This window comes from Glycine soja, unplaced genomic scaffold, assembly GCF_004193775.1.
Source record: "Glycine soja cultivar W05 unplaced genomic scaffold, ASM419377v2 tig00010403_1_pilon_111924_259591, whole genome shotgun sequence".
Lineage (NCBI taxonomy): Eukaryota > Viridiplantae > Streptophyta > Magnoliopsida > Fabales > Fabaceae > Glycine > Glycine soja.
Window position 1 is genome coordinate 61121 of NW_021143669.1, and position 72089 is coordinate 133209.

Below are 72089 nucleotides of genomic sequence, written 5' to 3' on the forward strand. Positions count from 1 at the left end.
GCATATGCATGATGATGCAATGACTCATGCAAAATGTGAGGCTGGAATATGATAACGGACAAATGCAGGAACGATATGTTCATTATGATGTTATGAAGAGATGCTTATGCGATGCATGATATGAATGCATTTTACGGATACGGGAGCCCGAGAAATTGTTTCCTTCTTGGATACAACGTTTGGGCAGCATGGCACCCAACGCATGTTTTTTAAGAAGGCGACACGGACCCTCCGTCAGTTTGCTAAAGTGAGGGGATCAAAGACGAAACCCACGCATGATGCATATGTGAAAGGCACAACACGGGGATGTACATAGTACGATAATATTCACAAACAAATATAAGCAAAAGGGTATATGATACTTATGCATGGCAGTGTGAAAAATGGCACGCAGCGTGTTTGCTCCGTGCCCCTATTTAAGGGACCTATAAGGGAGAGAGCTAACTAGGCTTTTAGTGATAATCCCCAAGGTAGTCATATCTCTCTTGATGGTTTCTAGAGGTATCATCCTCTTCGAAGAACATAATGCAGCAGTAGGGACTACTAGCAACAATATGTCTTCAAAGAGAAAAACTCTAGATGAGGGTTCACTGCAATCAAGCAAGTCGGAGACCTAGCATGATCACAGATTCACCTCCACTCCTTATGTTCCCACGAACCCGGGTATAGGGCCCTTTTTCAACTCACCGTGTGTGCAAATAGTGTTAGTGTTTGTGTGCATCAAATGAATAAATATTTACCTCATGCATACATTCTAAAACACACTAAAAGCAACAAATAGTTTATATACACAAGAACATAAGACAAATAAAGGGAAACCAACAAAGGAGTAAGTCATGGCAAAATTTGCACAAGATTAAATGGCCTAACTCTCTAAAAACAGTCCCCAGTGGAGTCGCCAACTGTCGCAACCTACCCTTCGGCGGGAGGGCGACGCGAGACTCGCGGGATGCGTGTTCCACGAAAGGAATACGCGCGGAGTCGCCACCAACGTTTATTCGAGGAAAACGTCGGAAAAACCAGAAAAGACGCGATCTACGAACTTTTAAGTTGAAAGGTTCGGGAGTTGTATTTACGCACGGGGAAGGTATTAGCACCCCACACGTCCGTCCCAAGGGACGGCAGCCTTTAATCGAATGTGCAAACATGACTTTGATTTTTTATGTTCCCTTTTTATGTTCTTATATCCTTTATACCCTTTTTATATTTTTTTCCTTTTTGTGGTCGACAAGGGTGTTTCCCTTTGCTCCTACGTATTCCTCAATTTGCGATGAGGAAATCAGACCTACGTAGTTCTTTCGGAACAAAGTGTTTGGTTAAGTTGTTTTTTATCTTTTTTGCAAAATATGTTTTTTATTTGAACAAAAGGTCATTTAAGGTGTTGGACCATTAAACGGTCTTTTGATTTTGAAAGGAGAGAAACGTTAAAGCGTTGGACCATTAACGATCTCTTGTTTTTGAAAGGGGAGAAACGTTAAGGCATTTGGACCATTAACGATCTCTTGGGGTGGTCGACAAAAGCGGGGCTTTTGCTCCTACGTATCCTCAATTGCGATGAGGAAATCAGACCTACGTAGTTCTTGCAAAAGCGGTAAAGTCACATGTTGATTTTATGCTTTTGAACGGTCCATGTTAACCGATAAAAGCAAAGAGGACCGTTTAAGGCGTTTGGACCTTAAAACGGTTTTTAGTGATTTTTCGGAAAAAAACTTGATTTGTGAGTTGATTTTAGTCTTAGTTTCACTTTGGTTATTAATCAATTCATTCAAGGAAACTTCCAAAGAAAAACGTCCGATTGATTTTTTTTATTATTTTATTCAAAGATATTTTGATTATTTTATTATTACTTTTCAAGATATTTTGATTATTTTATTATTATTTTACTTTTTATGGTTTAACCGAGGTTATAGCGTGAACGATCGGTTAGATTTCGTTTTAACAGTGATTAAACGAGATTACAACACAAATGATCGGTTGAAATTCATTTTATCATTTATTAGACGAGAAAACGGCTTAAATAAATGGTTAAAGCACGTTAAAAACGGAAGAAAAGAAAACTGAAAGTAAACGAAATTAAAGTGAAAGTAGACAAAACAAGAAATGAATTGAAAGTCTCGAATTCGAAAACTTACCCGTTGAAGAACGAAGAACGAACGAAGAACGGATGAAGAACGGTGAAGAACGATGAAGAATTTCTACAGAATCGCTTACGGAAGCGTTTCGGAAGCGCCTCGGCTTAGATTTTCTTCACGGAAACGATTTTTCCAAGCAAATTCGAAAGAGAGAGAAGTGCCAAAGGGGCTGAACATTTTGAAACAGCTCCCCCCTCCCCTATTTATAGAAAAAAAAGGAGGTGCTTGCCGCCCAAAGACTTAATGAAGAAGATTTCTAAGCGCACCCGAATTACTAAGTTCACCCCCCTTTTCGTATTTTACGGAAAAGTTACGGAAGCCTTACGGAACTGTTTTCGAATTTGATTTTCATCTTTTTTCTTTTCCCTTTTACCAATGTTAAGTGGAATATGCTTACCCAAGGTTTTCGGAAATTTTACGGAAGTATTACGGAAGCCGCGGAAGCCCCGAAAACCATTTTTCAAAAACGTGGAGGAGCTTGCCGCCCAGTTGCTTCCTCCTTAAGCAACCCAACTTCCAAAATGTTCTAGAAGGGCCTAGATTTGAATTGCTATTTACACCCCTATCTTGATAAGTTCACCCCCTTACCTTTTTTGGTGATTCTTTTTTCGTAAAGTTACGGAAACTTACGAATCTCGTAACGATACTTGTTTTCTTTCCGTAATGTTACGGAACCTTACGGATTACATAATCATCCCCTTTTTGACTTACGGAATGTTACGGAATCTCACTTAATTATGCAACGATGCTTCCATTTGATTTCCGGTGTGTCACGGAAACTTACGGATTGTGCATCAATATTTTTTGGTTTTCCGGCATGTCCTGGAATTTCACAAATAGCCTAATGATGGGTGCCAAGCACCTCACAAGGACCAAAGAAAGGTCGCATGTCATCAAGCAAAGGTCCCCGGACGAAATTAGGGTATGACACTATGCAATCAATTCATGGGTCTCCGAATAAGATTTGAGGGTAGAGGATAGACGAACAGCGCTAGGCAATCAATTCGTGGGGCTCCAGACTTTAAGGTGGAGGACGCATGAACTGCGCTAGGCAATCAATTCATGGGTCTCCGAATAAGATTTGAGGGTGGAGTACAGACGAACAGCGCTAGGCAATCAATTCATGGGGCTCCAGACTCGATGGTGAAAGACGCATGAACAACGCTAGGCAATCAATTGAGGGGTCTCCGAATAAGATTTGAGGGTAAAGGATAGACGAACAGCGCTAGGCAAACAATTTGTGGGGCACCAGACTCAATGGTGGAGGCCGCATGAATCGCGCTAGGCAATCAAATCATGGGTCTCCGAATAAGATTTGAGGGTTGATGATAGACGAATCGTGCTAGGCAATCAATTCGTGGGACTGCGAATAAGATTTGAGGGTGGAGGATAGACGAACAGCACTAGGCAATCAATTCGTTGGTATCCATACTCGATGGTGAAGGACGCATGAACAGCGCTAGGCAATCAATTCATGGGTCTCTGATTAAGATTTGGGGGTGGAGGATAGGCGAATAGCGCTATGCAATCAATTCGTGGGGCTCCAGACTCAATGGTGGAGGACGCATGAACAACGCTAGGCAATCAATTCATGGGTCTCCGAATAAGATTTGAGGATGGAGGATAGACGAACAACGCTAGGCAATCAATTCGTGGGGCTCCATACTCGATGGTGGAGGACGCATGAACAGCGCTAGGTAATCAATTCATGGGTCTCCGAATAAGATTTGAGGGTGGAGGATAGGCGAACAGCGCTATGCAATCAATTCGTGGGGCTCCAGACTCAATGGTGGAGGACGCATGAACAACGCTAGGCAATCAATTCATGGGTCTCCGAATAAGATTTGAGGATGGAGAATAGACGAATAGTGCTAGGCAATTAATTCGTGGGGCTCCAGACTCGATGGTGGAGGACGCATGAACAGTGCTAGGCAATCAATTGATGGGTCTCCGAATAAGATTTGAGGGTGGAGGATAGACGAACAACGCTAGGCAATCAATTCGTTGGGCTCCAGACTCAATGGTGGAGGACGCATGAACAACACTAGGAAATCAATTCGTGGGTCTCTGAATAAGATTAGAAGGGAAAGGATAGACGAATAGCGCTAGGCAATCAATTCATGGGTCTCCGTATAAGATTAGAAAGTAAAGGATAGACGAACAGCGCTAGGCAATCAATTCATGGGGCTCCAGACTCGATGGTGGAAGACGCATGAACAACGCTAGGCAATCAATTGATGGGTCTCCGAATAAGATTTGAGGGTAAAGGATAGACGAACAGCGCTAGGCAAACAATTTGTGGGGCACCGGACTCGATGGTGGAGGCCGCATGAACCGCGCTAGGCAATCAAATCATGGGTCGCCGAATAAGATTTGAGGGTTGATGATAGATGAACAGTGCTAGGCAATCAATTCCTGGGACTCCGAATAAGATTTGAGGGTGGAGGATAGACGAACAGCACTAGGCAATCAATTCGTTGGTATCCATACTCGATGGTGGAGGACGCATGAACAGCGCTAGGCAATCAATTCATGGGTCTCTGATTTAGATTTAGGGGTGGAGGATAGACGAACAGCGCTAGGCAATCAATTCGTGGGGCTCCAGACTCGATGATGGAGGATGCATGAAAAGCACTTTGCAATCAATTCATGGGTCTCCGATTAAGATTTGAGGGTGGAGGATAGACGAACAAAGCTAGGCAATCAATTCGTGGGGCTCTAGACTTGATGGCGGAGAACGCATGAACAACGCTATGCAATCAATTCATGGGTCTCCGAATAAGATTTGAGGGTAGAGGATAGACGAACAGCGCTAGGCAATCAATTCGTGGGGCTCCAGACTTTAAGGTGGAGGACGCATGAACTGCGCTAGGCAATCAATTCATGGGTCTCCGAATAAGATTTGAGGGTGGAGTACAGACGAACAGCGCTAGGCAATCAATTCATGGGGCTCTAGACTCGATGGTGGAAGACGCATGAACAACGCTAGGCAATCAATTGAGGGGTCTCCGAATAAGATTTGAGGGTAAAGGATAGACGAACAGCGCTAGGCAAACAATTTGTGGGGCACCAGACTCGATGGTGGAGGCCGCATGAACCGCGCTAGGCAATCAAATCATGGGTTTCCGAATAAGATTTGAGGGTTGATGATAGACGAATCGTGCTAGGCAATCAATTCGTGGGACTGCGAATAAGATTTGAGGGTGGAGGATAGACGAACAGCACTAGGCAATCAATTCGTTGGTATCCATACTCGATGGTGAAGGACGCATGAACAGCGCTAGGCAATCAATTCATGGGTCTCTGATTAAGATTTGGGGGTGGAGGATAGGCGAATAGCGCTATGCAATCAATTCGTGGGGCTCCAGACTCAATGGTGGAGGACGCATGAACAACGCTAGGCAATCAATTCATGGGTCTCCGAATAAGATTTGAGGATGGAGGATAGACGAACAGCGCTAGGCAATCAATTCGTGGGGCTCCATACTCGATGGTGGAGGACGCATGAACAGCGCTAGGTAATCAATTCATGGGTCTCCGAATAAGATTTGAGGGTGGAGGATAGGCGAACAGCGCTATGCAATCAATTCGTGGGGCTCCAGACTCGATGGTGGAGGATGCATAAACAATGCTAGGCAATCAATTGATGGGTCTCCGAATAAGATTTGAGGGTGGAGGATACACGAACAACGCTAGGCAATCAATTCGTGGGGTTCCAGACTCAATGGTGGAGGACGCATGCACAACACTAGGCAATCAATTCATGGGTCTCCGAATAAGATTAGAAGGTAAAGGATAGACGAACAACGCTAGGCAATCAATTCGTGGGGCTCCAGACTCGATGGTGGAGGACGCATGAACAGCGCTAGGTAATCAATTCAGGGGTCTCCGAATATGATTTGAGGGTGGAGGATAGACGAACAGCGCTACACAATCAATTCATGGGGCTCCAGACTCGATGGTGGAGGACGCATGAACAGCGCTAGGTAATCAATTGATGGGTCTCCGAATAAGATTTGAGGGTGGAGGATAGACGAACAGCGCCATGCAATCAATTCGTGGGGCTCCAGACTCAATGGTGGAGGACACATAAACAACGCTAGGCAATCAATTCATAGGTCTCCGAATAAGAGTTGAGGATGGAGGATAGACGAATAGTGCTAGGCAATCAATTCGTGGGGCTTTAGACTCGATGGTGGAGGACGCATGAACTGCGCTAGGCAATCAATTCATGGGTCTCCGAATAAGATTTGAGGGTGGAGGATAGACGAACAACGCTAGGCAATCAATTCGTGGGGTTCCAGACTCAATGGTGGAGGACGCATGAACAACACTAGGCAATCAATTCATGGGTCTCCGAATAAGATTAGAAGGTAAAGGATAGACGAACAGCGCTAGGCAATCAATTCGTGGGGCTCCAGACTCGATGGTGGAGGACGCATGAACAACGCTAGGTAATCAATTCAGGGGTCTCCGAATATGATTTGAGGGTGGAGGATAGACGAACAGCGCTATGCAATCAATTCATGGGGCTCCAGACTCGATGGTGGAGGACGCATGAACAGCGCTAGGTAATCAATTGATGGGTCTGCGAATAAGATTTGAGGGTGGAGGATAGACGAACAGCGCCATGCAATCAATTCGTGGGGCTCCAGACTCAATGGTGGAGGACGCATGAACAACGCTAGGCAATCAATTCATGGATCTCCGAATAAGATTTGAGGATGGAGGATAGACGAATAGTGCTAGGCAATTAATTCGTGGGGCTCCAGACTCGATGGTGGAGGACGCATGAACTGCGCTAGGCAATCAATTCATGGGTCTCCGAATAAGATTTGAGGATGGAGGATAGACGAATAGGGCTAGGCAATCAATTCGTGGGGCTCTAGACTCGATGGTGGAGGACGCATGAACTGCGCTAGGCAATCAACTCATGGGTCTCTGAATAAGATTTCAGGGTGGAGGATACACGAACAGCGCTTGGCAATCAATTCATGAGGCTCCAGACTCGATGGTGGAGGATGCATGAACAACGCTAGGCAATCAATTCATGGGTCTCCGAATTAGATTTGAGGATGGAGGATAGACGAATAGTGCTAGGCAATCAATTCGTGGGGCTCCAGACTCGATGGTGGAGGATGCATGAACTGCGCTAGGCAATCAATTCATGGGTCTCTGAATAAGATTTGAGGGTGGAGGATAGACGAACAGCGCTAGGCAATCAATTCGTGGGGCTCCAGACTCGATGGTGGAGGATGCATGAACAATGCTAGGCAATCAATTGATGGGTCTCCGAATAAGATTTGAGGGTGGAGGATAGACGAACAACGCTAGGCAATCAATTCGTGGGGTTCCAGACTCAATGGTGGAGGACGCATGAACAACGCTTGGCAATCAATTCATGGGTCTCCGAATAAGATTTGAGGATGGAGGATAGACGAACAGCGCTCTGCAATCAATTCGTGGGGCTCCAGACTCGATGGTGGAGGATGCATAAACAATGCTAGGCAATCAATTGATGGGTCTCCGAATACGATTTGAGGGTGGAGGATAGACGAACAACGCTAGGAAATCAATTCGTGGGGTTCCAGACTCAATGGTGGAGGACGCATGAACAACACTAGGCAATCAATTCATGGGTCTCAGAATAAGATTAGAAGGTAAATGATAGACGAACAGCGCTAGGCAATCAATTCGTGGGGCTCCAGACTCGATGGTGGAGGACGCATGAACAGCGCTAGGTAATCAATTCAGGGGTCTCCGAATAAGATTTGAGGATGGAGGATAGACGAATACTGCTAGGCAATCAATTCGTGGGGCTCTAGACTCGATGGTGGAGGACGCATGAACTGCGCTAGGCAATCAACTCATGGGTCTCTGAATAAGATTTGAGGGTGGAGGATACACGAACAGCGCTTGGCAATGAATTCATGAGGCTCCAGACTCGATGGTGGAGGATGCATGAACAACGCTAGGCAATCAATTCATGGGTCTCCAAATAAGATTTAAGGGTGGGGTACAGACGAAAAGTGCTAGGCAATCAATTCATGGGGCTCCAGACTCGATGGTGGAGGACGCATGAACAGCTCTAGGCAATCAATTGATGGGTCCTAGAATAAGATTTGAGGGTGGAGGATAGACGAACAACGCTATGCAATCAATTCGTGGGGCTCCAGACTCGATGGTGGAGGATGCATAAACAATGCTAGGCAATCAATTGATGGGTCTCCGAATAAGATTTGAGGGTGGAGGATAGACGAACAACGCTAGGAAATCAATTCATGGGGTTCCAGACTCAATGGTGGAGGACGCATGAACAACACTAGGCAATCAATTCATGGGTCTCCGAATAAGATTAGAAGGTAAATGATAGACGAACAGCGCTAGGCAATCAATTCGTGGGGCTCCAGACTCGATGGTGGAGGACGCATGAACAGCGCTAGGTAATCAATTCAGGGGTCTCCGAATATGATTTGAGGGTGTAGGATAGAGGAACAACGCTATCAAATCAATTCGTGGGGCTCCAGACTCAATGGTGGAGTAGGCATGAACAACGCTAGGCAATCAATTCATGGGTCTCCGAATAAGATTTGAGGATGGAGGATAGACGAATAGTGCTAGGCAATCAATTCGTGGGGCTCTTGACTCGATGGTGGAGGACGCATGAACTGCGCTAGGCAATCAATTCATGAGTCTCTGAATAAGATTTGAGGGTGGAGGATAGACGAACAGCGCTATGCAATCTATTCGTGGGGCTCCAGACTCGATGGTGGAGGATGCATAAAAAATGCTAGGCAATCAATTGATGGGTCTCCGAATAAGATTTGAGGGTGGAGGATAGACGAACAATGCTAGGCAGTCAATTCGTGGGGCTCCAGACTCAATGGTGGAGGACACATGAACAACACTAGGCAATCAATTCATGGGTCTCTGAATAAGATTAGAAGGTAAAGGATAGACGAACAGCGCTAGGCAATCAATTCGTGGGGCTCCATACTCGATGGTGGAGGACGCATGAATAGCGCTAGGTAATCAATTCATGGGTCTCCGAATAAGATTTGAGGGTGGAGGATAGACGAACAGCGCACTGCAATCAATTCGTGGGGCTCCAGACTCAATGGTGGAGGACGCATTAACAATGCTAGGCAATTAATTCATGGGTCTCCGAATAAGATTTGAGGATGGAGAATAGACGAACAGTGCTAGGCAATCAATTCCTGGGACTCCGAATAAGATTTGAGGGTGGAGGATAAACGAACATTGCTAGGCAATCAATTCGTGGGGCTCCATACTCGATGGTGGAGGACGCATGAACAACACTAGGCAATCAATTGATGGGCCTCCGAATAAGATTTGAGGGTGGAGGATAGACGAACAACGCTAGGCAATCAATTCGTGGGGCTCTAGACTTGATGGTGGAAAACACATGAACAGCGCTAGGCAATCAATTCATGGATCTCCGAATAAGATTTGAGGGTGGAGGACAGATGAACAGCACTAGGCAATCAATTCGTGGGGCTGCAGACTCGATGGTGGAGGACGCATGAACAACGCTAGGCAATCAATTGATAGGTCTCCAAATAAGATTTGAGGGTGGAGGATAGACGTACAACGCTAGGCAATCAATTCATGGGGCTCCAGACTCGATGGTTCAGGACGCATGAACAGTGTTAGGCAATCAATTCATGGGTCTCCGAATAAAATTTGAGGGTGGAGGATAGACGAACAGCGATAGGCAAACAATTTGTGGGGCACCAGACTCGTTGGTGGAGGCCGCATGAACAGCGCTAGGCAATCAAATCATGGGTCTCCGAATAAGATTTGAGGGTTAATGATAGACGAACAGTGCTAGGCAATCAATTCGTGGGACTCCGAATAAGATTTGAGGGTGGAGGATAGACGAACAGCACTAGGCAATCAATTCGTTGGTATCTATACTCGATGTTGGAGGACGCATGAACAGCGCTAGGCAATCAATTCATGGGTCTCTGATTAAGATTGGAGGGTGGAGGATAGACGAACTGATGCAATCCTACCCCGCAAGGGTATTGGCTAGAAGACTCCAAGTAGATTGGGCTAGAGATCCAAGGAAAGGTCCTAGGGTTCTCATGAGCCTTAGGGTAGATTTCGAGCCCATGGGCTAAGTATGAGCCCGCTTATCTTTGTCAATATTAGAATAGGTTATTCCTTCGTCTAGGCCTTGTATTTTGGCCATTCTAGTATTATAGGGTTTTAGCCTTGTATTTCGGGGCATTTTGAGTTGTCTTTGTAATAAGGACTTTTTTTTTTTTTTTGTTATTTTCATGTTTTTTGTCATGGGGGTGAGCTTAGCTATTATAGGGGGTGTGTAGCTAAGCTCTAGCTTCTCATCTCAAGGAGGTGAGCTTAGCTATTATAGAGGTATGTGTAGCTAAGCTCTAGCTTCTTAAGGAATCTTCTTAAGGAAGCTTCTCAAGGAGGTGAGCTTAGTTATGAGAGGGGTGTGTGTAGCTAAGCTCTAGCTTCTCAAGGAAGTTTTCTCAAAGAAGCTTCTCAAGGAAGTTTTCTCAAGAAAGCTTCTCAAGGAAGCTACCTAGTCTATAAATAGAAGCATGTGTAACACTTGTTGTAACTTTGATGAATGAGAGTCTTGTGAGACATACTTCAAAGTTCCACTTCTCTCCCTCTTTTATTCCTTCAATTTCGTGCTCCCCCCTCTTTCTTTCCCTCCCTCTTTCTTTTCCTCCATTGAAGCATCCTTCCAAGCTTCTTATCCAAGGCTCATCTTGGTGGTGAAGCTCCTTCCTCCATGGCTTATTCCATAATGGATGGCGCCTCCTCTCACCTCTTTTCCTTTGTCTTCCGCTGCATCTCCATGGTGGAAAATCACCATTAAAGGACCCCATTGAAGCTCAAAGATCCAGCCTCCATAGAAGCCCCACAAGCAAGCTTCCATCAAGTGGTAATCAGAGCACAAGAGCTTCAAGTAGGTGCTCCTTAAACCTCCATTAATTTTTTTTCTTTACCTTCTCTTCCATTTTTGTTTCTTCATTTTTCTCCATGTATATCCTCACATGTCTTGTTCTAAATGTTGTTAACATGATTCTTTAGAGTTTCCACCGATTAAACTTGCTATAGAAGTTAGATTTGATTTTCTATGGTTCAAATTTCTTGTTCTTGTTCTTGAACCATGAATTGTGTTGAGTTTAGGTTCCTTTGAGTTTTGTCTTGTTATTTTTTTGTGGCTGAAACCTAAACCATAAAATTCTTACAAAAATATTAAAGTAGAAGAAAACCTCAAAAATCTAGAGTAACTTGTTCACCTATTGTAGTTTTGTCATAGAAGTCATGTCTAGTTATGAAACTTGTCACATAAGATTTCTTATGTTGTGCTGAATTTTATTTTCTTGTTTCTTTGTCTAACTCATTTGTTCATGAGTGTATGAAATTCTTTTAGCCTATTATTTGATTTGAGTCAAATCTTTCATGTTAATTAGTCCTTAACATGTTCATGCAAAATTCTTAGAGAGTCTTTGATTGTGAACCTTTTCTTGAACTTTTAGGTTTCTTTATGATTGTGTCTATTGTGAATTTGAGTTTTGGTGATTGAATTGCTGGCTGAAATGTTGATCCTAAGTGAATATTGAACTCCGAAAACTGTGGTAAACAATCCTAGTGAGTTCAACATACATAGGAAGGTTGAAAGTAAGCCCAAGGCAATCAATATACCATGCTTAAAGAAACAAATCGCTGGTGCTGGCAGCTTGGACATACAAACTTGTAAAAATTACTGAGAATTGGTTACTTCGAATTTTGAGCTGAAATTTTTACTGAATTTTCTAGACATCTGGAAAAAAGTTATAAAAAATAAACAAGTGATTTGAATAAAAGGAAAAAATACGAAAAATCGCACAAGTTGGCAGGAAAATCAGTATCCAGAAAAAAAAGGTGAAAAGGAAGGGTGCTTGTTGTTTTGGCTCAAAATTTATTCTATAATTGGAAATTTCAATTCAAAATTAGTGTGAAGACAAGTGCCAAAGCTAGAGTTTTGTTGAGTCTTTTTTTTTCAGTTTTTTTACTCTACTCTAGAGCCATTCTAAGTTTCTCTTTGAGTCCTAGCTTGCTTCTATGTCCTTTTCATTGCTTTAATTGTTGAATAATCCTTGAAAAATTGTCTTGTTAAAACTCCATTGGTTTAGCTTTCATTTCATTTTTTTTGGTCTTTGGTTATTGCTTGTCTCTTTGTTTCCTTGTTTGTGGGTTGCCATATAGGGAATTGGAAGGAGGATTGGTGCCATCCCTTGAAGAATTTCAGTCCAGAAGCAAGGGGCCAACCGCCTTAAGAGCTATTGGACTAAGAAGCACTCCAAATTGAGTGAATCACCAAAGAGAGAACAACCACCAAAATTGAGGACCGTTTTGTAATTTTGTAATTTGCAATTTACTTACCTTCATTGCTTTCAAGTTTTTGTAACAAAAAGGCCTTTCATTGGAAGTGTGTTGGGAGCCTCCAATAGGTTACCAAACTTCCATTTGTGTGTAATAATTTTAGGCAATTTTTACTTAGGATAGTGAGTGTTTTGTTGGGAACCTTGAATGTGGTCATCCAAACACTCTTAGGATTCACCTAGTTTACATTTCTTGCTTACTTTCATAGCTTATTTCTTTTACCTTCCATTGTCAAACCGCCTAGATAGCTTGCATTTTACCAATTAGTTTTTTTACCTTATCTTTCACACCTCTTTAAGTGTTTATTTGGCTAGTTTCAACCATAGTTTCTGTTACCTTTTGTTTTCAAACCTCCAACAAGAAAGAACCACAACTTAGGAACCAACATGAGTCATCATTCATCTAGTGTTAATGGCGAGGGTACTAGTCATAAAGACCCTTTATCTAGAATCTTAGATGAGTTGAGTTCCCTCAAGTTATGGAAAGAAAAACAAGAGAGAAAATAAAAAGGAAAAAAAAGAGTGGAAGAAATAAGTCAAGATGAAAGAAAGAAAATAAGAGAGGAAGAAAGAAGAAAAATAATGAAAGAAATGAAAAGAGAAAAATATGCCTCCTATAGTAGTCATAACTCTTGCAAGAGCCTAAGTGAAGAACTTCGTGACTATTACGAAGGAAGGCATAGGTCACATCTTAGACCTCACTCCCATAGAAGAGAAAAGGAAAGAAAGCCTCAAGAGGCTAACATTAGCCTCTCATACTTCCATGGGAAGGACAATGTAGAGGCTAACTTAGATTGGGAAATAAGGGTAAAGCAACAACTTAAAAAGAAGTCTACTTCAAAATCTTATGGCTCACACTCTTATCCAAAGAAAGACCAAGGTCAAGGCATCTTAGGGGTGACACCTTCTATGCCCAAAGATGATAAGGGGAAGGCAATAGAAAAGCAAGCCCCTAAGGCTAGTATGCAAGAGAAAACTAGCTCTATAAAGTGCTTTAAATGTCTTGGAAGAGGACACATTACTTCTCAATGCCCCACCACAAAAACCATGATTATGAGGGGCCAAGACATTTATAGTTGCCAAGATGAGGCTACTACTTCATCTTCCTCTAGTGAAAGTGAAGAAGCAAAAGGGGAAGAATCTAGTGAAGAAATCTACCCCCAAGAAGATGGACAACCATTAGTGGTTAAAGAGAAGTGTAAGGAGGTAAGTGTCTCCTCCAAGAGGTTAGCTAAGAAGGAAAATCATTTTAAAATAAAGACAAACATTAAAGAAACTTTCCCTCTTAGACAACCTCCACATTTTCTCTTTTGTAAAAAGACACTTGCTATCATTGCCACACCTCTTGGGCTTGAGTTTATTCCTCAAGTAAAGAAGTTGTTGGATGAGGGTTTGGTTCGCAAGAGCTTAAATCCTTGTGCTTTTTTGGTGCCCAAAATAGGTATTATTAGGCACCAAGTCCCTCAAATAGGTGGTATGATGAATGTTTTGAGTGGTGCAACCCTCTTTTGTAAAATCACTCGTACACCTAACATCTTCATGGTGTGTGTACATAGGGACCCATTAGGTAGGTTTGTTCTTATTTTTAGTTTCAATACAAACTTAGGTACTCATATGGGACACCTTAGGTTTGTCATACTTTTTGGTAGGAATAATCAATATGAAAATACAGAAAAAGGTATGTTTTATTGCGTTACTTTTCTTAATTTTTCAAATAGTGATCAACGGGTTCCCATGAACCCTAAGAGAATAAAGGTCATTCCTGAGTGGCTCACTCCACCAAGTATAAGAAAAATTTGGGGCTTCCATGACTTAACAAACTTTTACAAAAGGTTTGTCCCATATTTTTCTATACTTGTAGCACCACTCACTGAGTTGGTGAGAAACCATGTTCCTTCATGGGAAGATGCCCAGGAAATGGGTTTTCAGACCTTACCTTACTTCAACATACCAAACACCACTAATACATGTGTTTTTGTTCTTTTTACAGGTGTTGAGGGAAGGAGCCAGAGTATGATGAAACTCGGGATTTGAGGTCAAATCCTTTCCAAGGTGGAGGGAATGATGCAATCCTACCCCGCAAGGGCATTGGCTAGAAGACTCCAAGTAGATTGGGCTAGAGATCCAAGGAAAGCCCTAGGGTTCTCATGAGCCTTAGGGTAGATTTCGAGCCCATGGGCTAAGTATGAGCCCGCTTATCTTTGTAAATATTAGAATAGGTTATTCCTTCGTCTAGGCCTTGTATTTTGGCCATTCTAGTAGTATAGGGTTTTAACCTTGTATTTCGGGGCATTTTGAGTTGTCTTTGTAATAAGGACTTTTTTTTTGTTATTTTCATGTTTTTTGTCATGGGGGTGAGCTTAGCTATTATAGGGGGTGTGTAGCTAAGCTCTAGCTTCTCATCTCAAGGAGGTGAGCTTAGCTATTATAGAGGTATGTGTAGCTAAGCTCTAGCTTCTTAGGAATCTTCTTAAGGAAGCTTCTCAAGGAGTGAGCTTAGTTATGAGAGGGGTGTGTGTAGCTAAGCTCTAGCTTCTCAAGGAATTTTCTCAAAGAAGCTTCTCAAGGAAGTTTTCTCAAGAAAGCTTCTCAAGGAAGCTACCTAGTCTATAAATAGAAGCATGTGTAACACTTGTTGTAACTTTGATGAATGAGAGTCTTGTGAGACATACTCAAAGTTCCACTTCTCTCCCTCTATTCTTCCTTCAATTTCGTGCTCCCCCCTCCTCTTTCCTCCCTCTTTCTTTTCCTCCATTGAAGCATCCTTCCAAGCTTCTTATCCAAGGCTCATCTTGGTGGTGAAGCTCCTTCTCCATGGCTTATTCCTTAATGGATGGCGCCTCCTCTCACCTCCTTTCCTTTGTCTTCCGCTGCATCTCCATGGTGGAAAATCACCATTAAAGGACCCCCATTGAAGCTCAAAGATCCAGCCTCCATAGAAGCCCCACAAGCAAGCTTCCATCATATATATATATATATATATATATATATATATATATATATATATATATATATATATATATATATATAAGTATGTATTTGTTCATGTGTTTGTGAGTTTGTTTGATGAATGTACATCGCGAAAAATTTACCATCGTTTTCACAATCAAATTAATGGAGCTTTCACTTAAAAATTGAAATGTCACATTTTATAGTAAGTGATATCGTAGCGACGAGGCGGGTCGTTACACTCCATCTCTGCAATATGGGTTGGAGTTGGCAGAGAGTGTCATTGTTTGTCATGGTAGTTAGGAGGAGATTGGAACTTTTTGGAGGTGGCTCTCGCTTGAGACCGGATCGCATACTAACCATTGTACAGGTGGCCATGGGGAGAGTTTTGTCGCGGTCCCAAGATGAGCACCAAATGTACTTACCCAAATCTAGAGTTTACTGATGTCAAGGCTGACCTGTATCAAGGTGAACTCCAAGATCTCCCACGTCGAAGTTGCAGGCATCCTCTGAATGTGAGAGAGAGAGAGAGAGAGAGAGTACCTGCAAAAGGGACTCTAACGCTCAAGTAAGTAAGTGAGTGAGTGAGTGAGTTAGGAATGAATGGAAAGGGAAGGTACAACCTAGTATTTATAAAGTTGGACGTGAGCCTCGGGTCCTTGATTGTCGGGATTGTTACAGTAGCGTAACATCACTATAGATAATTTGTGGCTACTAGATAAGCAGAGTATCTACAAATTGAAAAGATGATAACAATATTATCATTAAAATTCAAATATATTAACAACTTATTTGCCCAACCGAACGACTGCTGAGTGAGTGGCATTCGTGCTCCTGTATTATGGCTAACGAGAAGGGTTTACGAGTATATTCTAAAGCCAAGTCATCAGTCACATCTTTGACATCTTCATGAGTTACTTTTTTTTTCTTTCATTACATTTTCTAGCCTTTTTGTTTTTGTTTTATGAGATAGATGCCAACGTGTTTTTACATAGGATTAGAAAATTAGGATCCTTGAAGAAAAAAACAGCTTTTAATATTCAGTTTTTTTAGCCTGTTTGTTTTTTCTAATAATAATAAGGAAAATAAAAAAGGAGTGGCTTTAGATTCAATAAAAATGTGAATATTTGTTTTTCTTGTATCTCCCGTTTCTTCTTATTTTAGAATAAAATTTGAGACAATAGGTTGCCTAATCAATATATAGAACTATTTATAGTTTTTTTTTAAATAAAAATAATAATGAAAAAGGTCAAAAAAAAAATTGTTTCATGAGTTTAACTCATTCATATTGTTGTTTCAAATAAAAATAATTCTTTTAACTCATGTAATGGTTTGTCACATTAATTATTAATTGTAATTTTATGTTTAATGTAACTTAAACTATAAAAGTTCATAGAATAATAATGTGTTATCTAAAACTTTTGTGCATGAAACTTATTTTTTGATAAAAATAAATAAATAAGAGTGTTCTTTTTATAAAATAATAAAAATAAAAAAATATTTTCTTAAAATAAAGTAAATATTTATAAAATTACGTGATGGCAATTAATTATAGATACCATTTTTTAATGAATATTATATAGCATACTAATATCTTTCCTACTTCTAATTGATTATGGAACCTATTTTTTGGTTTATTAAAAAAATATTTTTCCATATTTTTCCTTAAGATAAAAATATTAATGACAATTCATTTTAAATATTTTTGTCCATGGTGACGTGGGTTGTGACAATGTACAGATTTTTGCACTTGTACTGGTGTTTGAAAGAGGGTTGCGGGAATAGAAAAGCAAAATTGAATAAAAAAACTACAAATATTTTTTAACCAAAAAGTCAATGTACACAACAATTTAGTTTAATTTGAATAAAAAAATATAAGAAAATAAAATAAAACCTAAAATGAATAAAAAAAATTATACGACACAATCAACTTATGTGTCTTAATTTCTTTTAAGAGTTCTCCCATCTTTTTCTTTTTCTGAATAAAAGTTCTCCCATCTAATATCAGAAATAATTCGGCTGTATTACTCATATCTGGTATTTTAATAGTTTTGAATATTGTAATTGCTGTACATTAATAATGTTAAATTTGATAGAGACAATCTATTGTATTTTATTTTTAATTTTTAACTTCTTAAATTTTCTTTTCCTTGAGCTTTCATAGGAAAATAAATTGCTATTATGGCCTTTCTTCAAGAGGAAGGGCTTCCTTTATAACTTTTTAATTATCTTACTTTGAACCATAAAAGAAAAAGTAACAGCTAAATGGACCCAAAAAAGGTGATAAATACACCCAATGAAGAATCATTGAATTCCCACCAACAATTCCTTCATACATTCACCAACCACATCCTCAACGCCATTCCCATTCAATTCCCTCTCATTTATGAAGCTCAACCCAACCAGACCCCACCTTGCTCTTTACTTTTTTCCCTTACTGGTTCATACTGGCCTGCATATTATTACAGTCTCAGCCAAATTCATTCACTCAGTGAAAAAAAATATATTCTTTTCTTCTTATTTATAAGATTTAAATTTAAAATTATATTTATTTATTTTTATAACACTTAATATATAATATTTTTGTATTAATTATTTTTATATTAAAAATATTCCTTACTAAAACAAACAAAAAATTAATAAATTATTGGATGAGAGAAATATTAATGACAATAATAATTTTTAAAAAAATTATAAATTTAAAATAAATTTATTTTTATCTATTAAATTAATTATTTTTCTTAAACTCATGAATTAGATTTTGAGTGTTATACAAGGATAACTTTTTTTTTTCTTTTGTTTTTGATTCATAGAGATCTAGCTGAGCCCCTACTAAAGGGTTCTGTTATATAGATAATGCACCTTAGCTTTGAGATCAAGACAAAGACACTAATAGTTTCCTTTTTGCAGTGCATGGTTTCTTTCTTTCTTTTTTCTTTTTTTTTTTAAAAAAAAAAATCTTTGTCTTTCGTCGGTCTCAGGGATCTCCAAATCCAGACAAAGAAGGGTCTCTCACATGTTCTTTGTTAAAAGTCCATAACCTTTGAGTTACATCAGAGTCACTACTCACTTCATTTTCTTGAAAATCACAGTACTGGTAGTTGCAACCCTGTAGCTTTGTCCTTCTACTCTCTTCTCCACTCTACAGTAAAAAAAATTATCGTTTTCTCTTTTTTTTATCAGTATTTTCCTTTGGATACAAAAGATCGTGCGAGATAAATTTGGAAGGTAGAAAAGCATTGGTTTCTCTTCAAGTTGTGGTGTTAAAGTTCTGAGAAGAGCATTTTTCAAGGTGGTATAGTTTTTTGCAACATTTTTCTCAGTTTTTGATATCACTCAGTCACTCACTGATGGGTTTGGAAGTGTTTGGTTCTGTTCTAGTTCTGACACTCTTCTTGAAGCACTTGGCATCTCAGCAACCAAACACTGATGATTTCTTTGTGTCAGAGTTCTTGAAGAAGATGGATTTAGCATCCTCCCAGGTCTACAACTTTTCTTCAGCTTCTGTTTGTTCATGGCATGGGGTTTCATGTGATGCCAAGAGAGAACATGTTGTTGGGTTAGTCTTTTCTGGCATGGGAATTTCTGGTCCTGTTCCAGATACTACCATAGGAAAGCTCAGCAAGCTTCAAGCTTTGGACCTTAGCCACAACAAAATCACGGACTTGCCTTCTGATTTCTGGAGTTTTGGCTTGCTCAAGAGCCTTAACCTCTCCTCCAATCAGATTTCTGGTTCATTGACTAACAACATTGGAAACTTTGGTTTGCTACAAGTGTTTGACTTGTCCAGCAACAATTTCTCTGGGCAAATTCCTGAAGCTATTAGTTCACTGATGAGTCTGAAAGTCCTCAAACTTGACCACAACAGGTTCCAGCAAAGAATACCTTCTGGGATTCTCAAGTGTCACTCTCTAGTTTCCATTGACCTTTCTTCAAATCAACTAAGTGGGGCAGTTCCAGATGGTTTTGGTGATGCTTTTCCTAATCTCATTTCCTTGAACCTTGCTGGGAATAGTATTAATGGCAGTGATTTAGATGTTTCTGGGTTGAAGTCCATTGTGAGTCTCAACATATCAGGCAATTCCTTTAATGGTTCTGTGATGAGTATGTTTCATGGAAGGCTTGAGGTCATGGACCTTAGCAGAAACCAATTTGAAGGTCACATTTCTCAGGTACACTCCATCTCTAACTACAATTGGTCTCATTTAGTTTATTTGGATTTGTCAGAGAATCAGCTGGTTGGGGAGATTTTCCAAAATTTGAATGAATCCAAGAATCTAAAGCACCTTAATCTTGCTCACAATAGATTTAGCAGACAGAAATTCCCCAAGATTGAAATGCTCTCGAGATTGGAATATCTGAACTTGTCCAAAACTAGTCTGATTGGTTACATTCCTGCTGAAATCTCAAAACTTAGTAATTTGAGTGCACTTGATGTTTCTATGAATCATCTTATAGGGAAAATCCCTTTACTAAGCAATAAAAACCTCCAAGTTCTTGACCTTTCAAACAACAATTTGAGTGGAGATGTCCCTTCATCAGTCATAGAAAAACTTCCTTTAATGGAGAAATACAACTTCTCTTATAATAACTTAACCTTCTGTGCTTTGGAAATCAAACCAGCTATCCTCCTAACAGCATTCCATGGATCAGTGAACAGTTGCCCAATTGCTGCAAACCCAAGTCTTCTCAAAAAAAGAGCCACTCAAGATAAGGGAATGAAGCTAGCTCTGGCGTTGACCCTCTCAATGATATGCTTGGTTGCTGGGCTTTTGCTTCTAGCATTTGGTTGCCTTAAGAAGACAAAACCATGGCCTGTTAAGCAAACTTCATACAAAGAAGAACACAACATGTCAGGTCCATTTTCATTCCACACTGATTCAACCACTTGGGTGGCTGACGTTAAGCAAGCGACATCTGTCCCAGTAGTAATCTTCGACAAGCCACTGTTAAATATTACATTCGCAGATCTATTGGCTGCAACTTCAAATTTTGATAGGGGTACCCTTTTGGCTGAAGGAAAATTTGGGCCTGTTTATAGAGGTTTTCTACCTGGTGGTATTCAAGTAGCAGTTAAAGTTCTGGTAGTTGGATCTACTCTGACAGATAAAGAAGCTGCAAGAGAGCTTGAGTATCTTGGTAGAATCAAGCACCCCAATCTTGTTCCTCTAACTGGATACTGTGTAGCTGGGGATCAGAGGATTGCCATATATGACTACATGGAGAATGGAAACTTGCAAAATTTGCTTTATGACTTGCCACTTGGAGTACTACAAAGGCCAGATGATTGGAGCACAGATACATGGGAAGAAGAAGATGACAGTAACGGGATTCGGAATGCAGGATCGGAAAGAGTGCTCACAACTTGGAGATTTCGCCATAAAATCGCACTCGGGACTGCCCGAGCATTGGCATTTCTGCATCATGGATGCTCCCCACCGATCATTCACAGAGATGTTAAGGCCAGCAGTGTTTATTTGGATTATAACTTGGAGCCAAGATTGTCAGATTTTGGACTGGCTAAGATTTTCGGGAGTGGCTTGGATGAGGAGATTGCACTTTGTTCACCTGGTTATGCTCCACCAGAGTTTTCTCAACCAGAATTCGATGCCTCAGTTCCAAAATCCGATGTGTACTGTTTTGGGGTTGTTCTCTTTGAGCTACTAACCGGGAAGAAGCCGGTTGGAGATGATTATCCTGATGAGAAAGAAGCCTCTTTGGTTAGTTGGGTCAGAGGACTAGTGAGAAAGAACAAAGCTTCAAGGGCTATCGATCCAAAAATTCGCGATACTGGAGCAGAAGTGCAGATGGAGGAGGCCCTTAAAATTGGTTATCTTTGCACTGCTGACCTTCCTTCCAAGCGACCGAGCATGCAGCAAATAGTTGGACTTCTTAAAGATATTAAACCTTCTGCTAATTAGCATGATGATAACGAAATGTTGTTGTTTCTTTTATATTTATCACCTTTTTTTCTTGCCACTGGATGAGGCTCCCATGCAACCATGAAGCAAATGTAAAGCAGTTGAATTACTAAAAGTCTGTTTTATCATGATGTCTTATCATTCTACTCTCAATCTCTAGTAGGTGATTTTTTTTTGTTGAATATATATTCACCAGAATTTGATCTTTTGAACTAACATGTTATACTAGTAAGGCTCTTTCTCTTTGATCCACTTTCCTTTCCTTTTGAATTTTGATCATTTCATTTATGACAAACAAAAGCATGCCACGGGAATTGAGTCTGTAAAGCTTGTGCTCCTAATGAGGTCGGTAGAATGTGGTCTTCAGCCTCTACATTCTTTGTTTCCTTTAAGACCTTTGTGGTGTCCCTTGAGAAATGATTGAGTTTTGAAGCTTTCTTGAGGCAATAGAAGTTGTGATGTAATTGGAAAGGCTGCACTATGAGCAACATTAAGAACTGTTGTTGCATTATTTCCATATGAATGTTTTCATAAGAACAAAAATAGTACTGATTCAGTGATTCTTCATCATTCAAGTAGCATTAAGCTGGTGGGTGTAAAAAACATACAAATTGTAAGGTAACAAAAATGTCTGCAAGTAAAAGATTGACGGGACTCAACCAATTGCTTTTGTGATTGCTAATAGGGTTAGAGGGGGACATACTAGGTTTGTTTTTTTCCTGGGTTAGAAATTACTTGTGTCCCTCAACTCACTGAATTAAAGACTAATTTCACTCGCAATTCGTGGTTACATTTGGTATAAGAAATTTTTGCATATAATAAGAATCAAACATGAATTCTCTCACTAAATAGATTATTCTTATAACATGTGAACATAGTGGGATCTTACACCGCTATACCAACCCTTTGGTTAGACATGGTACGTTTTAAAATCTGGTTGCTATTTTGTTGTGATCTTTGATTCTAGGGAAATTGCAAACAAATGTGATTACTATTACGTTGTGATATTTGATACTAGCAAAATTGTACGTGGACAAATGTGGTCTATCTAACCCCAATTGCGGTCCAGATTGAGGAGTTTCCAAAAACCTTTATGGAGATTGCAGTCGCAGATTATTTTTTAAAAAAAATAATTAAATATTGAATAAAGATTTGAAAGTGTAGTGCACAATACTTCAAAGAAGCCATCTCACCTCATCATAGTGTCACGCACAAATGATATAATTTTACCACGCGAAGAATGATGGTTGCAAATTTCAATCTAGAATAGTCTCCTTTGTATCACTAAAGAAATTTAAAAGTTGCAGACAAGAGGTGCCTACATATGCTGGCCAGCATATATATGAACTTTCACCTTTTTGTTTTTATTAAAAAACATACAGTAAATAAAGTAAAATATTAACTTTCTTTTAAAGAAGTAAAATATTAACTTCGGTAGTGTAATAATGCTACAAACATGAAAAATATTAACATTAATCCTTAGAGCTGATTTTAATCCTCTATAAATGATGACTTTGTAAGCGTTGAATATTGTTATGATGTAAATTTTTTCCAGTATTATGTGAGCATTATTAGATTTTTGGCAGGAGATGCAAGTCTATAAATGATATTATTTTATGTGATCACACAATATTGTAATTATTCAAAAGGATAAAAAAAATGCAATGAAAGACTGTAAGTGTTCTTTTTAGAGGTTTTTTATTTTTTTAGAAATGCTCTTTTTAGAGTATATTTCTAACAAATTATAACTACTCTTAATGAAATTTCCAACCTCAGTAATCTCTTACTGAGAAACGTGAATACCTACACCTTGATTTTGATGAATAGTATTTCTTAAAGGTGTGGCATGCTTATATATATATATATATATATATATATATATATATATATATATATATATATATATATATATATAGAAATGTCAATTGATGACGTTCATATATCTGACCGTGTTAATTTAAGTTCGTCGTCGTCGTTAATAAAATAGTCTATACGACATTAAGGAACAAATTTTTCACTGAAATTATTACCAACATGATCTTTAATTGTCAACATAGGGACGCATTTATTATATAATATTTTATTGACTTCTTGTCTTCCCACTCTGTTGACAAATGACCTGAAAGATGAAAATATATAATTTAGTCCCTGAAAGCGCGATAAATATATTCGGACATTAACTTTCATCCGTCGCCGTTAATAAAATAATCAAGATTCGAAGAAGTGAAATATGAGATATATTTATCTTTTATTTATAGTAGATTGTGACTAATTATTATAATTTGAAATTTTGGTAAATTGATACAATGTTTATTTTGGATAATTTCTACTGTGACAAACAAATTATGGTTGATGATTAATATTATTGTTATTATTAAGTTTATTTTAAATTATGTTTGTTTTAAATTATGTTTGTCAATATATTTTTTTAATTGATTATTGTAATATTATGTTTGTAATGATAAAAAAAGACAAAAATTTACCCTAATATTATATTTTACCCTTAAATGAAACGAAATTTCAAATCTAACAAATTAGTCCAATAGAAACATATTAATATTTATGTCCAACAAAAAATTACTAACATTTTCGTCGTCCAATAATGATAACTTATTGACATTTTGGTCTAATGAAACATACTGACATTTAGGTTCAAAATAAATTACTGACATTTTTCTCCCATAAAAAATATTGACATTTTTCGTCCAACGAAAAATTAGTGACATTTACGTCCAAAAATAATATCTTATTGACATTTTCATCCAATCTAGTAAATATAGTCACGTTACCAATCATTTCAGTAACAAATTCATGCCTCTGTGTCATGTAGGATATCTTATTAACGGTGATGGAGGGAAATTAGCGATCAGATATATTTATTGCACTTTTTATACTTTCAGAGATTAAATTTTATATTTTCATTCTTCAGGGTTGCATTTGTGAGCGAATTACATATTTTGGGACAAGTGACTATTTACCCTAAATTTTTTTTGATAGGGTAAAATTAGTTAAATCTAACTAAATGATGTGTCTCACATACTTCATTTCTAATTTATATTCTTTGGTTATTTATGATTTTTACACACTGAAATATTTAATTTATATAAAATTTAGATTAAAATATTCTTATTTATTATTTTATAAATTTCTATAAATAATATTTCTATACATCCCTTTGATAAAATATCATTCCTTTTCGTTGCAAATTCCACTTAGGAAAAGTATTAATGCTCCACTGTAAGTATTTGAAAAAATAAGTTAATTATTAATACTCCACTAACTAATAATTCTAATTATTCTACTGTAAGCGAGAATATAATTGAGAAAAAAAAACATACATAGTTACATATTGAAATTATAAAAGTATATATTGAAACAAAAATAAAAAAATGCCAAAATAACCAAAGATCATAAACAAAGGAAGTAATATTTAATAATCCAGGCATGACAATGGGATGACCTATCCCATCCTTGCAAAAGACCCTTATCCATGTTTGATTTTATCTGATTAATTTTTTTTTTACATATAATCCGTTTCACTATTTTTTATAATTTTAATTTACTTATACATTTTTAAATAAGTTATAAATTAAATTATTAATTATATTTTAATTCAAACAATCTGTAAAAATAATAAATAACAAAAAGGTTATATTTTTAAATTAAATGTATACTCTTAAGTTAGTTATTTAATGATTACTATAATTAAAATTAATCAACAATTAAACAAATTAACTTATATTTTTAAAATTATAAATAATTAAATAATGTAGAGAGATGATATATCTTATAAGAAAAAATATTTTATATGAGAGTGAAATGATTAAATCCGAATAGCCACATAAGTTTTTCACTGACTATTTGAGAGTATATTATCAAAAACTATTTTAAAAAGTATGATGCAACAACTATCTCTTTCATGACAAGGTTATTCTCCAAATTAACCAATCATTAATTGCTACCACATTTTTCATCCATAGGTTTTTTTAATTCTTAAACTAAATAAATTTTAAGATGTTAGATCATAATTCAGGTAGTCACAATGAAGATCGCCTCCACAAACCACTTGTCGCACTAGGCAATAGACAACTGAAACTACAAAATTGATGGAGATCCCATCCGATCTCCACAAACCACAAAAACAATGGAAATTGACTTACATAGAATCTAGGTAAATAATCAAATTTATTCATGAAAGTTTGATGTGCTAACAAATTAGTCCTGAAAAATGAAAAATACAAATTTAATTATTGAATGTGTTAAAAATGTGACAACTTAGTCCTATCATTAAATTTGAGAGATCATTTTGTCATTTAGTTATAATGTCCAAGACCAATTTAACAATAAGTTGCAAAGTTTAGAAACCAATGTATCATTAAATTGTTTGCAAGATTAATTTGTCATACTTTTTGCACATTCAGAGACTAAATTTATATTTTCCACACTTTCAAGAAGGAATTTGAAAATTTATGCCAAATTTTGACATCATCATGTTACATTCCATCTTAAAATCATAGTATAAAATAAAGTTATCTAACAAGTTTTGCATCAAACTATCAAGACAGACAATGTGCAATTTATGACAAAAAGTATATTTTTAAAGCATTAAATATAAAGAATCATATTTGTGATTTACCAAACAACAACATTACCAATATTTATGTACGGATATTTAATCATACATCTTACAACAATCACCTCCTTAGAATTTCTAAAGAGAGCATCTTAAGAACTGGAGTCTATGGCCATATTTTAGAACTTCCATAAATATATGAGCCAAATCCCCAAAAGGTGATCACTAGGGAGAGGATCTTGAAACCACTCATAGGGTCCTTTAGCAGTATAACAGCTGCAATGCTTGTTATGGGTGTTCTTACTGCATTAAGCACACCTGCTAGCACAGTAGAGCCCAAGAAAATTACAGCAGTGCCCCCCAGAACCCCCAGCTGAAAAGTGATTGCACCCCAAATGATAACAAGATAATAAGCACTTCTACCACCTTTGAAAGTGGTAGCCTCATGTGCCATCCCTTGGAAATCACCACTCATAATCATCCCTACAGTGGTAAACAGAAATGCAAACAGAGAAACCATGACTTGCTGCTCCAGAACAACGATGAAGGATCTTCTTTCAAGCAACTTCACAAAGACAAGCTCCGAGAGAGCGAATATAAGCCCGTGAAGAGCAGATCCTAAAACATCCCACACAAATCCCATGATGTACTCACTGTCACTGATGTTGGCATATCTGTCTGAACTCGAGTCCAGTGCAATGATGGTCAATGCAATGGTTATGATGAAAACGGAATTCACTATCGAAGCATTCACTTTGTTTTTCACAAGAAAGTATCCAAAGAGTGCAGAAAACACAAGGGATGATGAAGCCACGAGTGAGGCGGTGGATGCAGGGAGGTAAGCATAGGCATAAGCATACATGAGGTTATCAGCAGCACTTAGGAAACCCAAAACAATATAAGACAGACTCAGTTTTAAGTTCAGAGAGGTGGGAAAGGTTTTACTGATGAAGTATACAGGAAACAATATTAAGGCAGTTAGGGGCCATCCAGCAACAGCTACCCATGAAATGATCCACTTGCTCTGGCCACCGTTATCATAATAAACACGAGACAGAATGCTGGAAGCAGGAAATGCCACAAGCATTGCCAAGATGCTGAGAGCAAGAAGAATCCAATAATGGATTGACTTTCTTTTGTATGCTTTAGTGAGCATGGTAGAAAATTTGGAAATCTGACTCCGGAGCGAATCTGAGGGAATTGATGGTTCTGCCTCCATAATTTCTACAATATCATCAAAAAGAACTCAGTGATTAAAGTTTGCTAACGTAAGTTTGAATGAACTTCATTTTGCAATTTGAGTTGGCAAAAACGACTCTCCTTTTACTTCCTTTTCAAATTAAGTTTCAAGGCAAAATTGAGGCAAAACTCAGTTTACGATCGGACCTAACTGAAAATCAAACATTGCCTAATTGCTCTCAGAACATCTGAGGTGCTTTTTTGCTGTAATGGTAACAACCTAAATCTCTCACCAGTGGCTTAAAGTTGTCATACTTTGGAAATAAGCAATTCTTTCTAAGTTACAGATAGACATAAGTTTCATCCATGGAACAATTAGTTGAATATCTAAATGAGATAACTTAAGATTCAATAGTTCAGACCAATACTGTTGAGGATTGAGCAATTAACCAACAGCTGTGTGCAGTTTTCCTGCTCACACAGGATTATCTAGCCTTAACCTCTTGAGCATCACTCCTTGACATCAAAACCAAATCAGCAGATTTTTTTTTCTGACCCTTTGATGTAGTAAACAAAAAACTTGACTGAGTAAAAGCTTAAAGCAAATTATAATCTACATTTTTTAACTTCCTGGGATTATCAAACATGTACTAATTAAAAATGAAGGAAAATCTAAAATCACATTGATAAGGAATATATCAGAAGTGAACCAGCAGGGCATACTAATTGTTAGGGTGAGTAGGGATAAAATAGAGAATGTGCATTGATGTCCCAATAACAACCCCTAATCTGGCTAAAGGAAAAAAAAACAAAAGGTGAGATAGTTTGAAGGGCAGTGATTTGTGAATACTCCATTTTCCCAAAAACAAAACTAAAACCAAGAGGTGAGATAATTCTTTAAGTGTTATTGGTGTTGCTCTCTAATCAGAATTGGAGTTTTATCTTCGTAATCCCTTGTATACCTTTATTATGCAGATTATTGAAGTAAAACTACAATTCTGATTAAAAAAACAACACCACCAACAACAGTACACTCAAGAAACTTTATCTATGTTTTGTCCTTTCTTCTAAACACTTCATTTGCACTTGTAATTTCTTTGGATTTCTTTCTTTCTATCATATCACATCACTTATCATTTTTTCTATCTTGATCTCTCTAAGTGTCAACTAGAGTGAAGATGTCTACCAATTTTCATCCTAGTTTGATAATGAAGCCTCTTATAATGCAACAACAGGAACTCATTTCTGCATCTGCATATTATTTCTGAGTGGTTAGAAAGAAATGGTAATAAATTAAAAGAACTCTTCAAGTGACTGTTAAGACTGGTAATAAATTAAAAGTGAAATTTACAAAGAAATGGTCGAGAACGAACGAACCAGGTTGAAGCAGTGGCAGAGATGTCATGACAATCGCCTACGGGGTCTATATGGGAAAGAGATTCACACATGTGCTTCTTGTGTTCGTCAGTGGAAGAAGAGTCGCGCAATCAGCTAGCAATGACCCCTCTATAATATATAATTTGTCTAATATCGTTCACCCACAAATAAAATAAATATTTTCATTTTAACACGATTTAATTTATAAGTTTGATTAATTAAGATTTAAATTCTAAATGATTAGACGACCTAAACCTATCTGTTATCACTTGCGTCCAATATTATCCTTATACTCTTTTGTGGGATTTAAAATTTATTAAAAATTACAAAATTTAAATCTTACATAATATTTAATTTAATGACTCTCTTAATTGATTTATAACTTTTTATACATTTTAATTAATAATAAAATATATTCAAAAGGATGAGTGTTTTAAAAAATGTGACAGTAATTCTCCTCAACTATAATTTAATAATTATAATGATAGTATACAATTATTTTAGTATCATTTACATAAAAATTTATTGTTATGTAATTTTTAAAATAATTATTATAAAAGGAATAGATTTATTCTATAATGGGATAATATAAAATTATTCTATATTTTTTCTCGTCTAATTATATTATATATGTATCGAATAAAGATGAAAATTGTGGTTTGGTTTCCCAGGTCCATGGGATCATTCATAATTGAGCATGTACGAAAATATATCATATAAAATAATTATATTATATTATATTATATCGGATAAGATTGTGGTTTGTTGTGGAATAATTGAGCTTGTCGCCACTTGCGGCCACATGAGTCATGACAGCCACAGTGGGCTAGGACTGTTGTGCTGTGAATATTAGAAAGTCTAAGCTGAGGTGGAGCACCCAACATGGATTTTCAGAAGAAAAAAAATTAAAATAATTTCATTTAATTATAACTAATTTCCGCAATTAAACATGGTTAAACTAGTAAACTTTAAACTGCCTTTATCGGTTCAATCATGAATCCAAATTTTAAAAACCTTTAAAATAAATAAAGCAAGTGAATTAATTCAATTTTTGAGCATCGAATCAATAATAAAACATACTTAAAATAGACCTAGAGTAGGTGAGTGTCTTTTTTTTTTTCAATGGTCTCAAAGTGCGAAGCAAACGTAAAGTATGAAAGTGACACCAATCCTATAATATATTAGTTTTAAGGATAAATAATAATTTTTTTTGTTCTTAAATGTGTAATTTTTTATAAATATATTTCTAAAAGATAAAAATATAAAATTTAATCTCCGAAAGCGTAAAAGGTACGATACATATATGAGGTCATTAACTTTCGTTTGTCACTATTAATAAAATATCCTACATGGCACAGAGGGACGAATTTGTTATTGAAATAATTGCTAATATGATCATGTTAACTAGATTGCATGAAAATGTCACTGAGATACCATTTTTGGACGTAAATGCCAGTTATTTTTTGTTGGACGAAAAATGTCAATATTTTTTATTAGAGAAAAATGTCAATAATTTATTTTGAACCTAAATGTTAATACATTCCATTGGATCAAAATGTCAATAAGTTACCATTATTGGATGAAAATGTCAGTAATTTTTTATTGAACCTAAATATTAGTATGTTTCTATTGGAGTAATTTGTTAGACCCAAATTTTCATTTCACTTAAGGGTAAATTTTTGCCATTTTTATTGTTACAAACATAACATTACAATAATCACTTAAAAAAATATATTGGCAAACATAATTTAAAACAAACATAATAATAATGATAATATTGATTATCAATCATAATTTATTTGTCACAATAGAAATTATCGAAAATATACATTGTACCAATTTACCAAAATAAACATTGTAACACTGTACCAATTATTATAAAAGATAAATATATCTCATGTTTCGCTTTTTCGAATCTTGTCTATTTTATTAATGGTGACAGATGAAAGTTAATGTTCGGATATATTTGCCGCACTTTCGATAACTAAATTTTGTATTTTCATCTTTCAGGGACGCATTTGTTAGTGGAGTGGGAAGACGAGGTTAGGAAAATATTATATGACAAATATACCCCTATGTTGATAATTAGAGATGATCATGTTGACAATCATTTCAGTGACAAATTTGTCGCTCTGTGTCACGTAGATTATTTTATTAATGACGACCAACGGAAGTTAACGACCAGATATATTGATTGCACTTTTTACATTTTTGGAGACTAAATTTTGTATTTTCATCTTTCAAGGACGCATTTGTCAACGAATTATACATTTAGGGGCAAAAGTGACTATTTATCCTAATTTTAAATTAGATAATGTGATTTTTTCTTTTCTATTTCTTGATTTCTCTTTATCAATTTATCGTTATCCCTCATTTTTTTTATCATCCATTGTTACTTACAATGGTGCTCCACTTTATTCAGACACCATGCCTCGTTTCTCCCAAACACAACTTGTCCTTGTTCCCTTATTTTGTCAAAGTGCAACTTTTGAACAACTATTGCACATACACAAATTGTCCGAGTAGAATCTCACCGACATAACAAAACCTTAACACAAAAATTGGGATTGTACACAAAAGACATAGATATGAACTTGTCCACAAAAATCAAGGATAAAACATGTTATTTTTCTATTTATATGCTTGATGGGCTTTCTAACTAAGTTGGGTCTCTAGTGCCGCAAAGGTAATGGTGATGCTTCGAACCTAAGTTTGACAAAAATTGACTCTTAAAGCATGAGTGTGCTTCTTTAAGCATGGACGTGTGTTCAAGCTTTAAAGTATGATTTCATCTATTTTGAGGCTTTTTCCACTCTTTTGGGATCCTCCTAGGGTTGAAACAAAGTAGCACCTATTTATAGAAGTAGGCCCAAGATTTAATTATTGGAGAACCAAAATCCAATAAATATATAAACATTAAAAGTCATATAAATTAGTTATGTGTTTTTAAAATGATCTAAGAACATATAATAGAAAATCCATATACATAGAAGATATTAAACATTTTTTTAAAAACCCAAAGTTATAAATGACAATCCTCAATTTCATGTCACCAAGAATGTTCATGAATTTATAAAAAAATTGCTATATATGTTTTCTTTTTTACGAAAAATCCTATTAGTTATATTTGAAAAATCAACTTATATATTTTGAACAGATTATGTTACTAAATAATGTTTATGGATAATTGTAATGACCTGCCTCATTGTTATGATATCACTAACTCAAACGTGACATTTCAGTTTTTAAGTGAAAACTCCATTAATTTGATTATGAAAATCGGGGGTAAATTTTTTTCGCGATATACATTCACCAAACAACACACAAATAATTAAATAAATTCACACACACACACACACACAGACACATATATATTAAACCATTATACCTCATTCACATGACAAAAAGTAATTTAATTTATATGTGTATCTAATCCTGAGATTTATATGATCAAATCAAAAAGAATCAAGGAACTAGCTACGAAGGAGTTGATAACAAAAGACAACTCTCTCCCAAAATAATCCCAACGTCATCACGTCAGCTTGGCGGCTCCAACAAAAGAATCCCCCTCCACATCATCTACTACTATTCATCTGCTCCCACAAATGAAGGTTTGCGATCATCACAGGTACCAACCACATGGTACAAAATTGCAAGGATGAGTTTATTATAAAAACAATCAACAAGCATCAGATGACAACGATTAGCAAGAAAACAATAACAATAACCATAATCATTCTCAACAATCCATCAGTTTAACATACACTTAACAAACTAGTCATCAACGTTTCCACAATTTAAATTAATCATGCTCAGAATGATGCATGCACCTGACTTAACTCTTAAATGTAATATGGTACCATTCGTCAGGAAATAGCCTAAGCAAGTCCACGCAATACTCTTACTTAGGAAAACCAGAAAACAAGTATCGAGGTCACCCTATCGTGCACAGGTGATCGGGGCCGTACCCGAATCAAATAAACATTAAAATGCAGTATCTAGGAAGTGATCCTAGGTCGTCTCCCAGTGAGCAATGATCAAACAAATGTTCATAACATAAAATAATAAAACAGTAATGAAATAGGGGGGAGGGGTTGTTTGTTTTTGTAATTTAAACGGCAAGCAAACTTGAATTAAAAAGATAACATAACTAAAACATGTTGTTTACCGTTGATTCAAAAGCAAGTCTCTTATCCTAGGTTACGAGAACTTATCCTTAATCAATTCAACGACTTAATCCAACCCGAAATTAATTTACTAAGCGAAAATTAACACAAGGCTATCATCATGTGATTAAGCAACACATACACCAATTAATTCCTCTCACATGTCCACTAAGCATGAACGTTAATTAAGCAAGAGACAATTAATCAAGCATTAACCATGCATGGATTAATATCAGCAACAAATACAAAATAATTGGTGAAGGGGAAAAACTGATCAAAATTTAATATTAATAACAAAACCTCAAAGAGAGCTATGCTTAATCCTCAAGAGAAAACAACACTAGAGATTCAGCCTTCCATTAACAGCAGAAACAAAACTGGAAATAGAAACGAAATACAACAACGGGAAACTAATTGCAACACAGAAACGAAAATGAATCTACAAACAGAAACCGAAAATGAAATTGCAATTGGAAACGAAATGCAGAAATGAATAGGTAATCAAAGGTAGAAAATGAACTGAAATTAGAAGACAGAAATGAAAACGAAACTGGAATTAAAAGCAGAAAACGAAACTAGAATTTAAAACAGAAAATGAAACAGGAATTTGCTATGTGAATAGTAACACCAACAAAAATTGAAAAATGAAACCCTACAATATCTCCCCCTACGTGAACAGTAACCGGCCATCTAAAACCCTAGCAGCTGGCTCCCTCAAGGTCACTAGGCCCCAAAGCTTAAAAATCTGATTATTGGGCCCAATAAGGTCTGGTGGCCCAATTACAAAAATACTGTTAGACCTTGTGGCCTCAATAATCTTAAGAGGGATAGGCTTAGAATGCAGAAGAAGCAACAATAATCAATTTAATAATGTTCTATAAACATGCAAGGCAAAATTGATTGCAATAACATAAATGAGATAAGGGAAGAGAGAATGCAAACACAGTTTTATACTGGTTCGGCCACAACCCGTACCTACGTCCAGTACTCAAGCAACCCACTTGAGATTTCCACTATCTTTGTAAAATCCATTACAAAGTCTGAACCACACAGGGACAACCCATCCCTTGTGTTCAGGAATCCTTTACAACAAGAGACTCACAGTCTCTTAACCAATCTCATTGAATAAGAAGAATGAAAGAAGAATTCTCTCTTCAAGAGAAGAATATTACAATGAAGATCATGTAAGAATCCTTATAGATTTTGCAAGTGTTTGATCAAGGATTTCTTGAGAGAGCATTTGACAATGAAGTTCTTTTGGAATCTCTCTCATTGTCTTTTGAGAGGATAAGACATTTTTGCTAAGCAAAACTCTCTGTCTAAAATTCGTGCCCAAGTCACCTATTTATAGGCCTTTGATGACCATTCACAAATCTAATGAAAAGATGTGACTGTTGGCAGATTTTCTGAAAACTTTCCACTTGTAATCGATTACAATGTTTGTGTAATCGATTACACAGTTATAATTTGAAGGGTTATGACTTTTGAATTTGAATTTCCAAAGTTTCGTTGCTGGTAATCGATTACAGACATATGGTAATCGATTACATGTTGAAAATTCAAATTCAAAACCTTTTTCAACAGCTATTTCTCAACCCTGTCTTCGGGTAATCGATTACACTTCCTGGTAATCGATTACCAGAGCCTTGCATGTCTTGAAAGCACTTTGTTTTAAGGCAAGGCTTGGTCTTTAGTGAATCTTGAAACAAGGCTTTGTTTGTTGAAGCAATCTTGAATTATTCTTGAAGCAAATGCTTATCATTTGAAGCAGCCTTGTTAGATTCTTCTTTGACATCATCAAAATCATGTATACATACATTCACATTCTCTCCCTTTTTGATGATGACAAACATGTGATTTCTTCTCAACACCATCAAAGCTTGCATGATTTACATTCTCCCCCTTTCTCAAGAAAATTCTTAATTCTTCTTGACATCATCAAAATCTTCATGATTTACATTCTCCCCCTTTTTGATGATGACAACCACCTGTAGGTTAGGAGCAACAATAAAGAAAAAATATCTATTCGCATATAGTTTACTCCCCCTTGGTTTTGCAATGATTGCTTATATGAGACAGTTGAAGATTTCATATTTTTCATATGTAAACAAATTGTCTCATAAACAATAGATAATTTTTCTTACTATTTTATCCTTTATCTTTCTCTCCCCCTTTGTCAACATCAAAAACAAATCATGAATAGAGAGGAGAAAGATGTTACCACTTGTTGCAATGTATTAGAATCAAGTGATACCAAAAGACATTAAAACAATCATTCAAATTTAATCAAGAAAAAATAAGTACAATAACACATCAATCAAACACAATCAAAGACAATCAATCATCAAATATTTCAAATCAAATTAATTAAATTAATAATCAACTAACTATACATAATAATTTCTATTAAAAAAAAATTCAAATTTCAAATTTCAAATTTCAAATTTTAAATTTTAAAATTTAAATTTTAAATTTTAAATTCCAACTTCCAACTTCCAACTTCAACTTTTAGTAACTTCCCCTTCCAACTTTCAACTTCCATTTTTAACTTTCAACTTCCAATAACTACTTCCAACTTCCAAATTTTAATTTTCAATTTTCAATTTTCAAATTTAACTTTTCAAATTTCAATTTTCAATTTCAATTTTCAAATTTCAATTTCAAAATTTCCTTTTCTAAATTTGAAATAGTTTTCTTAAAACATGAAACTAATTTCAAAAGTTTCATAGATTCTTTAAAAATAATCAAAAACTCAATCAGGAACAAACATAAAAAACAATACAATCAAACACACAATCAAAAATACAATCAATCAATCATCAAACACAGTCAATCAAATTCAATCACAATCATCAAGAACAATCTAAACTCAAGTAGAAAATAAGCATCAAAAGTAATCAATCAAAGACCCATTGGTATCATTTGATATTACTTGTTGGGGTTGTTGATCAAGTGGCCTTTGTTTGTTGTCTCCATATATCACATATTCACTTTTCTTGGGGAGAAATGTGGCCTTCGTTTGCTGTCTCCATAAATCACATATTCATTTATCTTGGAGAGAAAAATGAATAAACTTTGATGCATGTCATGTGTTTGGAGAAATTGCTATCAATGTATCGACTTTGCTCTTCTCCATTTTCATAGTCTTTCATCATGATATCCAGACTTATGATTTTCTTCTCTGAATCACTTGAATAATTTATAACATTATCTTCCCAAGTGATATATCCTTTCTTTTCTTTCTTCTCTTTGAAATTCATCTTGTTGGATTTTTCCATTCTTCTTTTAAACACAGGACAATTGAATCTCATGTGCCCAAGTTGATCGCACTTAGCATTTTGGGACTAAAGAGGAATCTTCTTCTTTCTTCTTTCATCATCGTCTTCTTTCTTCTCTAGTTTTTTTTTTATATAGTTGCATTTCTCTCTACCATTGTAGGAATAAAGGAATCAAATTCAATGGCTTCCCATATCTTTAGATCTATGGCTTCTATAAAGATTTGCATTCGGGTTTTCTAATAATGATAACCCTCATCATTGAACATAAGAGCCTATTGATATAATTTCCCTCAGGAAATGGAAATTTGGATGAGGCCATATCTATTCTTGAAGTTTTTAAACTTTATACAAGAATCCCGCTCTGATACCACTTGTTAGACCTTGTGGCCTCAATAATCTTAAGAGGGATAGGCTTAGAATGCAGAAGAAGCAACAATAATCAATTTAATAATGTTCTATAAACATGCAAGGCAAAATTGATTGCAATAACATAAATGAGATAAGGGAAGAGAGAATGCAAACACAGTTTTATACTGGTTCGGCCACAACCCGTACCTACGTCCAGTACTCAAGCAACCCACTTGAGATTTCCACTATCTTTGTAAAATCCATTACAAAGTCTGAACCACACAGGGACAACCCATCCCTTGTGTTCAGGAATCCTTTACAACAAGAGACTCACAGTCTCTTAACCAATCTCATTGAATAAGAAGAATGAAAGAAGAATTCTCTCTTCAAGAGAAGAATATTACAATGAAGATCATGTAAGAATCCTTATAGATTTTGCAAGTGTTTGATCAAGGATTTCTTGAGAGAGCATTTGACAATGAAGTTCTTTTGGAATCTCTCTCATTGTCTTTTGAGAGGATAAGACATTTTTGCTAAGCAAAACTCTCTGTCTAAAATTCGTGCCCAAGTCACCTATTTATAGGCCTTTGATGACCATTCACAAATCTAATGAAAAGATGTGACTGTTGGCAGATTTTCTGAAAACTTTCCACTTGTAATCGATTACAATGTTTGTGTAATCGATTACACAGTTATAATTTGAAGGGTTATGACTTTTGAATTTGAATTTCCAAAGTTTCGTTGCTGGTAATCGATTACAGACATATGGTAATCGATTACATGTTGAAAATTCAAATTCAAAACCTTTTTCAACAGCTATTTCTCAACCCTGTCTTCGGGTAATCGATTACACTTCCTGGTAATCGATTACCAGAGCCTTGCATGTCTTGAAAGCACTTTGTTTTAAGGCAAGGCTTGGTCTTTAGTGAATCTTGAAACAAGGCTTTGTTTGTTGAAGCAATCTTGAATTATTCTTGAAGCAAATGCTTATCATTTGAAGCAGCCTTGTTAGATTCTTCTTTGACATCATCAAAATCATGTATACATACATTCACATTCTCTCCCTTTTTGATGATGACAAACATGTGATTTCTTCTCAACACCATCAAAGCTTGCATGATTTACATTCTCCCCCTTTCTCAAGAAAATTCTTAATTCTTCTTGACATCATCAAAATCTTCATGATTTACATTCTCCCCCTTTTTGATGATGACAACCACCTGTAGGTTAGGAGCAACAATAAAGAAAAAATATCTATTCGCATATAGTTTACTCCCCCTTGGTTTTGCAATGATTGCTTATATGAGACAGTTGAAGATTTCATATTTTTCATATGTAAACAAATTGTCTCATAAACAATAGATAATTTTTCTTACTATTTTATCCTTTATCTTTCTCTCCCCCTTTGTCAACATCAAAAACAAATCATGAATAGAGAGGAGAAAGATGTTACCACTTGTTGCAATGTATTAGAATCAAGTGATACCAAAAGACATTAAAACAATCATTCAAATTTAATCAAGAAAAAATAAGTACAATAACACATCAATCAAACACAATCAAAGACAATCAATCATCAAATATTTCAAATCAAATTAATTAAATTAATAATCAACTAACTATACATAATAATTTCTATTAAAAAAAAATTCAAATTTCAAATTTCAAATTTCAAATTTTAAATTTTAAAATTTAAATTTTAAATTTTAAATTCCAACTTCCAACTTCCAACTTCAACTTTTAGTAACTTCCCCTTCCAACTTTCAACTTCCATTTTTAACTTTCAACTTCCAATAACTACTTCCAACTTCCAAATTTTAATTTTCAATTTTCAATTTTCAAATTTAACTTTTCAAATTTCAATTTTCAATTTCAATTTTCAAATTTCAATTTCAAAATTTCCTTTTCTAAATTTGAAATAGTTTTCTTAAAACATGAAACTAATTTCAAAAGTTTCATAGATTCTTTAAAAATAATCAAAAACTCAATCAGGAACAAACATAAAAAACAATACAATCAAACACACAATCAAAAATACAATCAATCAATCATCAAACACAGTCAATCAAATTCAATCACAATCATCAAGAACAATCTAAACTCAAGTAGAAAATAAGCATCAAAAGTAATCAATCAAAGACCCATTGGTATCATTTGATATTACTTGTTGGGGTTGTTGATCAAGTGGCCTTTGTTTGTTGTCTCCATATATCACATATTCACTTTTCTTGGGGAGAAATGTGGCCTTCGTTTGCTGTCTCCATAAATCACATATTCATTTATCTTGGAGAGAAAAATGAATAAACTTTGATGCATGTCATGTGTTTGGAGAAATTGCTATCAATGTATCGACTTTGCTCTTCTCCATTTTCATAGTCTTTCATCATGATATCCAGACTTATGATTTTCTTCTCTGAATCACTTGAATAATTTATAACATTATCTTCCCAAGTGATATATCCTTTCTTTTCTTTCTTCTCTTTGAAATTCATCTTGTTGGATTTTTCCATTCTTCTTTTAAACACAGGACAATTGAATCTCATGTGCCCAAGTTGATCGCACTTAGCATTTTGGGACTAAAGAGGAATCTTCTTCTTTCTTCTTTCATCATCGTCTTCTTTCTTCTCTAGTTTTTTTTTTATATAGTTGCATTTCTCTCTACCATTGTAGGAATAAAGGAATCAAATTCAATGGCTTCCCATATCTTTAGATCTATGGCTTCTATAAAGATTTGCATTCGGGTTTTCTAATAATGATAACCCTCATCATTGAACATAAGAGCCTATTGATATAATTTCCCTCAGGAAATGGAAATTTGGATGAGGCCATATCTATTCTTGAAGTTTTTAAACTTTATACAAGAATCCCGCTCTGATACCACTTGTTAGACCTTGTGGCCTCAATAATCTTAAGAGGGATAGGCTTAGAATGCAAAAGAAGCAACAATAATCAATTTAATAATGTTCTATAAACATGCAAGGCAAAATTGATTGCAATAACATAAATGAGATAAGGGAAGAGAGAATGCAAACACAGTTTTATACTGGTTCGGCCACAACCCGTACCTACGTCCAGTACTCAAGCAACCCACTTGAGATTTCCACTATCTTTGTAAAATCCATTACAAAGTCTGAACCACACAGGGACAACCCATCCCTTGTGTTCAGGAATCCTTTACAACAAGAGACTCACAGTCTCTTAACCAATCTCATTGAATAAGAAGAATGAAAGAAGAATTCTCTCTTCAAGAGAAGAATATTACAATGAAGATCATGTAAGAATCCTTATAGATTTTGCAAGTGTTTGATCAAGGATTTCTTGAGAGAGCATTTGACAATGAAGTTCTTTTGGAATCTCTCTCATTGTCTTTTGAGAGGATAAGACATTTTTGCTAAGCAAAACTCTCTGTCTAAAATTCGTGCCCAAGTCACCTATTTATAGGCCTTTGATGACCATTCACAAATCTAATGAAAAGATGTGACTGTTGGCAGATTTTCTGAAAACTTTCCACTTGTAATCGATTACAATGTTTGTGTAATCGATTACACAGTTATAATTTGAAGGGTTATGACTTTTGAATTTGAATTTCCAAAGTTTCGTTGCTGGTAATCGATTACAGACATATGGTAATCGATTACATGTTGAAAATTCAAATTCAAAACCTTTTTCAACAGCTATTTCTCAACCCTGTCTTCGGGTAATCGATTACACTTCCTGGTAATCGATTACCAGAGCCTTGCATGTCTTGAAAGCACTTTGTTTTAAGGCAAGGCTTGGTCTTTAGTGAATCTTGAAACAAGGCTTTGTTTGTTGAAGCAATCTTGAATTATTCTTGAAGCAAATGCTTATCATTTGAAGCAGCCTTGTTAGATTCTTCTTTGACATCATCAAAATCATGTATACATACATTCACATTCTCTCCCTTTTTGATGATGACAAACATGTGATTTCTTCTCAACACCATCAAAGCTTGCATGATTTACATTCTCCCCCTTTCTCAAGAAAATTCTTAATTCTTCTTGACATCATCAAAATCTTCATGATTTACAAATACAACCCAAAAATAAAATAAAATAAAACTGGACGACAAATAAAATTGTTTGCTCTTTTCAAGTCCAAGCCGGTTCAGCCCAATTCTGGATCCAAGCCCAATTGCTTATAATTCTCTTGAAATTAAATTAAAACACAAAATTAGTCAAGTAGGTCCAAATGATAAAACTGCATAATTAATTTGACAATTAAGGTTAATCAGTAATTAAAATGGTGACAGAAAGGGGTAAGAAATAGGAGAAAATAATGACACATCAATAGGCAACTTCCCCCCCTATGGTGATTAGCTTGAGTCTCAAGGAAGTTTCAAACCGAGTGGCATGCCCCCAAGTACAAATATTTTTCCTCATGAAAAACTACTAACAAAGTTTATACTATTTCCATGCAATATAAAGTATGAAACATGGACACCATCAATGCATTAATCGTGGATAAATAAAGATTCTAAGAAATCTCTAGGGATGCTTAAAATTCTTTAACCGCTTTATTTCTGCCTCCAGGAATATCCAACTTGGTCACTCTTATAATGTAACACCCTAATATATATCTATATATTATTAGTAATTATGTTTGATGTTTGATTATATTTGTTGTGCTATTTTATCCGTAACTATTTTTAAGGAGGTTAATTTAGTTAATAGGGGGGTGTGGGTAGATAAGAATCTAGTTTCTCAAGGAAGCCACGAGGAAGCTTCTCGAGGAAGCCTCTTAATGAAGCTTCTCAAGGAAGCTACACGAAGTTGTCTCGGTAAAAACACTTCCTAGCCTTCGTTAACCGTCGGATCTTCTCAAAATTTGGTCTGGAGCTTCACAGAACACTTGTCCACGATCTGACCGTTGGGATCTTTGACAAGATGTCTGGAGTGTGTGCCACGTTTCCGTTTTCGAGAACATTAGTCACTTGTGCGTTTTGAGCTTTGTAGTCCAAGTAGCTTTGGAAAAACGTCATTTCTTCTCCTTCTTTCTTCCAAAACCATTTCCAACGTCCCAAGAACTTTCTCCATCACCCACAGCCACCAGTAACCACCACAAACCGCCATTGTTCTCCGTTGAAACCCCACACCTAGAGGAACCCTTCAACTGAAGCGGAATCTTCCAAGTTGCCTCGCGGTTTCGATAGAGAACGAAGTCCTAATTTGACCATTCGTTTTCCTTCGAGGAAACCATGGTTCTACGCTTGTTTCTTGTTAGTTTCATCTTACCTTTGCATCATTTCTGAGTTTGGAAACTGCCATTGCATGTTTTACGCATTTTTTGAAAAACCCTAGAGCAAAGAGACTTTGTAAAATGCTATTTCTTCATGAAATGGGTGTTATTTTCGTGACCTACACTGAACCCCGGTCACATTGGCGTGATTGGAATTTCAAAATGATGTCCCTTTGTAAAACCCAAAATGCTCTCAGCCCTTTCATGTAGTGATGTGGGTGTTTGACCTAGAGCATTGTTATTAGCTTTGTTTTCTAAAATCCATATTAAGTCTCCTTCGTTTTGGTATGGTAGAGGCTTGCATGGAACCGACGAGTAGGGACATAAAAGAAATCTCCAAGTGACGTGATGAGGGACCCGCAGGTAGCTCACAATAGGTTAGAGGAGTTTATTATAAAATTTACCATTTTAGCACCATAGTTAAGGTCAAGGAACTTAGCTATGAGAATAACTGCCTGTCCCTATTGCATGCTGATTTTTCCTTTATAGAAAATGATGTTTTTAACTAATGAGATGCAATATAATTGTCCTTGATGTGCATGCGGGTTTTTCCAAGAGAAATAATGTTTTTAACTAATGGGATGCGATACATTTGATGTTGATGTTGCATGCTGGTTTTTAGGAAAAACTATGTTTTGACAAATGGGATGCGATATATATATATATATATATATATATATATATATATATATATATATTGTGATGAATGAAATTGATGTCTTTATTTGATTTGTGTTGTTTGAAGACCCGGGGAGTGTAAATCTCAGACATGAAAGAAATATATATGTGTGGAATGCGATTTATTATTGATGTCGCTATTGAGGATTTTAATTGATATATGGTGATATTGATAATTATGATGATATTGATTTGAGATGACGTTGTTAATAAAGACCATGTCAACACAAATTGATGTTATTGTTGACGATTATGTGAATATGAAATGAGGTTGTTGTTGTTGTTGATAACGTCATTCAGACGAGATGATGTCTATGTTGAGAATGATATGAAAATGGAATGTTGATTTATGTTGGAAATGCATTGGCATGTGCATGTTGTGTATGTTCATGGGGGGTGCATTGACCTTGTCGGACGACCCATTCATGGGGGACTAGAGTGGTTAAAGAATCTAAGCATTCGCTGCGGGGATGCTTAGGCGCTTTAATTTGTCCATGGTCATTGCACTTGATGGTGCCCATGTTTGATACGTTGGATGTTGTGTATGTTCGTGGGGGGCGAAGTGCATTGACCTTGTCGGATGACCCATTCGTGGGGGACAAACATGGTTAAAGAATCTAAGCATTTCTGAGGGGATGCTTAGGCGCTTTAATTGGTCCATGGTCTTTGGCACTTGCTTTGGGCCACATTCATACGTCGTATGTAGTGTATGTTCATGGGGGGGGAAGTGCACTGACCTTGTCGGATGGCCCATTCGTGGGGGACAAGCGTGGTTAAAGAATCTAAGCATTCCTGAGGGGATGCTTAGGCGCTTTAATTTGTCCATGGTTTTTGGCACTTGCTTTTGGCCACGTTCATACCTCATACGACACAGGAAATAGAATAACTGTGGCAGAGTGTACTTTGTATTGAGGGGGCGCGTCACCTGGTAGGGAACTCCTTTGGGCCCCAAACTGATCACCTATGGTGGGGGGGGGGCAGTTACGTGCACAATCGGGTGGTCTCGACAAACTTTGCATGGTTTCCTAAGTGAGAGTGTCGTGTGGACACACTTAGGCTATTTCCTGGGATTTGGTTGTTGGTACGTACCACATTGCATCTGAGAGTTGAGTCAGGTGCATGCATCATTCTGTGCAGTCTTCATTGGATCCATGGATGGATGATGAGAAATTATTGAATATGGATGATGAGAAATTGTTGAATATGGATGATGAGTAATTGTTGAATATGGATGACGAATAATTGTTGGATGTGAGTGTTGAATAATGAATGTTGTGTAAGCTCATAATGTTTGCCTATGTTTCTTGCTAATTGTGGTTATTTGGATTTGGTATTAGTTCTTTTTATAATGAACTCACCCTTGCAATTTTGTATCGTGTGGTTGATACCTGTGATGATCGCGAACATTGTTCGTGGGAGCAGAATGACAGTAGCAGGGTGCAGGGTGTAAGATTTTGGTGAGGAGCCGACGTGATGACGTTGGCATTATTTTGGGAGAGAGTTGTGTTTTGTAATCAACTCCTCCGTAGTTGGCTTTCAAGTTTTACTTTGTTGAGTTAAAGATGTAAAACTTGGATTTTAATTATATTTATGAACAGATTTAATTTCCATTATGTGTATGACGTGTACCGAGTTACTGTTCCTATGTAATTATGTATATTCACTTAAGTAATGGCGTGTTGTTGGGTGAATGTATGTTGTGACAAAATTACTTCTATTTTCATAAGCAAATTAAGGGAGTCCTTTTTTATAAAAATTGAAATTATCGCATATTAGAGTGTTGATATCGTAGCGACGAGGCGGGTCGTTACATATAACACCCTAAAATATCCCTAATCATAAATCGATGTTTAATTGTATTTATTGTGTTATTTGATTATATGATTGACTTGAATGAGTTTAGGTATGGTGTGAATTAGTGATGTGTGTTTTTCTTGATGTGGATGTTGAGTTATGTGGAGTTTTGTTGACCTAAATTGAAATTATGAGATTTCAAATTTTACCTAAACCTATTCTAGTAAAATCATCATCATAGATTCGTTAAGCATTGGATCATCTTAAAATTATGAAGGTAGGTTCCTAAGACATATCCCAACCGTTGGACCGTTTGGATTTTCAAAATAACAACTTTTGAACTCTCAATTAGCCCGAGAAGTGTGCTAAGCGCAATTCCAACCTGAGAGGGAATTCCGTTGAGCGAGAATTGTCGCATTTAGCACAAGAGAAATTTCACTCAGCACAAATTTTCTCGCTTAGCGCAAATCTCAATCCGAGAGGAATTGCGCTAAGCACAAAATGTCACGCTTAGCGCCAAAAGTGGACTCCCACTTAGTGAGATAAGCTCGCTAAGCGAGATCTACAGATTATAAATACATTTTTTAGCGAGAAAAATATGATTTCACGCCTTTCTCTCTCAAAACTTCATCCAAACCACCCTAGAAAATCCTCCTCCACCACTCACGACCACCGCTGGCCACCACAAGCTACCGTTGCTTGCTGGCGAACCACCACACTGAGAGGAACATTTTAATTAGAGCAGAATCCACTTCAAGGATTCGGTGAAGAACAATCCCTCAATCCTTTCTTTCATAGCTTCTTTGAGGTAATCTTGACTTCTAAGCCTTTCTCCTAGTTAGTTTGAGCTTCTCTTAGTGTCTCTTGTGTTTTGGGAACTGTAATGTCATACCCTAATTTTGTTTGGGAGTACTTGCGGTCAGTCCTTGAACCTTGTTTGCTCCCATCGGAACCCTCGAAACAAGCATCATTGCGTAATCCGTAAAGTTCCGCAACATTTCGGAAAGAAATCAATAAAAAAACACAAAATGGGGGTGTATTTAGTGAAAATGGGGGGTGGAAATAGCAACCATGCCCACTTGGGCCTTCCTGAGGGTTCCAAAAGAAGACAGTGCCTTCTGGTGGAAGTAACCAGGCGAGCTGGGCGGCAACCACCTCCCTCTTTTCTCCTATAAATAAGGGAAGTAGGGAAGAGCAAATGGGTTCAGCCCTTCTGGTATTGAGAAATATCTCGAAATTAGTGAGAAAAATTGTTTCCGTGAAAAAAATCCAAGCCGAGGTGCTTCCGTAACACTTTCGAGATGTTTCTGTAAGCGATTTCGTAGAGATTCTTCATCGTTCTTCACCGTTCTTCGTTCGTTCTTCGTCGTTCTTCGGTCTTCAACCGGTAAGTTCCTGAAATCGAATCTTTTAATTCATTTTATGCACCCTTAATGGTCCCTACTGTTGGATCGAGTGGCCTCAGAATAATTAAGAAGGGGGGTTGAATTAATTATTCCTAAAACTTTACCAATTAAAAATTACTCTTTTAAGACTTTTACTTATGTTGTTAAGAGAATATGGAGTAGAAGAGAGACTTAACAGAAAGTAAAAGTGGAAATTAAATGCACAGCAGAAAGTAAAAGAGTAGGGAAGAAGGAAACAAACACACAAGGATTTTTATACTAGTTCAGCACAAACCCGTGCCTACCTCCAGTTCCCAAGCGACCTACGGTCCTTGGGATTTCTTTCAACCTTGTAAAAAACCTTTTACAAGCAAAGATCCACAAGGGATGTACCCTCCCTTGTTCTCTTTGAACCTAGTGGATGTACCCTCCATTAGAACTGATCCACAAGAGATGTACCCTCTCTTGTTCTTAGTCAAACCCAAGTAGATGTACCCTCTACTTATGCCACAAAGGATGTACCCTCCAATGTGTTAAGACAAAGATCTCAGGCTGTTACACCTTTGATACTTTGTGAATGGGGATACAAAAGAATTCTCAGGCGGTTAAACCTTTGAACGCTTTTGTATTAGGGAATGGGAAGAATCAAAAGAATTCTCAGATTGTGTCGTTTTGAATTATTTGACAAGGGAGAAGGGAGACACAAAACAATTCAGGCGGTTAGTCTTTCCTTCTTTTGGAAAAGAGAGAAGAGAGACACAAAAAGAATTCAGGCGGTTAGTCCTTGGCGAATTCTTTTTGGCAAAGGGAGAAGAGAATGAAAAGATGAATAGCATAAGTTTTCAAGGTTTAGAAAACCAGAAAACTTCAGGAAGATTTTGGTACAAAGAAGAAGAAGAAGTTTCAAAGAGATTCAAAGAGATTCAAGGCTTGTAAAAGATTGTATGAGATTGTTAGAAAGACTTGATAAAAAATGCAAAACAAAGCCTTGCTTTTATAGACTCTTCATGTCTGGTCAAGATGGCCATTCAGAAGAGTTATAACTTTTAGAAAAACTTAAAACCCATTTGAAAGAGTCAAAACCTTTTTGAAGAGTTACATCTTTAGATTTTTCAGAAACAAACACTGGTAATCGATTACCAAATAAGTGTAATCGATTACACAAAGCTTTTGAGTGAAAGGATGTGGCTCTTCACATTTAAATTTGAATTTCAATGTTCAAGGGCACTGGTAATCGATTACCAAAACATTGTAATCGATTACAGCCTTTTGAAAATATTTGGAACGTTGTAAATTCAGTTTGAAAACATTTTCATACTCATTTTGCTACTGGTAATCGATTACAATAATATGGTAATCGATTACTAGAGAGTAAAAACTCTTTGGTAAAGGTTTTGTCAAAAACTCATGTGCTATTCAAAGTTTTGAAAAAACTTTTTTTAATACTTATCTTGATTGAGTCTTTTCTTCATTCTTGAATCTTGAGTCTTGAATCCTGATCTTGATTCTTGAGATCTTGAATCTTGAATCTTGATTCTTGTTTGTAGGCTTTCTTCTTGAATCTTGAAATCTTCTTGATTCTTGAACTCTTGACTTGTTCTTGATTCTCTTGAGATGTTCTTTGATTCACTTGAGCTTTTTGTTCATCATCTTTTGTTGTCATCATTGTTATCATCAAAACACCTTTGAATCATTGTTGATTCATCATGAAGCTTTGCTTCCACAATCTCCCCCTTTTTGATGATGACAACTTCTGAAATCAAGAAACACACACACACACTTTTTCCTAGTCGATCACTCTGATAAATACTCCCCATTTGTTTTTGAATTTATGCTTATCTTAAAAATAAGTTGATTACTCATGTGAATTCTTGATTTAATCCCATTTCTCTCCCCCTTTGGCATCAACAAAAAGCCAAAATGCGTATTAAATAAATTTAATTTAAAACTCCATACAATGTTCATAAAAAATATCAACCAAATCATGAAGCAAGAAACAAGAACCATGAAACCATGAAGCAAACAACCATTCATAGATAAATTATAAACTCCACATAGTCAAATAACATACTTAATAATTGTTCAAACATTCCATGCAAATAGGGTAATAGTAAATTGTTCAAATAGTATAATAATGTAGAGATTTATTTTGATAAGTCACTAACATCTATTAGTCCTAATTCTCTTCTTATGTTATAAAAAGTATCTTTACTTAGTGGTTTCGTAAAGATGTCTGCAAGTTGATTTTTAGTATCTACAAATTCTAAAACAACATCACCTTTTAAAACATGATCTCTAATAAAATGATGCCTAATTTCTATATGCTTGGTTCTAGAATGAAGAACTGGATTCTTAGATATGTTTATGGAACTTGTGTTGTCATATTTTATGGGAATATGATCTAATACTATTCCATAGTCAGATAGTTGTTGTTTCATCCACAAAATTTGTGCACAACAACTACCAACATAAATATATTCTGCTTCCACTGTGGATAAAGCTACACTATTTTGTTTCTTGCTATTCCAAGAAACAAGTGTAGACCCTATGAATTGACATGTACCACTAGTACTCTTCCTATCTGTTTTTGATCCAGCAAAGTCTGAATCTGAGTATCCTACTAGGTTACATAAAGAATTCTTAGGATACCATAATCCTAAACTAACTGTTCCTAATAGATATCTTATGATTCTTTTTACTGCCAATAAATGTGAAAACTTTGGATTTGATTGAAATCTGGCACACATGCATACACTAAACATAATATCTGGCCTACTTGCAGATAAGTAAAGTAGAGATCCAATCATACCTCTGTATTGCTTCAGATCAACAGGTTGTCCAGATTCATCTTTATCAAGATAACAACTTGTATTCATAGGAGTAGCCAAGTGTTTTGAGTTTTCCATTCCAAATCTCTTAATTAGTTCTTTGCAATACTTTGCTTGATTGACGAAGATCCCATCATTTGTTTGTTTGATTTGTAATCCAAGAAAGTAATTTAACTCACCCATCATAGACATCTCAAACTCACTTTGCATATCAATAGAAAAATCCTTGCACAAAGATTCATTAGTAGATCCAAAGATTATATCATCAACATAAATTTGTACTAACAAGATATCATTATCCTTCTTTTTTATGAATAAGGTAGTATCTACTTTCCCTCTAGTAAAATTCTTTTCTAATAGGAATTTACTTAATCTTTCATACCAAGCCCTAGGTGCTTGTTTTAGGCCATAAAGTGCCTTCTTTAATCTATAGACATGGTCTAGTTTTTGTGAATCTTCAAACCCAGGAGGTTGTTCCACATATACCTCCTCCTAAATCAGACCATTTAAGAAAGCACTTTTGACATCCATTTGATATAGTTTAAAATTCATAATAGATGCATATGCTAATAACATCCTAATTGCTTCTAATCTAGCTACAGGTGCAAAAGTTTCTTCGTAGTCTATACCTTCTTCTTGGTTATATCCTTTTGCTACAAGTCTAGCTTTATTCCTAATTACTATACCATTTTCATCCAATTTATTTCTAAATACCCATTTAGTTCCTATGATTGGATAATCTGAAGGTTTTTCTACTAATTCCCATACATCATTTCTTTCAAATTGATTTAATTCTTCTTGCATAGCTACTATCCAATGATCATCTATAATAGCTTCTTTAAAGTTTTTAGGTTCTATTACTGAAACAAATGCCATATTATTGCATAAATCTTTAAGAGAATGTCTAGTTGTTACCCCTTTTGAGATATCGCCGATGATGTTATCAAGAGGATGATTTCTCGAAGTTTTCCATTCTTTAGGAAGATTATCATTTTCTTGTGCTGTGTCATCTTGATCATCCTTGTCTTCATCATCTCTCTTTCTTTTCAGATTTCTTTCTTCATTTTGAGTATCTTCCAAAGTATCTGTAATATCATCAACAAACTCCTTTCTTGGGGGAGGTAATGTTAGTTTCATCAAAAGTAACATGTATTGATTCCTCAATTGTCATAGTTCTTTTGTTGTATATTCTAAATGCTTTACTATGTAAGGAATATCCAAGGAAGATACCCTCATCTGCCTTGGCATCAAACTTTCCTAGACTTTCTTTACCATTGTTTAGAACAAAACATTTACATCCAAAAACATATAAATGTGCAATATTTTGTTTTCTATTGTTAAAAAGTTCATATGGAGTTTTCTTAAGAATAGGTCTGATTAAGGCTCTGTTCATAATATAACATGCGGTGTTAACTGCTTCTGCCCAAAAGTATTTTGGAAGAGGTGTGTCATTTAAAAGAGTTCTAGCAATTTCTTCTAGGGCTCTATTTTTCCTTTCCACTACTCCATTTTGTTGGGGTGTCCTAGGTGCAGAAAAATTGTGTTCTATACCATACTCATCACAAAACATTTCAAAATCATTGTTTTCAAATTCACCTCCATGATCACTTCTGATGGAGATGATTTTGAGATTCTTTTTGTTTTGAATAACTTTGGCAAGTCTTCTAAATGCATGAAATGCATCATTCTTATGAGTAATAAATAAAGTCCAAGTATATCTAGAATAATCATCAACAATTACTAATGCATAGTAACTTTCACCAAAACTCATGACCCTAGATGGTCCAAACAAATCCATGTGTAATAATTGCAATGGTTGAGTGGTAGAAACAATATTTTTAGATTTAAAGGATACTTTTGTTTGTTTCCCTTTTTGGCATGCATCACATAACTTATCTTTTTCAAATTTTAATCTAGGCAATCCAATAACTAGATCTTTTGAAATTAACCTATTTAGATGATCCATGTTAATATGAGCAATTCTCTTATGCCATAACCATGGATCACAATCTTTACTTAAAAAGCATCTATCATTTATAGATTTTTGTTTTAGATCAATCATGTAGACATTATTTTCTCTAAAACCTATATGTTTAATATTTTTGTCATGCTCATGCTTAATAACACATTTTTCAGAATCAAAAGATACTTTATATCCTTTATCACATAATTGACTAACACTTAATAAACTATGTTTCAAACCTTCTACTAGCAACACATTTTCAATAGGAGTAGAAGAACTCGTACCTATTTTATCGACTCCAATAATTTTGCCCTTGTTGTTGTCACCGTATGTAACATGTCCACTTTTCTTGGGGGAAATAGTTGTGAATTTGGATACATCACCGGTCATGTGTTTGGAACATCCACTGTCTATGAAAGGATGTGTAATCGATTACCAAATAAGTGTAATCGATTACGCAAAGCTTTTGAGTGAAAGGATGTGACTCTTCACATTTAAATTTGAATTTCAACGTTCAAGGGCACTCGTAATCGATTACCAAAACATTGTAATCGATTATAGCCTTTTGAAAATATTTGGAACGTTGTAAATTCAGTTTGAAAACATTTTCAAACTCATTTTGCTACTGGTAATCGATTACAATAATATGGTAATCGATTACCTTGGTAATCGATTACCAGAGAGTAAAAACTCTTTGGTAAAGGTTTTGTCAAAAACTCATGTGCTATTCAAAGTTTTGAAAAAACTTTTTTTAATACTTATCTTGATTAAGTCTTTTCTTCATTCTTGAATCTTGAGTCTTGAATCTTGATCTTGATTCTTGAGATCTTGAATCTTGAATCTTGATTCTTGTTTGTAGGCTTTCTTCTTGAATCTTGAATTCTTCTTGATTCTTGAACTCTTGACTTGTTCTTGATTCTCTTGAGATGTTCTTTGATTCACTTGAGCTTTTTGTTCATCATCTTTTGTTGTCATCATTGTTATCATCAAAACACCTTTGAATCATTGTTGATTCATCATGAAGCTTTGCTTCCACACCTACTTGTTTTGTGTACTTTTACTTTCATTACATTTATTTATCGTACCCCTTTTAACGAGCTTTAACTGATCATTTAAGCCGTTATCTCACCTAATAAATGATAAAATGAATTTCAACCGATCATTTGCGTTGTAATCTCATTTAATCACTGTTAAAACAAAATTTAACCGATCGTTCACACTGTAACCATGGTTAAACAAAAAAAAGGCAAAATAATAATAAAATAATAAAAAATATCTTGAAAAAATAATAATAAAATAATCAAAATATCTTTGAATAAAATAATCAAAAAAATCAATCGGACGCTTTTCTTTGGAAGTTTCCTTGAATGAATTGACTAATAACCAAAGTGAAACTAAGGCTAAAATCAACTTACAAATCAAGCTTTGTTCGCAAAAATCACTAAAAAACCGTTTTAAGGTCCAACACCTTAAACGGTCCTCTTTGCTTTTATCAGTTAACATGGACCGTTCAAAAGCATAAAATCAACATGTAACTTTACTATTTTTGCAAGAACTACGTAGGTCTGATTTCCTCATCGCAATTGAGGATACGTAGGAGCAAAAGCCCCGCTTTTGTCGACCACCCCAAGAGATCGTTAATGGTCCAACACCTTAGCGTTTCTCTCCTTTCAAAAGAATCAAAAGATCATTTAATGGTCCAACTCCTTAGACGACTTTTGTTCGGTAAAAATATATCTTGCAAAAAAAGATAAAACAACTTAACCAACGTTTAGTTCTGAAATAACTATGTAGGTTTGATTTCCTCATCGCAATTGAGGATACGTAGGAGTAAGGGAAATACCCTTGTCGACCACAAAAAGGTAAAAAAATAAAAAAAAAACATAAAAAACATAAAAACACAAAAAGACATAAAAAAGGGAAAATAAAATATTTTGAAGTCATATTTGCACACTTGATTAAAGGCTACCGTCCCTTGTGACGGACGCGTAGGGTGCTAATACCTTCTCCGTGCATAAAAACAACTCCCAAACCTTTCATGATTAAAGTTCGTAGACCACACCTTTCCGGTTTTTCCAACGTTTTCCTCAAATAAATGTTGGTGGCGACTCCGCACATTTTCCTTTCTTGGAAGACGCACCTGTGAGCCCCGCGTCGCCCTCCCGTCGAAGGGTAGGTTGCGACAGTTGGCGACTCCACTGGGGACTATTTTTAGAGAGTTAGGCCTTCTAATCTCGTGCAATATGATGACTTCCTCTTTTGTCGGTTTTCTTTTATTTCTCTTACATTTTTGTATATAACTCTTTGATGATTTTAGTGTGTTTTTGAAATGTATGCATGAGATAGATATTTATTCATTTGATGCACACAAACAACAACACTATTTGTACACACGGTGAGTTGAAAAAAGGCCCTATACCCGGGTCCATGGGAACATAAGGAGTGGAGGTGAATCTGTGGTCATGTTGGGTCTCCGACTTGCTTGATAACAGTGAACCCTTATCTAGAGTTTTCTCTTTGATAAAATATTGTTGCTGGTAGTCCCTACTGCCGCAATATGTTTTTTTGAAGGGGATGATACCTCTAGAAACCATCAAGAGAGATATGACCACCTTGGGAATTATCACTAAAAGCCTTTTAGTTCCTCCCATTTAGGTCCCTAAAATAGGGGCACGAAGCGAACACGCTGCGTGCCTTTTAAACACTGCCATGCATATAACCTAAATGTCATGTACGCCTTTGCTGTATGATTATTTGTGGATATTGCCATACTGTGTACATCCCCGTGTTGTGTCACGGGAAGCCGGAAGATCCATATTACCTTCTTAACTGCACACATGGGGCACTGCACCCCCAAATGTGCAAGTAAGAAGAGATGATTTTTCGGGCTCTCATGTCCGTAAATGCATTCATATCATGCATCGCATAAGCATCTCTTCATGGCATCGTAATGGACATATCATTCATGCACTTGTCACTTATCATTTCATGCATTTCATTTTGCATAAGTCATTTCATCACCATGCATCTGCATCTTATATGCTTTTTGTATACCATTTATTTTCATGTTTGCTCATGCATGATCCTTGCATTTTCCTATGCAAAACAAAAACAAAAAAGGAAGCATGAAAGTTCACACTGCATTCTTAGTTGCATGTGTTAGGTACCATGAGCTAACCATGTTAGGATCATAAACCTGTTTCTCTTAACAAACAAAAATGATTGAACATGGTACCTAATGCATGGCTAACTAGGAAATGAGGTTTCTTCGGGCATCTTAATCTCATAATTACATTTGCCATGCATAGCATAAGTATGCCCGTGTCATTCATCTCTATGAAATGTTGTCAAAGTATTGTCGATCGAAATTGCCATTCCTTGGGTTATGGGGTTGAACCAAGCTCATGCTTTTACGAAAAATGTTCATCAAGTCAAGTTGAAGTATGGAAGTAACCATCTTGCAAAAAATTGGGGCAAAAGATGGATCGGGTTACATCGCTGCTTCGTCTACTACCAAACACATTTAGGACTGTTGATGTCCTTGTTACTTCTAGTTTCACCTTGACAAAGATGTCATGGACCATTTTGAAAATTTAAATTGATTTAACCCCATGTCCTGCGTAAAAATTTGCAATACTTCAACTGTGTATCATTCGCATACATCCATGCTTTTTATTGGTTGCATTGCTCATTGCATTATTTCCTTGAAAAAAAAAATGAACTTAATCATTGTTATCAAAAGGAAAGAACACGCTTTATGGTGCCCTTACCGAACCTGTGCTAGAGCTAGAATAATGGGTGAAGTGGAGGAGGTGCAAGAGAAGATGAAGGCCGACACAGAGGCCTTGAAAGAGCAAATGGCCACAATGATGGAGGCCATGATGAGCATAAAGGAGATAATGGAGGTTAATGCGGCTGCAATAGCCACTACCAACACCATTGCTGAGGTGGACCTGTCTCACCCATCTGGCCTCAATCAAATAAGTCATCCAACCTCGGATGTGAGAGGCAAAGAGTTGGAAAGTATGGGCGGCCCCCATTGTGTGCAAATTCAAAACAAGCACACCTTCGCGCCATATGGCTTGCCTCCCAACTATACACCACCCAATATGGTGTACACTCCCGATGAGGATGTCAATAACTCCCTCTCCCATACTCATTGAGAGCTGATAACCTCGTCATGCACATATCTCTCAACCCATGGGGGAGACATATGAAATACCCCACCACAATCTAGCTGACTTCGAGCCTTGCCTCAGATGTGCCACTAAAGGGCAAGCAGTTCGTGGTATACCACTGAAAACACTTCAGAGGGCCCTCATTTTTTCCCACAACTGCAACCCTTGCATTTTGCGGTGTGAAGAGCCCCTCCTGCTATGGTTGAAAATGGAAAGTTGGATCAGATAGAGGAAAGGCTAAAGGTCATTGAAGGAAGAGAAGATTATGCCTTTGCTAACCTAGAAGAGTTGTTTCTGGTACCCAATGTCGTCACCCCTCCCAAGTTCAAGGTGCCGGACTTTGACAAGTACAAGGAGACTACTTGCCCCAAGAACCATTTAAAAGATGTATTGTCGGAAGATGGGGGCATATGCAAAAGATGAGAAACTGTTGATATATTTCTTCCAAGAAAGTCTTACTGGGGCAGCTGCCACCTGGTATACTAACTTGGAACCTTCTTGAGCCCATTCTTGGAAGGACCTAATGGTTGCCTTTGTTAGGCAGCATCAATACAATTCTGATATGGCTCTGGATAGGATGCAACTATAGAACATGTGCAAAAAGGAGCATGAATCCTTCAAAGAATACACCCAAAGGTGGAGGGATTTGGCAGCCCAGGTGGCACCCCCAATGACGAAAAGGGAGATGATAACCATGATAGTAGACACATTACCAGTGTTTTACTATGAAAAGATGGTGGACTACACACCTTCAAGCTTTGCTGATTTACTTTTCGCCGATGAAAGGATCGAAGTGGGTCTGAAATAAGGCAAATTTAATCATCCTGCTTGGACGAATGAGAAAACTAGGGCAAATGAAAAGGGTGAGAATGAAGGAGAAACCCATGCTGTGACTGTCGTTCCTACATGGAAAATCCCTCACCAGCTCAACAACATCATTACTTAGCCAATATCAGCCCTTCTCATTACCCACCACCCAGTCATCCACAAAGACCATCCCTAAATCAACCACAAAGCCTGTCTACCGCACTTCCAATGATGAACACCACCTTTTGCACAAACCAAAATACCAACCAAGAAATGAATTTTGCAGTGAAAAAGCCTGTATAATTCACCCCAAATTCCAGTGTGAACGATCGGTAAGATTTTACTTTAATGGTGATTAAACGAGATTACAACTCCAATGATCGGTTGAAATTCATTTTATCATTTATTAGGTGAGAAAATGACTTAAATAAACGGTTAAAGCATGTTAAAAGGGGGTACTGAAAACAAACGAAATGAAAATAAAAGTACGCGAAACAAGTAGGGACCACTAAGGGTGCATAGAATGAATTGAAAGATTCGATTTCGAGAACTTACCGGTTGAAGACTGAAGAACGATGAAGAACGGTGAAGAATCTCCACGAAACCTCTTACGAAAACCTCTCGAAAGCGTTATAGAAGCACCTCGGCTTGGATTTTTTTCACAGAAACAATTTTTCTCACTAATTTTGAGAGAATTCACAATACCAGAAGGGCTGAACATTTTGCTCTGCCCTCTTTCTCCTATTTATAGGAGAAAAGAGGGAGGTGGTTGCCACCCAGCTTGCCCAGGCGAGCAGGGTTGCTTCCACCAGAAGGCACTGCCTTCTTTTGGAACCCTCAGGAAGGCCCAAGTGGGCCTGGTTTCTATTTACACACCCTTTTCAATAAATACACCCCCGTTTTGTGTTTATTATTGATTCCTTTCCGAAACGTTACGAAACTTTACGGATTACGTAACGACACCCATTTTCTTTCCGAAATGTTGCCAAACTTTACGGATTACGCAACGATGCTTGTTTTTCCTTCTGGAATGTTGTGAAGCTTTACGGATTACGCAACGATGCTCCTTTTGACTCCCAGAATGTTGTGAAACTTTACGGATTGTGCAACAATGCTTGTTTTTTTCCTTCCGGAATGTTGCGAAACTTTACAAATTACATAACGATGGGTGTTAAACATTTTGAGGCGGTTAAGCGAAAGTCGCATGCCAACAAACAATGGTCCCCAGTCGAAATTAGGGTATGACAGTTGCCCCTCTTTACTTATCTTTTATTGGAGATAAAAGCGAAGTAAAGATAAGACACTAATTTCATTCGAGTGGAACATCCTTTGGCCGATCAATATCCCAACCAGCGGAACCTGTTGTTTAGAAAGAAAAGAAAAGGCATCAGGAGTGTCAGCAAAACTTCAGTGCTTTGAAAGCGATAAAACGGGATAACCATGACGTTTCCACATGCTATCAAACTCGATCGTCCCTGCCTAGCAGAGAAGAATCTTACGCGTCGAGGGTCTTGAATGTCTCTAGATGATGAAAGTAAAACCTGCAAAAATTCAAAAAATAATCCGAATCGGACGACAACCATCATCCTGATACCATCGAACTTGTTCGCCTTGGTTGACGAAAGGTGTGGATAACCATAAGGTATTCCCCACATGTCACCGGACTCGTTGTCTCTGGATGACAAAAGGTGCAGAAGACGACGTTAGTCTCTGCGTGTCAACGGGGCTCGTTTGCCTCTGGTTGACGAAAGGTGTGGAGAACCATATGGTACCCTCGCCTGCCACCTGACTTCCCGGGTCAGGGTTAATAGAAATCGTTTGTACGGATAACTGCTTGGGTATCTCCGCATGTCATCGGACTCCACGGGTCTGGATGACAAAAGGTCCAGAAGACGATGTTAGTCTCTGCGTGTCAACGGGCTCATTTGCCTCTGGTTGATGAAAGGTACGGTTAACCATACGGTACCCCCGCCTGCCACCTGACTTCCCGGGTCAGGGTTAACAAAAATCGTTTGTACGGATAACCACTTGGGTATCTCCACATGTCACCGGACTCCATGGGTCTGGATGACAAAAGGTGCAGAAGACGACGTTAGTATCTGCTCCTCAACAGGCTCGCTTCCCCCCTGGTTGACGAAAGGTGCAAAAGAAGACGTTAGTCTCTCCGCGCTACTGGACTTTGAGTCTGAGGGATAGCGAAAGAGTGTTTATATGGATAACCACTTGGGTATCTCCGCCTGCCACCTAACTTCACCTGTCAGGATTAACAGAAATCATTCTGTACGGATAACCACTAGTGTATCTCTGCCTGACACCTGACTTCATGGGTCAGGATTAATAGAAATTGTTTGTATGGATAACCGCTTGGGTATCTCCGCATGTCATCGGACTCCACGGGTCTGGATGAAAAAAGGTGCAGAAGATAACGCTAGTCTCTACGCATCAACAAGCTCGTTTGCCCCTGGTTGACGAAAGGTGCGGTTAACCATACGGTACCCCCGCCTGCCACCTGACTTCCCGGGTCAGGGTTAACAGAAATCGTTTGTACGGATAACCGCTTGGGTATCTCCGCATGTCACCGGACTCCATGGGTCTGGATGACAAAAGGTGCAGAAGACGATGTTAGTTTTTGTGTGTCAACGGGCTCGCTTCCCCCCTGGTTGACGAAAGGTGCAGAAGGCGATGTTAGTCTCAGCACGGTAGCGGACTTTGAGTCTGACGGATAGCGAAAGAGTGTTTATACGAATAACCACTTGGGTATCTCCGCTTGCCACCTAACTTCACGGGTCAAGATTAACAGAAATCGTTTTGTACGGATAACCACTTGGGTATCTCCGCATGTCATCGGACTCGTCGTCTCTGGATGACAAAGGTGCAGAAGACGACGTTAGTCTCTGCGTGTCAATGGGTTTGCTTGCCCTTGGGTGACAAAGGGTGCAGATGACGATGTTAATCTCTGCATGCTACCGGACTTTGAGTCTGATGGATAGCAAAAGAGTGTTTATACAGATAACCACTTGGGTATCTCCACCTGCCATCTAACTTCATGGGTCAGGATTAATAGAAATTATTTTGTACTGATAACCACTTGGGTATCTCCGCCTGCCACCTGACTTCACGGGTCAAGATAGCAAAAGGTGGGGCGGTCGACAAAAGTGAGGCTTTTGCTCCTATGTATCCTCAATTTGTGATGAGGAATTCAGACCTACGTAGTTCTTGAGAAAGAGGTGTGAGACTAAAATAGTCTCTACCGGAAGATGCTGACATCTCCGGAAAGGGTGCAGATGAACACATTACTCTCTGCTTGTCAATCGGACTTGGGGTCTCCGAATGACGAGGTGCGGATAACCGTAAGGTGTCTTCGCATGCTAACGGACTCTCGGGTCACGGTTACAAAAGGTGGGGTGGTCGACAAAAGCAGGGCTTTTGCTCCTACGTATCCTCAATTTGTGACGAAGAACTCAGACCTACGTAGTTCTTAACTTTGTGATGTGTCATTATTTTCTCCTATTTCTTAACCCTTTTTGTCACCAATTTAATTACTGATTTACTCTAATTGTTGAATTTATTATTCAGTTTTATGAATTGGGCCCACTTGACTAATTTGGTGTTTTTAATTCAATTTCAGGATAATTATAAGCAATTGGGTTGAGCCATATTGGACTTAAAGACAAAAGACAATTTTATTAGATTTCGTCTAATTTCATTTTATTGCGTTTAATTTTTATTTGGTATTTTTATTTCGTTTTAGGCCAAAATAATGTACTCAGGCCCAGTGGCTTTGAGTGACCCTTATAAATAGCACAACCTTGGGATTCGTAAATTCTATTCTATTATTCAAGAGAAAATACCTAAGCTGAGTGCATGGAGTTTTAGGGTTTTAGGTTTTTAGCTTTGTATTACTGTTCACGTGAATGCATTTTTCCATTTTCTGCCTTCAATTGCAATTTCGTTTTTTTTCTTCTTATGCTTTTAGCTTCATTTACGTTTTCTGCCTTTAGCTTCATTTACGTTTCTACTTCTAGTTTCATTTACGTTTTCTGCTTTTGTTGGACTTATGGAATGCTAAATTTCTAGTGTTGTTTCCCTCTAAGGATAAAGCGTAACTCTCTTTGAGGTTCTGTTTTTAATGTTTCTCTCCTATCGGTTTTCCCTTCACTAATTAACCCACATGCGTTCTGTTAATCTGTGCATGCTTCGTGTTCAATTAATTGCCTCTGTGCTTAAATTACGTTCGAGCTTAATGAACAAGGGGTTAATTGGTGTATGTGTTGCTTAATCACATATTGACAAACCTAAATTTATTTTCGCTTAGTAAATTAAATTAGGGTTGGATTACGTGGTTAACTGCCAGGGGTGAAATCCTCATAACCTAGGATAAGAGAATGGCTTCTGAATTAGAGGAAACAACACGTTTTTAATACTATTAATTTCGTATTCCAATCTGCTTGTTCTTAAATTCACAAAACAAACACCCCCCCAATTGTTACTGTTATAACGAAGCATGTTATGAACATTTGGTTAGTCATTGCTCATTGGGAAATGACCTAGGATCACTTCCTAGTTATTGCATTCTAATGTTTATTTGATTCGGGTACGACCTCGATCAAATTTGGCGCCGTTGCCGGGGAGGAGTGGTCCAAAAGTTCATAATAGCTAGTGATTCGTGTTTTATGTTTAGTTGTTTTACGTTTAATTCTTTTGTTTAGTATGTTCGTGTTGTGTTAGTGTGTAGTGTTATTGTGTGGTTCTCTTTTATTTGATGTTCTGTTTTGCAATTTAGTAGTACCCCTTGTTCAGTGCTTCCCCTATTTCAGTTTTATGTTTTGTTGAGAATAATGCTTAGTGATAGAATTAGAGACTGATTCTGTGTTACTGTTCACACAACATTACATTAGTGACTGAATTAGTGACTGCTGCTGACAATTTAATTGGCGATTTTTGTTTTGATAGTTAGGGTTGTTATTTTTGGCTGAATTTTGGTGTGGTAGGTTCTTTTGACTCATATTTTGTGTGAAAAATACCAGGAACGCTTGTTGTGGCTAGATTTGAGAGATTCAAAAAAATTTGAGAACTTGTGTTTAGCAAAACTTCAAACGGTCATAACTTTTGCTTCGGGTATCAGAATGACTATTATTATATATGTATTTGGGGTAGAAAAACATTTCCCATATTTTGGCAACCCAGAAAAGCTCATTTGAGGTCTCTAACTAGCTTAAATCGCTTGTTTACTAGTTTTTTTTTACAAGTTTTATTGTTTTATTTTTCTAAACTTTCCTTAGGCAGTTTCCATAGTTAGACTTTGAATTTTTGTCTGAAAATTTTTGTGCTATGTTTTCATGATTTTGGGGTATTGCTCACAAAATGTTAGCTCATTTGGATATTTTTTGAGTATAGCTGTAGTTTTAACCCACCTCTTTTGCCCTGTCTGAGAAACACATGAACTGCTACATATAGTGCATGACTAGAGGCAATCTAGGTGACTTACAACACTTTGACCCTGAAATAGATAGGACATTTCATAGATTAGTTAGGCATAGTGTGCATCTTGATTACCCTTAACATTTTGTACCTTTTGAGTATCATAAGCATTCTGTTATTGGTGAGTTTGAGCATTCTGTGGTTGGTAATTTTGAACATCCTGATTTTGAGCATTATAATTTTGAACATTATGAAATTATGGCTCAACCTACACCTCTTGAGAGGACTCTAAGGGAAATGGCTGCACCTGATTTCACTTATGAAAGCTTGTGCATTCAATACCCTGATGAGGATGTCCCATATGTTCTTAAAACTAGTCGATCCACTTGTTGCCCAAGTTTCATGGTCTTGCAGGTGAAGACCCTCATAAACATCTAAAAGAATTCCATATTGTCTGCTCCACCATGAAACCTCCAGATGTCCAAGAAGATCACATCTTTCTGAAGGCCTTTCCTCATTCTTTAGAGGGAGTGGCAAAGGACTGGCTATATTACCTTGCTCCAGGACCACGACCATCAGAAAGGATATTTCAGGATATTTCTTGACCTCAAAAGAGTATTCTTAGAAAATATTTTCCCTGCTTCCAGGACCACGACCATCAGAAAGGATATTTCAGGCATTAGGCAACTCAGTGGAGAGAGCCTATATGAATGTTGGGAAAGATTTAAAAAACTATGCGCTAGTTGCCCTCACCACCAGATTTCTGAGCAGCTTCTTCTCCAATATTTTTATGAAGGACTCAGTAACATGGAGAGAAGTATGATAGATGCTGCCAGTGGTGGAGCCCTTGGAGACATGACCCCTGCTCTGGCCATGAATAAAAAATATGTACCTGTCGCAAGATTCTGTGGTTTATGCTCCTCTGCCGACCACCACACAGACCTTTGCCCTTCTGTGCAGTAATCTGGAGCAATTGAACAACCTAAAGCTTATGCTGCAAACATCTACAATAGACCTCAACCTCAGCAGCAAAATCAACCACAGCAGAACAATTATGACCTCTCCAGCAATAGATACAATCCCAGATGGAGGAATTACCCTAATCTCAGATGGTCTAGCCCTCAACAACAATAACAACAGCCTGCTCCTTCCTTCCAAAATGCTACTAGTCCAAGTAGACCATACGTTCCTCCTCAAGTGCAACAACAACAGCAACAACAGAGACAACAATCCACTACTGAGGCCCCTCCTCAACCTTCATTGGAAGAATTAGTGAGGCAAATGACAATACATAACATGCAGTTTCAGTAGGAGACTAGAGCCTCAATTTAGAGTTTAACAAATCAGATGGGGAAGATGGCCACCCAGCTGAACCAAGCTTAATCACAAAACTCTGACAAGATGCCTTCTCAATCTGTCTAGAATCCCAAAAATGTGAGTGCCATTACATTGAGGTCGGGAAAGCAGTATCAAGGACCTCAACCAATAGCATCTTCCTCATCCGCAAATGAACCTGTCCAACTTCACTCTACTCTAGAAAAAAGATGATGACAAAAATTTAAAGAGTAAGTTTCCTAACAATTTCTATGCAGGTGAATCTTCTACTGGTAATTCTGACTTACAGGAACAGCATATCCCTCTTTCATTCCTTCCAAGAGCAATTTCCAACAAAAAAATGGAAGAGGCAGAGAAGGAGATCTTGGAAACATTTAGAAGAGTAGAGGTAAACATACCTCTGCTGGATGCAACAAAGCAAATTCCAAGATATGCTAAATTCTTGAAAGAGTTGTGCACTCATAAGCGGAAGCTTAAAGGAAGTGAAAGAATTAGCATGGGCAGAAATGTCTCCACATTGATTGGTAAATATGTTTCCCAAATCCCTAAAAAAATGTAAGGATCCAGGTACATTCTGCATACCTTGTTGATCGAGGCCGTACCCGAATCAAATAAACATTAAAATGTAGTAACTAGGAAGTGATCCTAGGTCGTTTCCCAACGAGCAGTGACAAGCCAAATGTTCATAATATACTTGCAGTAACAGTAACAGTAACGATGGGGGGGGGGTTGTTTGCTTTTGTAAATTAAACAGCGAATATATGTGAATTAGAAAATATCAGAATTAAAACACGTTGCTTCCCCTTGATTCACAAGCAAGTCTCTTATCCTAGGTTGCGAGAATTTATCCTTTATCAGTTTAACCACTTAATCCAACCCTAAATTAAATTACTAAGTGAAATTCAACATAAGGCATTCATTATGTGATTAAGCATCACATACACCAATTACTCATAAACGATCATTAAGCATGAACGTAAATTAAGCGCAGAGACAATTAATCAAGCACTAAGCATGCGTGAATTAAAAGCAACAAATTCAAAGTAATTAGTGAAGAGGAAAAACTAAACAGAATTTAACAGTAATAATAGAACCTCAAAGAGAACTGTGCTTGATCCTCAAGGGAAAACAACGCTGCGGACTTAGCCTTCCATTAATCAAATAGAGAATGAAATTTTATTGATAAAACTAAAAGTCTGAACTGGAATTGTAAAAAAACGAAAATAAAAGAGAAAGAGAAGAGAGACTAAAACTAAAAACGAAAAATAGAAGAGAGAGAGGAGAGAGAGAGAGTCTCCCGCGAGGGAGAGAGGGAGTCCCCTAAACTAGAACCTTGGTGCTGTTATATAGTTTTTTCAGCCCCAAAGTTTACAAATATGTTTTAAATCCAAGCCCATAAGTAAAATCAATTCAAATCTAGATAAGATAAGATAAGATAAGATCTAGTTTTATAGAATAAATTAGTCTGCCCTCTTCAAGTCCAAGCCCAATTCTAGATTCAAGCCCAATGCTTCATTAATTCCTGAAATTAGATTAAAAACATCAAATTAGCTGAATGGGCCCAAATAATAAAACTGCCTAATTAATTGACAATTAAGACCAATCAATAATTAAAATGGTGCAAAAAGGGTTTAGAAAATAGAAGAAAATGATGGCACATCAAAACCCCCCATACTTAGCCTTTTGCACTCCTGGGCAAAATGAAACAAAGAACAAAATCCAAGGATATCAGAGGGAGACAAACAAAAACATTCACATATTTCTCAATGAACATCAAGGAATAAAAGGAATGGGTAACATCTAACATAAGGAGATCCAAAAAGTCAAGACATTCATGAAAATCATCCAAGCAACCCAATCATGGCAAAATAGTTAATCAGCTCAAGAATGAAAAGTGATAAAGCCTCACAAGATATACACTCTATCTCTCAAGTGTCTAGGCTACTATTTACCCTCAAAGCACCCATGAAAGCAAACACCACATAAACTTGGCAAGATTCTAAAATTGACAATCAACCCATAAACACAAGCACATGAGGATCAAAAGGTCTTTTAAGGTTGTAATGGGGCCAAGGACAAGGTATGGAGAAATATGGAATAAGTGGCTAAATCCCAAAGGAATAGAGGAGCAAAGGGGAATAAGTGCATATTACGAAAAAAAAAATAAGAAAATAAAAAGAAGGATAAAAATTAAACATGAAGAGTAGAACCAAGAGTTTCATCATTCTTGTGCCATTTAAGATCTTATTCACTCAACTTTATTGCTTTTTTTTTTTTTTTTTTTTAGCCTTTGAGAAACAACATTTCATTCAGCATGTCCAACATTAAACCAATATACAATGTACATCAAGTATGGCCCAAAATACATCATGAAGCATAGCCAACAAAACAAGTTGTCCAATGAAACAAAAACCCCCCACACTTATTCCCAAAACAATTCCAAAGCTCCAAAATTCCTTAAGGATATGGTAATATCATGGTTTTTCACTTAAGGCTTGTAGTGAGCTTCAAAACAAGGAAAGGGAAACAAGGCTCAAAATGGCTATCAAAGGAATTAATTCAAGGTAAGTCCATTTGGCTAGAAGCTTATAAGAACAAAATTGCCTTAATCATTTCCAAATATGCATGTGAATTAGGACGCATCAACAAGAATCAAGCCAAGGCTATTGTGCAAGCAATCAATGGGGCAAATCACACCAAATGATTATAATGATGGATGGCTCAAATTCTCACAAAGGTAAAATCATCACTTTCAAATTGAGCTTTCAAAACTATCATGACATGTAGAGAAGAATCAAGGATTTCAAGTCACAAAATGTCAAGAACTTTTATTTTCAAAACAATTACCCATTTCTTGAACATATCCTATAATTCAAAGAAAAACATGCAAAGTCGTACGTGCACACAAAATTGACCCAAAATATTAAACTGAAAATCCGACGAAACTAACAACATTAACAAATTAACACAACTAACAAATTAACAAAACCAACAAAACTAGCAAAACCAAAGAACACTCCCCCCCCCCCCCCCCCATACTTAAACAACACATTGTCCTCAATGTAGCACAATTAAAAGATTAAAAACAATTAAATCATCAAAGAGAATCGGACAAGTGTAATAAAAGCAAAGAAGGAGATAGGAAAAGAAAAACTCCCTAAGTCATGGTGGAGGAAGAGTAGGGTGGAGTAAGGAAGTCTCTTCCACCACTACGTCCACTAAAGAAGGGTTCGTGAGGAATGGCTTAAGTCGATGTCCGTTGACCTTGAAGCTCTTGTTTGTGGAGTCGCTTTTGATCTCAACTGTACCATAAGGAAAAACATTAGTAACAACAAAAGGACCAATCCACTTAGACCTCAACTTACCACTCATGAGTCCAAGCCTAGAATTATACAATAACACTTTTTGCCCAACCACAAAGTCTTTTTTAACTATCATGCTATCATGGAACTTCTTGGTCTTTTCTTTGTAGAACTTGGCATTCTCGTAGGCGTCTAGGCGGATTTCATCTAACTCACTCAGTTGCAACTTCCTTTCCTCGCCAGCTTGATCCATAGAGAAGTTGCAAGTCTTCACTGCCCAGTATGCTTTGTGCTCAATTTCCACTGGAAGATGACATGCCTTTCCAAAGACAACCCGATAAGGAGACATTCCTATGGGTGCTTTGTAGGCAGTCCGATGTGCCCAGAGAGCATCATCAAGCCTGGTACTCCAATCTTTCCTGCTTGGCTGCACAATCTTCACAGCAAAACACCCAAGACTGAAACAGGGACTTTGTTTGTATTTAGATTAATGCAAACCCAATTTAAAAGCAAGAGATAAGAATTTAAAATAGAAGATAGAAGATAAGGTAAAGAAAAGATAAGATATTTAAAGATAAAATTAGAAGATAAAAGAAAAGATAAGATATTTAAAGATAAAATTCGAAAATAAAAGATTGAAAGATCAAAATAGAAGATAAAGATAATAGATAAGATAAGATAAAAAATTTAAAGATAAGATATGATAAAATATTTAAATTGCGATAAAGATAACTACTTCTAAGAAATTCAAATAAATAAGATCTAAATCTACTAAATCTAAATACTTACTCCTAAAACCCAACAGTAAAAAAAATAAGGAATAACTACTTCTAAGGAAGACCGACAATGAAAATAAGGGCTAAAATCTATATATTAAAATCGCTAAAACCTGACAAGTCTAATTAGCCTAGATATATGGATTCTGGATTTGTCTGTTATCAATACCAGTGAACTAATCAACACTAACACACATACTAACACAATACTAACAATTAAACATAAAACACGAAAGGATTAAACACACAACAATAGCTAGCTATTATGAACCTTTGGACACTGCTCCCCGGCAACGGCGCCAAATTTGATCGAGGCCGTACCCGAATCAAATAAACATTAAAATGTAGTAACTAGGAAGTGATCCTAGGTCGTTTCCCAACGAGCAGTGACAAGCCAAATGTTCATAATATACTTGCAGTAACAGTAACAGTAACGATGGGGGGGGGGGGGTTGTTTGCTTTTGTAAATTAAACAGCGAATATATGTGAATTAGAAAATATCAGAATTAAAACACGTTGCTTCCCCTTGATTCACAAGCAAGTCTCTTATCCTAGGTTGCGAGAATTTATCCTTTATCAGTTTAACCACTTAATCCAACCCTAAATTAAATTACTAAGCGAAATTCAACATAAGGCATTCATTATGTGATTAAGCATCACATACACCAATTACTCATAAACGATCATTAAGCATGAACGTAAATTAAGCGCAGAGACAATTAATCAAGCACTAAGCATGCGTGAATTAAAAGCAACAAATTCAAAGTAATTAGTGAAGAGGAAAAACTAAACAGAATTTAACAGTAATAATAGAACCTCAAAGAGAACTGTGCTTGATCCTCAAGGGAAAACAACGCTGCGGACTTAGCCTTCCATTAATCAAATAGAGAATGAAATTTTATTGATAAAACTAAAAGTCTGAACTGGAATTGTAAAAAAACGAAAATAAAAGAGAAAGAGAAGAGAGACTAAAACTAAAAACGAAAAATAGAAGAGAGAGAGGAGAGAGAGAGAGTCTCCCGCGAGGGAGAGAGGGAGTCCCCTAAACTAGAACCTTGGTGCTGTTATATAGTTTTTTTAGCCCCAAAGCTTACAAATATGTTTTAAATCCAAGCCCATAAGTAAAATCAAATCAAATCTAGATAAGATAAGATAAGATAAGATCTAGTTTTATAGAATAAATTAGTCTGCCCTCTTCAAGTCCAAGCCCAATTCTAGATTCAAGCCCAATGCTTCATTAATTCCTGAAATTAGATTAAAAACATCAAATTAGCTGAATGGGCCCAAATAATAAAACTGCCTAATTAATTGACAATTAAGATCAATCAATAATTAAAATGGTGCAAAAAGGGTTTAGAAAATAGAAGAAAATGATGGCACATCACTTGTATTATAGGGAACAATAATGTTATACCCTAATTTCGTCCAGGGACCATTGTTTGGTGGCATGCAACCTTCGCTTGACCGCTTCAAGGTACTTAACACCCATCGTTAGGTAATCTGTGAAGTTCCGCGACATGCCGGAAGTCGAAAGGAAGCATTGTTGTGCAATCCGTAAAGTTCCGCAACATTCCAGAAGTCAAAAAGGACATTGTTGCATAATACATAAAGTTTTGCAACATTCCAGAAAGAAAACAAGTGTTGTTACGTAATCCGTAAAGTTCCGTAACATTATGGAAAAGGAATCAACAAAAAAAAAGTAAAAAGGTGGGTGTATTTAGTTAAAAGGGGTGTGGAAATAGCAACCAGGCCCACTCAGGCCTTCCAGGGGGTTCCAACAGAAGGCGGTGCCTTCTAGTGGAAGCAACCTAGCTCGCCTGGGCGAGCTGGGCAGCAACCACCTCCCTCTTTTTTCCTATAAATAGGGGAAAGAGGGCAGAGTAATTTTGTTCAGCCCTTCTAGTATTTAGGATTCTCTTGAAATTAGTGAGAAAAATTGTTTTCGTGAAGAAAATTCAAGCCAAGGCGCTTCCATAACGCTTCCGAGACATTTTCGTGAGGGATTTCGTGAAGATTCTTCAGCGTTCTTCATCGTTATTCATCGTTCTTCGGTCTTCAACCGGTAAGTTACCGAAATCGAATCTTTCAATTCATTCTATGCAGCCTTAGTAGTCCCCACTTGTTTCGCGTGCTTTTATTTTTATTTTCGTTTGTTTTTCATACCCCCTTTTGACGTGCTTTAACCATTTATTTAAGCCGTTTTCTCGCCTAATAAACAATAAAATGAATTTCCACCTGTCATACCCTAATTTCGTCCGAGGACCATCTATTTGGTGGGATGCGACCTTCGCTTGACCACTTCGAGGTACTTGAGACCCATCGTTAGGATATCTGTGAAGTTCCGCGACATGTCGGGAGTCGAAAGGAAGCGTTAATGCGCAATCGGTAAAGTTTCGTAACATTCCAGAAGCCAAAGAGGGGACAATTGCATAATCCGTAAGGTTTCGTGACATTATGGAAAGAAAACAAGTATCGTTATGTAATTCGTAAAGTTCCGTAACGCTACGGAAAAGGAATCAGCAAAAAAAGACAGAAGGGGGTGTATTCAGTAAATAGGGGTGTGCAAATAGCAATCAGACCCACTTGGCCCTTCCAGGATGTTCCAAGAGAAGGCGGTGCCTTCTAGTGGAAGCAACCCAGCTCGCCTGGGCGAGCTGGGCGGCAACCACCTCCCTCTTTTTCCCTATAAATAGGGGAAAGAGGGCAGAGTAATTTCGTTCAGCCCTTCTAGTATTTACGATTCTCTTGAAATTAGTGAAAAAAATTGTTTCCAAGCCGAGGCGCTTCTGTAACGCTTCCGAGACGTTTCCGTGGGAGATTTCGTGAAGATTTTCCATCGTTCTTCGTTTGTTCTTCGTCGTTCTTCGGTCTTCAACCGGTAAGTTCTCGAAATCGAACCATTCAATTCATTCTATGCACCCTTAGTGGTCCCCACTTGTTTCGCGTGTTTTTATTTTTATTTCGTTTGCTTTCTGTACCCCCTTTTGACGTGCTTTAGTCATTCACTTAAGTCATTTTCTTGCCTAAATAAAAAATAAAATAAATTTCCACTGATCATTTGAGTTGTAACATCTTTTAATTTCTGTTAGAATAAAATCCGACTGATCTTTCACGTCGTAACCACGTTTAAAACCAAAAAGAGGCAAAATAATAATATAATAATAAAAAATATCTTTAAATAAAAAAAAATCAATCGGACATTTTTCCTTGGGATTTTCTTAATCGAATTGACTAATAACCAAAGTGAAACTAAGGCTAAAATCAACTCACAAATCAAGCTTTTGTCATCACCTAAAAACCATTTTTAAAGGTCCAACACCTTGAAATGGTTCTCTTCGCTTTTATTGGTTGAACGTGGATTTTTAAAAGCCTAAAATCAACACATAGCTTTGTCACCTCTTTCAAAAAACCAAGAGATCATTAATGGTCCAACGCCTTAAATGACCTTTTATTCAATCAAAATATATCTTGCAAAAAAGGATAAAAACAAGTTAACCAATGTTTAGTTCTCAAAGAACTACGTAGGTCTGATTTCCTTATCACAATTGAGGAATACGTAGGAGCAAGGGAAACACCCTTGTCGACCACAAAAAGATAAAAAATACAAAAGGCATAAAAAGACATAAAAAGCGTAAAAAAGGGAAGATAAAACAAAATTGAAGTCATATTTGCACACTTGATTAAAGGCTGCCGTCCCTTGTGACGGATGCGTGGGGTGCTAATACCTTCCCCGTCCGTAAATAAAACTCCCAAACCTTTCACACTTAAAGTTCGTAGACCACGCCTTTTCCGGTTTTTCCGATGTTTTCCTCGAATAAACGTTGGTGGCGACTCCGCGCGTTTTCCTTCCTTGGAAGATGCACCCGTGAGTCCCGCGTCGCCCTCCCGCCGAAGGATAGGTTGCGATAGTTGGCGACTCCACTAGGGACTTTTGTTAGAGAGTTAGGCCAATCAATCAATGTGCTTTCCTTACTATGACTTCCCTTTTGTTCTTTTTTCTTTGTCTTTTTTTCCTTATGTTCTTGTATATATAAACTCTTTTGGTGCTTTTAGTGTGTTTTAAAATGTATGCATCAGGTAAATATTTATTCATTTGATGCATACAAACACCAACACTATTTGCACACACGGTGAGTTGAAAAGGGGCCCTATACCCGGGTCCATGGGAACATAAGGAGTGGAGGTGAATCTGTGGTCATGCTAGGTCTCCGACTTGCTTGATAATAGTGAACCCTCATCTAGAGTTTTTCTCTTTGATAAAGGTATTGTTGCTAGTAGTCCCTACTACCGCAATATGTTCTTCGAAGGGGATGATACCTTTAGAGACCATCAAGAGAGATATGACCACCTTGGGAATTATCACTAAAAGCCCTTTTAGCTCCCTCCCATGTAGGTCCCTAAAATAGGGGCATGAAGTAAACACGCTGCGTGCCATTTTTTACACTGCCATGCATGTAGTCCTAAATGTCGTGTACCCCTTTGATTATATTTGTTTGTGGATATTGTCGTACTATGTACATCCCCGTGTTGTGCCTTTCGCATATGCATCATGCACGGGTTTCGTCTTGATCCCTTCACTTTGGCAAACCAACGGTGGGTCCGTGTCGCCTTCTTAAATACATATGTCGGGCGCCATGCTGCCCAAACGTTGTATCTAAGAAGGGGACAATTTCGCGGGCTCCCGTATTCATAAAATTGCATCTGTGTCATATGCATTTCTTCATGCATTCATTCCACCCATGATAGATGTCGGAGTTTTGATTCGCACTGGGTTTTGTTTCACTTTAGTAAAACATGGGGTCAAGTCAAACGCCTTCGCTTAAAAAAAGGTTGTATCAAGTCAAGGTCAAGAGCCTAGGGATCACCAGTTTAAGAAAGTTAGGGCAATTGATGGGTCAGCTCCAGTGACAAGTGTTTCGCAATGCTTACGGTAAAATCTGGGACCTAGCCATGGCAGAAGTCTCCACGGAGGCCATTGCATCCCTCGCCCAATATTATGACCAGTCCTTGAGGTGCTTCACCTTTGGGGACTTCCAGCTATCACCTGTGGTGGAAGAATTTGAAGAGATCCTAGGATGTCCTCTAGGGGGAAGGAAACCATACCTCTTCTCAGGGTTCTATCCCTCTTTAGCTAGAATTTCTAAGATAGTCCAAATCTCGGCACAGGAACTAGACCACAGAAAGCAAGTCGAAAATGGGGTGGTTGGAATACTGAGGAAATGTTTGGAGGCAAAAGCAAGAATCTTGGCAGGTAGAAGCGAATGGGCCCCGTTCATAGACATCCTCGCACTTTTGATCTTCGAAGGAGTCCTCTTTCCAAATGTGGATGGGTTGGTGGACCTGGCAGCGATCGACGCTTTTCTCGCCTATCATAACTGCAAGGAAAGCCCGGTTGTCGCCATACTAGCCGATCTATATGACACCTTCGACCGAAGATGTGAGAAGAGCAGTACTAGGATTGTTTGCTGTACTCTGGCCCTCTATGTATGGTTGGTTTCGCACCATTTTCGCCAAGAGGTGAGCATGCTTGCCCGCTAGAGAGCCACCGTTCATAAACAGAGAAAAGAGGGGCAAATTGGGACCGACTCTTAGCAAGCAAAGAAGGAGCGTCTGCCAACTGGTTCCCTTGATGGAAAGAAGGAAGAACCGGGATTCTAATTTTGTGCGGAGGATTTCCAAATGTTCCCTTGATGGGGACAAGGGGTTGCATCAGTTACAATCCCGTTCTTGCTATAAGACAACTTGGCTACCCTATGAGAGGGGCACCACTAGAGGAAGAGCTCGCACCTATTATTGCACAAGGCTTCAATAAGACCAACGTGGAGGCACTTAAGAAGGTCCGCAAGGCGTGGGAGATGGTGCAAAAGAAGGACAAAGAACTTAGAGGCAGTAACAACGGGCCCATTGGCGGCTACCGTAAGTGGTTGAAAGCCCACATGCAAGGTTTGGATTGGCTCCCGAGTTTGAGAACCACTAAAGGGGAGGAAGTTGAGGCACCAGAGCAAGATGAAGAGGT

The 72089-nt window shown here is 37.1% G+C and overlaps 2 protein-coding genes across 3 annotated transcripts; one reads left to right on the forward strand and one right to left on the reverse strand.

The window, feature by feature from the left end:
* The first annotated feature begins 18388 nt into the window (after nt 1-18388).
* LOC114404235 (probable LRR receptor-like serine/threonine-protein kinase At2g24230) lies at nt 18389-21645 on the forward strand. Its single transcript, XM_028367298.1, has one exon. It carries the CDS (start codon nt 18859-18861, stop codon nt 21427-21429), a length of 2571 nt encoding a protein of 856 aa, XP_028223099.1. The 5' UTR covers nt 18389-18858; the 3' UTR covers nt 21430-21645.
* Nucleotides 21646-26005: 4360 nt separating this feature from the next.
* On the reverse strand, nt 26006-28704 carry LOC114404236 (probable purine permease 5). 2 transcript variants are annotated; one of them, XM_028367300.1, is made up of 3 exons: nt 28559-28685; nt 28368-28432; nt 26006-27226 (listed from the first exon to the last, which is right to left on the reverse strand). In XM_028367300.1, exons 2-3 carry the CDS (start codon nt 28375-28377, stop codon nt 26169-26171), a joined length of 1068 nt encoding a protein of 355 aa, XP_028223101.1. In that variant the 5' UTR covers nt 28378-28432; nt 28559-28685; the 3' UTR covers nt 26006-26168. The 2 variants fall into 2 exon arrangements, with proteins under 2 accessions (XP_028223101.1, XP_028223100.1); XM_028367299.1 differs by lacking the exon at nt 28368-28432 and having other exon boundaries at nt 28559-28704.
* Between the last annotated feature and the right edge of the window lie 43385 nt (nt 28705-72089).

Bases quoted from the DNA above. Each gene is read 5' to 3' on its own strand.
- LOC114404235 (XM_028367298.1), top strand. From the start codon at position 18,859: ATGGGTTTGGAAGTGTTTGGTTCTGTTCTAGTTCTGACACTCTTCTTG.
- LOC114404236 (XM_028367299.1), bottom strand. From the start codon at position 28,586: ATGACATCTCTGCCACTGCTTCAACCTG. The intron at 27,227-28,558 runs GTTCGTTCGTTC...ATGATATTGTAG, and splicing joins TCTGCCACTGCTTCAACCTG to AAATTATGGAGGCAGAACCA.